At 35.3% G+C, this 72,089-nt stretch overlaps 1 non-coding gene across 1 annotated transcript; it reads left to right on the top strand.

The window, feature by feature from the left end:
• Window positions 1-36,862: 36,862 nt before the first annotated feature.
• LOC145276366 (U2 spliceosomal RNA) lies at window positions 36,863-37,049 on the top strand. The gene has a single exon (XR_013867951.1). It is a non-coding gene; the product is annotated as a U2 spliceosomal RNA (small nuclear RNA).
• Window positions 37,050-72,089: the final 35,040 nt, after the last annotated feature.

Below are 72,089 nucleotides of genomic sequence, written 5' to 3'. Positions count from 1 at the left end.
ATTAAAATTCTATCGGGGCTCTGTGGAAAGGCCACATGGCTTTCTGCATCAATCAATAAGATGTACTGTAAATAGTAATAATCCTTTTGAAGATAGAAATTTCTGTAAGTTCAATAATATTAAGAAAATACAAAATCTCCTTTCTTATGTAGATACAATTGCTTTTGTTTGCTAAATATTCTTCAAATCAATAAAAACATGTACACACACACATATATTTATATATATGTGTGTGTTTATGGGAAAACATTTATGCAATCATATTTCACCTTTTATTTATACCAATCCTTTCATTTACGAAACTCGATGTAACTACAGAGCATATACAAATAAATGACAGCAGTCTATATTCAAAATTTCGAGATCTTCACCATCTTACTGTTTATTCCGTTAAGTATGTTTAAAAGAATTCTGCATTTTAATATACTTAGAGAAATAAACGTTAAGATGTTCAGCATCTGTAAATTGGTTGGTTGGTTGTTTTTGTTTTACGGCATATCAACCCTTTTCGGGTTATTTAATGCCGAATCCAAAGATTTTGAAGAAAAAATTTTTCATAGAATATATTTGTTGTTTTCAAGTCGGTTTCTATACAACCCATAGTTGGAACCCTAACAGGTACTACCACTCCGGGTCAGTGTGGACCTGGGAGAAATGGTAATTAAAGGGTTGCTCCACACTCCCCAAAGCCCGCAAGCTGGGGCTCACCACTTGATATAGTTTAAGGTCATATCCAGAATCCCAATTGAGGGACTTTTACCCTCTGCAGGGGGGGGGCAGTCGGTGTATTCTAATGCCCCACTGACAGGGCCCTGTAAATTGGAATATAGACTTCAGTCATTTATATATATATATATATATATGGCGTTTAAGCTACACTGAATATTCCGCATTTGTCCTGTAAGTGCCTGCTCATCGGCTGATTAGGAATGGCATGGTGGATACTAGAAAGCTGATTGGCTAACAAAAAAAAAACAATAGAAGGTGCGTATATAAAAACAGATAATCACAAAAATCTCGCATAAGCCTAAAGAATCCTAGAGTGGATGAAACGCGGAATATTCAGTGTAACTTAAACGCCATATATATTTATAACTCACTAACTAGCTCTACCTACGTATTGAACACGGTTGAAGTAAATAAAAGTTTACGCATAAATTTATACTTTCGTATATTAATTTCATGTGAGTAAATGAAGTAGTTATATATATATATATATTAACTGAATAGTTGAACGATTTTCATTAAAGACTCAGCTTTTGTATAAGTTATATGGCTTGAAGAGATCTAGTAACTAGTTGACCGAAACATGCTCATTTATATGTAGTGACATATTAATGCTTATGTAAAAACAAACAAAAAGTATACACACACACATATATATATATATATATATATATATACATATATATATACTCTAATGATTATTAAATACCTACAGACACTAGTGTTTCATCCTTTCGGGAATCATCAGTGCAGAGTGTCATTATCAACACCGTTCGATAGATTCGAACTCGGCAACAGAAGCCATCTCTGACTCCATTAGCAAGGACTTAATCCATTTGCTCACCGTTAACCGCAAGAAATACTATTGAAATGTAAACATTTATTTAAAAATATTTTAACGTCAGTCAGAGTGATCTAATCATTATATATTTATCTGCGCATATGAGCTAAATTGACCGACTTTATTTCAACTGAAAGTGCTCAACGATAAGAAACGAGTTTCTTAAAGGGTCTAACATAATTATTTACTGTAATAATTATTAAATACCTACAGACACTAGTGTTTCATAGTTTCTGGAAGAATCAGTGCAGAATGTCACGATTAACACCAGCCTATAGATTCGAACCTGACAACAGAAGCCATCTTTGACTCCATTAGCTTAGATGAAAGCAGGAACAAGCGATTTTGACACAAGTTAACACCTAATACAGCCTGACGTTAAAAGTGTATTCGAACAGTTCTATTACCACACAGGCAGGAAGGCCTGACATATAAAATCAACAGTAGGTTCTTTAGTATGACCTGAGCAAGTTCGAAATAAATGTTTCTGTTTAAAACGCAAGTGAACCATAATACTTGACTTTCTATTTAAAACTTAAATTTAAGCCATTATTACCGCACAAGCAGAAAGGCAAGGCATATGACCTAAACCGTAGGTCCTTTAATATGACAGGGGTGCTTGCGAAATTAATGTTTCTGTTTAGAGTATAATTGAACCATAATACTTGACTTTTGCATTTTAAAAAATAATTCACACCATGATATATGAAAGTAATTTTATAAACTAAACAGTAGTTTCTCTACAGTGCAATATGGACTATAATGTATTATAGATTACGTCATTGCGAGAAGGCATATCTTCCTGTGCACAGCGACGGACTCCAAACAATCGATTTGATTGAAAAGAAAATGGGCGATTTCGCCGATTTGGATAATAATAAAAATAAAGGAAGGTGAAACATTCATTGATCATCATTCAATTCCAGGCAACGTCGGGTCTCCCTGCCAGTTGGTGAATAAAAGGCAATATAATCATTGAATAAGGCTTTATATACTCACCAGTAATTGAAAATATAAGAATTTCGCAAATCTGCAATCTTTCCCTTTTCTGTAAGAAATTAAAAATGTTTAATTTCACATTTACAAATACTATTTTGGGAGCCAAGTATTCCAGACGTTTAAAAATCCTCAGCTTCATGTCTCTCACACTGAGTACATCTCATACCGAGCACTTTCTCCTCGTTCGTCACTAAATACCCAATCATTCAAACTGCTATTTCCATTCATACACCACCGGCATTTTAATTGGTTCTCTCGCTTTCGCGCTATAAAAGATCGCATTTCTCTGTCAGATTCCAGATGTCATCTCGTCATTAATCTCTCTTCGCACAGCAATTTTACCATCGCGAAAATATCCAGAGATTAAATCGTCCATGAAAATGAAAAATAGTGAAATACACAAACGACAGTGATGTTCGATAAACTGAAAGCTTATCTACTCATCATGTAGATATGGCTGGCTGCCTTGTAGTTCATACAAAGCTGCTGCATTAATCATGTATTTGATACGCAACGACGTAAAAGTTCAAGGCGAAAATGTTACTGAATAATGTCAGAAGAGTGTGTTTGACAAAAGTTATCTCCCTTGGAATTATATTTCGATATTAGCACGAGGAGGCGTGGGATCTCGTTCTACACTCACCGTAACAAATACTCTGGTGCCCGCCTATCAAGTTTTCGTCAGTCAGAAAAACTTGTAACGCAAACTTGCATGTGTTTATATAAATATTTTCTCTTTTTTATAGCCTCGTGTGCGTGCGTCAGGCTAGATTTGGAGAGCGTGGACAGAAGAGTAGGTTGATTCTTAACAGCAAGCTCGTCTAATGTTGATTTACCTACTGGCTGTTTGCTTTTCCTCTCTTTTGCCTTTCCTTTGGGCTATATATGTGACCTGCTCTCTACGGGTGCTCTAATATCAGCAGCTGTGAGCGTCAAATACTTGAACTTTTGCCGCCGACGACATCAGTTTTGACAGCCTGTCCCTAATCGATCAGTGCGTTTTGGCTACCAGCTGTAATGCGTGCGTGTGTGCACAGCTTCACCACGCGCCAATTCAAGACAAAACTTTTTCATTGGTATTGTAAACTATATTCAAGTAGTACTTTACTAGGCGTTGAAACATTACTCTCATTTCCTACCTCTGTCGCATCTGCGTGTTCGTATTGTTTCGTACAGTTGTGCATTTTACTATTTTTTACTTACTCCTTACTATATTTTTATGTATTTCCTATTTTCCTTAACTCTTTATCATATTCTTTTACGACAAGGTGTTATCAAATTTAATGTATATATTAACAAAATGTTTCTTTTCCATCGTTCTCTTTCAAAATATGGGCTTGTAACCGATGATAACCTCCAAGTAAGTGATTGGATACACAAACTGATAATTTGAATGTTCCAAGTTGAATTAAAAACAAGCCTCTCCTTTATCTTGTGACCGTAAACTGTCTTCGGGAGATATATCACTGGGCGCTTGAAAATTGCTGTAATTGTAACAGAGCAATGTGGCGCCTAGATGCTAATACCAAGTCGTGTGCGAAATACCGTCATGCAAAAAGAGAAATACTATAAAATTAGAGAGAGAGAGCACATTAGAGAAAACCAGCACGTTAGAGACGTGGGTAACGCCATTTCCATAACGAGAAGTCACGAGTGGCAGGAAAATGAGAAAATAATTATCGTTGTTACAAAAAAAAATAATTGGAGTTATTAATTGTCCTATGCCCATTGCGACGTACTCTACTACAACGTGTTTGTCTTCCTGTGTAAACGTTTTCACTACATTACGTAATTTCATAAGATTTTGACTAATGGCAGGACTTCTATATTTTGCAATTGTTCAGTTACTTTATCTTGACAGCAGTGTGTCGTATTAAGTTAGACCCATGACTAAGGAACCTATATCTAAGATTTCAAGTGTTTAGACACAAAATTGTCGGAGGAGTTTGGTAGAATTCTCAAAGGTCAAATCGTTGAATTTTGCACAACTTTATTAATTGTGCTTACTGGTAAGTTTTGCTAGTATTGCTTTATAAAATCACATTGCGATTGTGAGTTCTCTTTTATACATAACTAGCAGGTCACCCGGCATTGCTCGGTCGTAAAATACGCTTAAATATGATGTTTTGCTTAATACGTCTTTCATTACTATTATTATATACAACCCAATATATGGTAATGATCTAAAAAGTAAAAAAAAAAATCTTGTGCCACCATCGAAAATCGAAACCAAAAAGTTTAGCTTGCGATTGACTTTTTTCTTTGGAGTTAATGACTGTACTATAAAGGACATGTTTACTGCAAAACAGAAAATTAAAAAAAAACAGGAACAAATAGCTATTACGTTATGCGTGCATATTCCTAGTGCCGTCGTTCGACCTTCACTTGCAAACTTCATTTGTTTTTTTTTTTATTTTCACACTTTTGTACCGATTCTCCCCGGCTAACATCGAAATATAAAGTTTCGCATTGGTTCAATACCCTATATATTAAGTCCAATCAATGTAATGAAAAGAACCGACAGAGGAGTTTTGTAGACAATTTTTTAAGTAAAAATACATACGCATTCATGAATATATATAGAAAGATTTTTGTGTTTACTATAAGCTTTTTACGTAAATATTAAGCAAGTATAAATCATGTAGAATATCTTCATGAATATAATTACACGTAATAGTTAACAACATGATCCGGCCATGAGAAAACCCTAAAAACTAATGGGTAATTAATTAAAATGAATGTTTAAAAGAATATGCAAATTAGCTAGATCTTTTTCAGGTGAATGCGGTTCAACGACCTATATATATAACAAACTTGTTTTTTTTAATAACTAGATAAAAGCAGTTTTAATAAATTTGTAGGAGTGTAAATTATTCTACCCTTTTATTTTATGTAAATTCCGGGCCGTTTTCTTTGTCGTTAGGTCGAAATTTACCCATTTGGGAAAATGTTTGCTTTTCCTCGAGAATGTCTCACCTGGACAGCTATTTAATTTCAAAACAATGGAATCTACCAAGGATGCGTGGATATGATTATCACATGCTGACGACTAGTGCTATCAATATCATAAGACTATATAGAAACAGAGAGAACATATAAAAAGCCATGAAATATTTAGAAGGCAATCAATTTCGTTTGTCGGGAAACAAATTATGACAGATGATGAAATGAAAACAGCTCAGTAACAAGCGCTTATCAATTTTATTCGAATATGTGAATTGATTCGAAAAAGAAATTGATGATCATCACATTGTATTAATCTTGTTTAAATTATATTCACACTTTTCACCACATTTTTTCTCATTAATTATCTCCAAAGTTTTCGTTTTAAAAGTTTTCGATTAATCATATTTTCACTAATTATATCTAAAACTTTTCGTTATCACGATTGATATTTTCATGTGGAAATCGCTCCAGACATGACATGAAACCATCTCATATAAGAATCGAAAACTTATGTTGAGATAAAAAAAAAGATATAGCAATTAGATAAGTGTTTAATCATTGAAAATAATAGTACTTTTGCTTAAGTTAGATACATTACTCAGAAAAACAAAACAAAAGATGCTATAAAATATATATCAAGCAATATAGCAAATATGGACAGGAGCTGCTAGAAAAGACTTGTCCTGCCTTGATAGGGTTCAAAATAGACTTTGTGGCCTGGTGGAAGATGTCCTTTTCTCTTCCCTGCAACCTCTGTCTCACAGAAGAGCTGTTGCGAGCTTTTCTCTGCTTTATCGTTATTTTCATGGAAAGTGTTCGACTGAGCTTCAATCTATGGTCCCCCCCTCGCCAAACTTTCACAAGAAACACTAGACTAGCTGAAAACATTATCAATAATTTTCCCCACTCTTTATCTGTACCAAAACCTAAACATAGATTCCATGATCAAAGCTTCTTTCTTAGAACTGCACGCCTGCGGAATTGTCTTCCGTTTTCCTGCTTTCCAGCTGTTTATAATATGGTTGTCTTTAAGTCCAACGTGAACAAGTTTCTGATGAGCCGTTCCACTTAAGTTAACAAATTTACCGAACTTCCATTACTATCGATTACTATATTGTCCTTTTGACTACTCTACACTCTTTAACCCTTATCCTTGAGTGGCCTATCGGTCTTGATAAGAGGTGACGCCTATGTAAAAAAAATCAATTTACTTTTTTCTGGCAACAAAATCTGCATTATCGATGGATTCTGAATTGAAAAACGGTAATACAGAGCTATAATCATTTTCTCGAATATGTGATGCTAATCCAAAAGATATTGGTAGTTATTATGTTTTATTCTGTTTCGTAAACATTTCCTAAGTGTTTTTTTTTATTGCTTCTTGTTTGTCAACATTTTAACAATTCTGTTATATAGCCGGTCTTTTTTTAAATTTCTTATTACATCTTCACCCCAAACAAGGCATAGTGCCACTTTGGTGTAGGGGTCTAAAATTAGGGACATAAGTTGCAGGCATACTATGTACGAAGATGAGCAACAAGATGTCTGTTCACATTACACTTTAATTCTGCATGCCAGTACAGTTGGGAAAGCAGGAACCCGGAAGGGAGTTCCAACGTCTCGCAGTTCTGGGAAAGAAGCTATTAGAGTAGAAGTCCTTCTTACATCTAGGGATCTCTACTGTGTAGGGGTGGAATTTTGCTGCTTGTCGGGTTTGTCAGGTGTATTTACGTCGAGGTGGTACAAAGGTTTCTAGTTCGTCAACGCAACCACCATTAAAATGCTTATAGAACAGGCATAGAGATTCAATATTACGTCGATGAGACAGAGGTTGTAGTCTAGATGATAGTTCAGAACTTATCAGGTTGGCGACTCTCTTTTGAACCCTGTCCAGGAGCAAGAGACTAGCAGCACATGTACCATGCCAAATGTGACAACACTACTCCATACATGGGCGAATGGTGGTACTTGTAGAGGTATATGATACTTTCAGGCTCTTAGTTTATCTGTTCCAACTCGGGTTCCCTGCGAACGTTATGACGAAGTGTTTAAAGAAGTATTTTCAATAATGTATCTTCAGCAATTGCTATTGGTAGTGTAGAATGTTTCTTGTAAGGAAACAAGCTTAGTCTCGGCAGCTTTGAATGTGATTATCCATTCTTCCTGTTCGTACATCTCATCTACGTTCATGTGTGTTGTCTATGGGGTGTTGAGTGCATGAACGTGTCCATACGTGCGAGCGTCTATATAATGTACAGGATGAACAAAAAAAGACACGACATATAAACGTTTTTATTAATTCTAAAAAATTGTGCAAACCAATTCTAATTTTGTACACTCGAACGTTTTTCTGTATAATTATCTCCAAAAGTTTTAGTAATCTATGATATTTGCACAAAGATTATGGAGACAAACTAGTAACCACTGGGTAAAATTGTCAACTACTCGCATGCACTCCCCTCTGTGGGGAGTTCAAGTGAAGGAGTTGCAGACAAGATGTCACACTTTTTTGCTGATCAGCCTTTCATGAAATCGCTCTCTCAGCAAATCAATACTGTGATTTGATGTATAGGTGGTTGCCAAATTTTGCTGAAACCATTGGTCATCTTATTCAATCCCTCTTGACGTCCGAGTGATTCGCAGAACTTCCTCATTACAGCCACATAACGTTTCTTTATCCCTTGTTTGAAGCTTCCTCATTTTCGTTTTCAAACTAATACGGACCGATTATGTCATGTTTGGAAATGGCTACTCATGCTGTGCACTTTAGTGAATGTAAGTGTCTCTGTAATCCTTCCTCAGGAGGTGCCGTAGCTCTGTAAGCATTATTTTTGCTAGTAACATATCCTGACAGCAGAAAGTGATCTTCGTCAAAGAACCAAACTTGCTCCTATAAGTCTTGATTGTCTTCGATTGTGTCACAAAAACATTCACATATCGGAACACGTTTTGTCAGCCTTATTGAGCTTTTGCTTTATTTGGATCGGGTAAAGATAAAAATGAAGATCTGATATGAAAACACGCGTCAAAGTCTATCCAGAGATGGCCAATTCTTGACTATGTCGTCGATGCGATTTCTCTGGATTCCGTCCGACTGAGTTCCGTACTTTATTGATGTTTCTCTCTGCCCAAGAACTCGCCCCCCCCCCCGACCGAACTGAATGTCCACGATGCTTTAGGATTAGAGTTTTTCACAGCACCATTTTCTCTAAACCCAGTAAAAAATCATCCCTTTTTATGAGGCATTTCGACATCGAAACTTTCCCATAAAAATTGCTTGCACGGCCGTGTTTGATTTGTTGGCAAAATAGGCTTCTACACAAAGTGTTTTTCTTTGTTAAACCAGAACTTGTTGCACAGAATCTTCATATCCTGAAAAAAATTGGAATTAAATTCATGAATTTCAGTCAAAAATACATGGGTTCTGTATGTGCATGTTATATACATTTATATGTGATAGTGTAGTGTGTATACTGTCTCAGTTTGCCTGGTGTTCATCTGGTGAATGTTGAGTGTGCGGGCAGGTGTATATACATTCAATAAACAGGTCATTATATGGTGACAATAATGCACAAGGACAGTTCTTTACTGAGACGGTTAACATCTTTTCTGGGGGTACATACATTGTTTCACTGGATCTCTTTTTGGGTTCTGTGAAGCTGCAGAAAGATTTTCTACGAAGCACAACAAACGCCGAAATATATTTTATATAAAATTTATTCCTTGAAAGTTCCTCGACTTGGAGTTGCACGCTTCCGTGGTCTCTACATGATACGGAATTACATTACGACTCCGGCTAATCGTTTTTTTAACATTCATTTTTTTTTTTTTTTTGTCGAAACATTTCTCTGAATGTTTCCTATATTCTGAGTCCTGTAACTGTATTCCAAGGAAGTACTGCCTTTGTTAGTTATTCTTGTCTCGCCACGTTTTGACCAACTAATCTTTTAGCCTGCTTTGGGTACGATTGAACCCGCTATTTTCAGACAATGCTCATCTTGGACAGTCGAGACCAATATTCACGCCAATATTCACTGCGCCACGAGCCTCGAAGGAGTTGGATTTTAGGGGTTTATAAATCCAAGTTTTCATTCTTATCTGGCCTTCCATTGTCGGTTATGTACCGAGTGGTAGTTTATATTATTTTTATTGGGATGGTATTATATATTATTTTAAATGGAATGGTATAATATATTATTTTTATTGGATTGGTATTATATATTGTTTAAATTGGAATGGTATTATATATTATTTTTATTGGAATGGTATTATATATTATTTTTAATGGAATGGTATAATATATTATTTTTATTGGAATTGTATTATATAATATTGTTATTAGCAATGTATTATATATTATTTTTATTGGAATGGTATTATATATTATTTTTAATGGAATGGTATAATATATTTTTTAAATTGGAATGGTATTATATATTATTTTTATTGGAATGGTATTATATATTATTTTTAATGGAATGGTATAACATATTATTTTTATTGGATTGGTATTATATATTGTTTAAATTGGAATGGTATCATTATTTTTAATGGAATGGTATAATATATTATTTTTATTGGAATTGTATTATATAATATTGTTATTAGCAATGTATTATATATTATTTTTATTGGAATGGTATTATATATTATTTTTATTGGAATGGTATAATATATTATTTTTATTGGAATGGTATTATATATTATTTTTATTGGAATGGTATTATATATATTTTTTTATTGGAATGGTATTATATATTATTTTAAATGGAATGGTATTATATATTATTTGTAATGGAATTGTATTATATATTATTTTTATTGGAATGGTATTATATATTATTTTTATTGGGATGGTATTATATATTATTTTTATTGGAATAGTATTATATATTATTTTTATTGGAATGGTATTATATATTATTTTAAATGGAATGGTATTATATATTATTTTTATTGGAATGGTACCATATATTATTTTTATTGGAATGGTATTATATATTATTTTAAATGGAATGGTATATATATTATATATTATTTTTATTGGAATTGTATTATATATTATTTTTATTAGAATGGTATTATATATTATTTTTATTTGAATTGTATTATATAATATTTTTATTAGAATGGTATTATATATTATTTTAAATGGAATGGTATTATATATTATTTTTATTGGAATGATGTACATTATTTTAACATTGTCCGAGCATTTTGCCGAAACGTGGTGAAACAACATGAAGATGAGAATAACAGTCCGCAAATAAATAAATAAATAAATAAATAAATACACAAATTACTCATCTCAGAGGATTTCAATAAAAAAAATGAGTTATGCCCCTTAGATAATAAGCACAGAAAAGTAAGTATAGATTTGGAACCTATCTCGATAGTTAATATATTCTCCCCTTTCAGTCTACACTAAATATCGATATCTATGTCAGCAAAATCTGCGGATTGTTATTTGTGTTAAGAAACTGTGGCGTGGGTTTAGTAAAGACTACTTTAGGCGATGATAGTGTCTTCTTTCTCAAGAATTACGTTGACATTTAAGATACTTTGGATATAAAAGTTATGTCATAGCGCATGAAGAAAATGAATGATATATATATAAAGAAACTTTACAAAAGCAAATATGGCGGCATATGCCGGCTTCTCCACATCTGATTTAAATTCAATTATTTTTTTTTAAAGAGGAACTATAACTTACAATAAGTCAGTTTATTGATTCTTATGTTTTTGCGAACTTGAAATATGTCCATTCTTTTTAATAACCATTTTTCATTCACGAATCCCTTTTTCTCTTCCAATGAAAAATGTTGTCTTAATTCTTTTAGAAACATATATTTGTCTCTGATGAGTTTTTGGTAGATGTTCTGCTATTCAATGGAACGTTTTGCACGTTCTTCATGAAGAATATGAATAAACTATGTGTGTATATTAAATAGACCCTTTGACTTAGGAATAACTAATTGTGTGTGTGTGTGTGTGTGTGTGTGTGTAATGGAACATTTATTAGTTCTTAATTCTCTCATACTGGCAATTGCTTGGTGGCTCGGGCGTAGAGGCTTAACAAATCAAATCAAAAGTGGCTTCGTGGATGTGTTCGGAACATTTACTATTAGTTGTTACCTTTGCGAGCACGCAGGAAAATAAAGGTAAAAACTTTACAACCCCCTATGTAAGATGCAAATAGCATTTAGTACCCTGTCGAGCTTAATGAAAACGAAAAACAAAGTTACCAGCAGTGGCAAAGCCCGAACGCGGAACGCTAAGTAGAAAAAGGGGACGAAGAAAAAGTAAACACTTTCGTCACCTTGGCCACGGTGGAGGTGTCACTTTACCGGGCTTCGAAATAACGCGCATAAAACGCATCGGTAAGCGTGAATGAATTAGTGACACAGATAAAATGAGTACAAAATTGTTAGTGTAACGCGCTGATATCCCTATCTCTTCCACTCTCTCTATCTCTGCCACTATCTGTCCCTCTTTCCCATTATCATCCTCTCTTTGTCTCTTCCTCTCTATGTACATAAATATGTATATATCTCCGCATATATTTGCTTCCTGGTTATCTTGGTCGGTGGTTGGTGCATGTCTGTGCTAACAGGCCTGTTTGTTTACTCTGTTTGTCGACACGGAATGTTTTTGTGTAGGGAAACGTGCGACTTTCCTAATTAGCACGTGTGCATAATTCAACGGGTCGGTCGTGGAATGAAATGAATGAAGAAAGAAACAAAAATGGCTGCCTTATATATGTATATGCCTGCAATGTGACCACCCCATATACACATGAGATGCTCCTGGTTGGAGATAAAAGAGGGTTGATTTTTTAGAGGGGCGTTCATTTTGAAGTGTGATTTCGAAGAAATAAGTTGAATTTGCAGAAGTTCGTTGGGAGTTGAGAGAAGGTGCGTTACGTATACAGAAGTTTGGAAGTTGGAAGTTTGGACAACAGCGTTAACCTTACCCAGGAAATTATTGGTGTGACGGGCGGAAGAAATAACACTCATGTTATTGAATTATATTTTTTAATTAAATTATACATCAAAACACACGTAATCATTATATCAGCTTCATACTGCATTAGCTCTGTTCAAGAATACTAACGTTTAAAACCCCTCATAGACAGTGTATAGACTGCAGAGTATACAAAAATCAGTTCTCGACTGCATTAATGCAGTAAGCGGATTTTTTTTTATCTAGCGTAGAAAGAAATAATTTTAGTCAATTGTACTTTAACCAAAACATGAATGGTTTATATAGTTTTTTTTTATTAATGGCTACGAAAATAAACGTTAGACACAGTTTAAAGGCTTTCAAATCACACGATAGCTGGGTTTCGAATGCAGTAATAGTGTAATCAGTTGGTTTTGAATTTGAATTAGGTTAATTATATTGAAGGAATCTTAGTCAAGCATAATATAAAAATAAAGGAAAGTTTATGTAGCTAGTAGGAAAGGAAGAAGAAGAAATAATGGCTATCAGCGTGTGGCGATGAATAGTAATCGATGTGTTTATGTGTTTGCAATCGGGTTATTTATTTACAATGATCGCTTCTAATGGGGAAGAAAGCCATGTATTTTATCCTTGGAGCGTTCTTTTTTTAATTCGGATTTACAATTCGGAATGGATAAATAGCTTGTTCGCAGTCAATGAGATTAGGTTGAATTTGAGGAGGGAGAGATCATTAATTTTAAAATCGGGAGAAGGACATGTTATGCTATGTGTGTAAGGGTATGAGCAAGAAAGTACGGTGCAATTCCACATATGACCAAAATGCAGAATATGTACTGGTGTCAGGTGGAAGCGGCAGGAGTACTTCTAGTTTAGATGTGAAAGTAGCAGCTGCTTCTACTCTAGATGTTTGCGATATTGGCGATGCTTCCCCTAGGATGTAATCTAGGATCTTAATATAGCGAATAAATGAGAGTAAGGTGCCGTTCAAAAGTTACATAATAGTGTGGCTGTAGACATAATACATTTATATGTAGACTTTGTTGGAGCAAACCTAGTGTACTTTTGTCCAGAGGGGAATTTCTGTAATCCAATTAGTATATATAGGATTAATTAAGTAAGGTTAACTATGTTCAGTAATCTAGCGTCATGGTCTGTGCACTTTTTCTCTCATCTGTTTTGATAGATGATGTTTTCATGTTATAAATTCAACAAACGCTTACCGTGATTGAATGAGCATCGACGAATGTTCCACACATCAATATATTTATACATTAAAATCGGTTGCTCATTTTTCTATTAAATCGATTAATTACATGCCCTAATCAGAGACCCACCGCTGAAGGAAGCCTCCCATGATTACCTGCAATAACTTAGTTCAAAATATAGTGTAGTCTACATTGTACTTTAGACAGTTTAATATTGATTTTATAAAATGACTTTTATGCATAACAGCTTGAATTAAAGTTTAAAATGCGAAAGTCAAGTATCATGCTTCAATTATGCCATAAACAGAAACATTTATTTCGATCGCGTGCCTGTCTTATCAAAGAAACTTCTGTTGATTTTATACGCCAGACCCTTCTGCTTGCGCGGTGAGCACACCTAAAAAATGCACTTGCAATATCAAAGTGTATAATCGTATCAACAAAATCGGACTGTTCTTTCTTTAATCAGATTTTTGGATTATCGATTTTCGATGCTTATCGGAAGCATTCCGATGTAAAACCATTCTAAAAACTCTGTCAGACGTTTGTGTGATTTTTTAAAACCGGCTAAGCTGTTTCGGTGTTCATAGCGAACGAACTCACAAACACAGACACACGTACAGCCTTTTCTCGTATATATTCGTAGAGACACTGAATGGAATTTCATAGCAAGTTTGTGAAGCAACCTTTTTTACAAAACCTCTTAAAGATCTTGATATATTTGAGGACGATTGCCTTAGAAACAAAGCTTCTAGTGAAACCTTTTTCATGCGAGATTAGGTTAGCACGTCAGCAGCTGATTTTGCACCAACTATCTCTGAATTTTACTTAGACTTTCTTTACTGACTAGCGGGATCTGTAAAAAATCCACACGTTTTTTCGTTATGTATTTGCATAATTAATTATTTTCGTGCGAAACGATGTAACATAGCGCAAATACCGAGGTGTGTAAATACGAAGGTGTGCAAATACGAAGGTGTGTAAATACCAAGGTGTGTGAATACGAAGGTGTGCAAATACGAAGGTGTGTAAATACCAAGGTGTGCAAATACCGAGGTGTGTAAATACCAAGGTGTGTAAATACCAAGGTATGTAAATACCGAGGTGTGTAAATACCAAGGTGTGTAAATACCGAGGTGTGTAAATACCAAGGTGTGTAAATACCAAGGTGTGTAAATACCGAGGTGTGTAAATACCGAGGTGTGTAAATACCAAGGTGTGTGAATACGAAGGTGTGCAAATACGAAGGTGTGTAAATACCAAGGTGTGCAAATACCGAGGTGTGTAAATACCAAGGTGTGTAAATACCAAGGTATGTAAATACCGAGGTGTGTAAATACCGAGGTGTGTAAATACCAAGGTGTGTAAATACCAAGGTGTGTAAATACCAAGGTGTGTAAATACCGAGGTGTGTAAATACCAAGGTGTGTAAATACCGAGGTGTGTAAATACCAAGGTGTGTAAATACCGAGGTGTGTAAATACCGAGGTGTGTAAATACCGAGGTGTGTAAATACCGAGGTGTGTAAATACCGAGGTGTAAGCGAAATGACGTCACGGTAAAGGAAAAAATGACTTTGAAAAGTAGAGTACGTTCGAGAAGACAATCACGTTAGAGGTGTGGAGGACCTTTGAGAGCACGTTCCTGAGGGCGATCACGTGAGAGATATCACAGCCGTAAGAAGCGAGAAGTCATGAGTGGCGAGAAAGGCATAAATAATGTCGTTTTCCAATTAAAAAAAAGGGTTGAAGTTTCCTCCCCCTTCATTGTTTACTTTGCAACTGAGGCTATAACGTGTTGGATTACTTTACAGTGAGTCATTAATATAAGTTTAATCATATTAAATAATTATCGTCTCTTCTTCCGTATGAACAATTGTTATCGTTGATTAAGTATTTCTTTAATAAATAATGCAAATATATATCTATTTTATTGATTGAAAATTCTGATAATTTACATTTTATATATATATATATATATATATATATATATATATATATATATATATATCGTGAGTCACAAAAAAGTTGTCAGCACCAAAGTTTTGTGGATCTTTTAAACACAACGATTGGCAAAACAACTTCTAAACGGTTGTTCTTAAAACATCCATTTCCCGTGACTCATCCCGTGTATTAAAACTATACATATTCTCTTCCTTGTTTTCGTTAATCATGATTTTCAACTCGATATTTCCTTTAAAATGATTCAAAAGTTATAACCGTTTTATTGAATTTATCGTTAGAAATAAAATCGTTTCAAAATAAATATTCTCTTTTTTCCGACAATAATTATAGTTGTAAACTGAATAGTTTTTTTTTTTTAAATAGTGTTCTGGTGATTCACTCTTACAAAGAAGGGTACTTCTATATATACTGGCCCGAATTTCCGTAAAGCTTGGCTCGAGCAGCATCTGACGTCGATCAGCCAATGAAAAGACGATTTTTAATAAATTGAAAAAAGAAAATATTTTATTTTATTTTCGCAGAAATTGCAGACTCTAAGATGAATATATTTACGATCCATTTTTAATAAAAGTGATGAAGACTAATGAAGTACGTACGAAAATGAAATTAGCATATTAGTAAAGAGATTAACACTTAAACCTGATATAGTTATATGGAATAAGTCAGAGAGAGCGGCAACCTGGGTTGAAGTGAGTGTCCCTAATGATGGAGGTATGTCTGAACAGAGCTGAAAGGGAGAAACAAACCAAACATCAGGGTCTCATATATGATATGAAAAGAAACTGGAATCTTAGGGAGATATCAATCATACCAGTTATTATATTTGTCACAGGGCTTATGAGGAAGATGTTGTTGCAAAACAAAAGAGTATACAAAACCTCAACTCACTGCAGCAGCGTAGTCTGCCGGTACTTTCCATAGACTCGTTTTCACGTCTGACCCATCTGCTCCGGTAGTCTGTTTTTATAAAAGACAGAGTCCTCCAAATTTGCATATGTGTGCGAGAACACACGGGATTCTGCGAGACTGCATTGTTATATAAGGCCACAGGCGCCATCTTGAACCCTTTTCAACATCATGATGGGCACACGTTTAAGAGGTATGTCTGCGTTCCCACAAAAGAACCTATAGTCCTACCTAACTAATATTCCTGGTGAACCAAGTGCAAAAGAGATCCAGACAATTGCACTTAAGGGAACAGCGAGGATACTAAAAAGAGCTCACGGTTGGTGTCAGTATAAAACAGGGCGATGTTGGCAGCTGTTTTGGCTGCTCCATGCCCAACATTACAATTTTCAAAGAAAAAAAATTAAAAAGAAAAATTAACAGGTATCAGAAGTGGTGCTTGCAATAACTGTAAACAATATTTATTTTTGCAGGCTGCCCGGCGTTGCTTGATCGCAAAATACGCCTCAGTATTATATTTTAATTTATGCAGATTGGAAAGTCAACACCAAAGTGTATCCGGATGTGCTGAAGAGTGTGGCGATCCCCTGGTGCAATCAGTTGGTCGCTGGCAGACTCTGGATGTGGCAGCACGACTTGGTACCGACCCACAAGTCAAAAGAGATCCAGGTTTGGCTTCAGATGGAGTGTTACGACATTGTGCCATCTCTCAGTGGACCTCTTCCTCTTGGACATACGTTGAGAGCATCACCAACATGACCTCAAACAACACCAAAGGTAGCCTGATCGCCGCCATTCGCAGTGCTCCCACCGGCGTTTGTGGAAAAAAGCATGCTCTTACTTCCGGACCCTTATCGAGGCGGTTATTGAGGCTGAAGGCCGCTACATTAAATAGATGGAAGCTCTACTACATAATTGTTGTGGGGTAAAAATCACCCCTATTTGAGAACTAAGTGGAATCAACCAGTCCTATGAATATCACTGGTTTCAGAGACTAGATACGAGACATCCATACCATGTTTAAGCGCATGCTACGAACACGTTCCTCTCATACCACTTTAGTGGCGCCTATATTCTTTATGATAAATGCGTATTATATTTATACACTTTACACTACTTGTGGTTTCTTTCATTTCTGACCCCTAGCACGGGTCTACAACAATAATGAAGTTACTTGAATTGATTTTTTCAATACAAGTTTTAAAATAAAGCCGTAGTGTTGTTTTCTTTAGGGCGACAAATTTATTGTTGCGCCCTGTAGAGGATTTTAACAACATTGACTAAGGATACAGTAAACTAAGTGTAGCATCAAAATATATACTACTATTTGTTACTAGGAAAAGAATATTCCTGATGTATATCACATGTTTAGGGGTGCAATATCCTTCACGGATAACAAAACTACATGTATTTCAACATTATCCAATTTTGCTTTGTAAACATTTCATATTCCCAATTCATGTGTGGGTTATAGGATTCAGAAAATTATTTTTGTACTAGATCTCCTCTACTCGGATTTCATTTAATAAAATCTGAACAAAATATCTGACACGTTGTTTGAATTCTAACATTGTCTATGCCGAAGTAATATTTATTTTATCCGTTATTAAACAATGTCTATGAACAGCTTAATAAAATACGCACAAGATAATGACGTCATCGATTCTATGGGAAGCATTGGAAATCTTTATTGATCACTTGATACGAAAGAATACAGTTTTATTCATTTACGAGGTTCAAAAAAAATTGCACGCAGTTAAGGCTTATGAATTATGTTTTTGTGTGTTTACATGTACATATAAACACAAATAAAATAATTTAAGCATATATTTATTAAAAAAGAATACTAAATAATTTTAGTCACCGTTTTTTTTTAATTCCCCGGGAGAATGCTGGAACCTGCTACCTGTTCTCTCTCTCTCTCTCTCTCTCTATATATATATATATATATATATATATCCCAAAATTATCTGACACATTTATTAGTAAAAATAATTGGTATTTAATCTTTTTAACCGTATAAATGTGTTAAACCATTTTGGGGCACCCTGTATATATATATATATATATATATATATATATATATATATATATATATATATATATATATATATTATTTTCTAGGAAATAGTCATACTTCTAATCACTGCCGGAAATGTAATTACAATTTAAAATATATGAAAACCAAAATAATTTTTTCTCTTTAAAATAAAATATTTAATTACCTGAAAGACATGCGTGCTTCGAAATATAATTTTGAGGTGTTGACAATTTTAATAATCTTTTCATTCAGATATGAAAACATTTTCCATATTCACCGATAATGTTTCTTACTGTGACTCTTTGGTTTTTTCCCCCCAGGGAACACGAAGGTACGTGTGAACATATACCGATGTTCTGAATCAATCGTTATATATTAATACATCCCAACACACAACTATCCAGGAAAGATGAATAGCAAAATAAAAATGTCCATTTGTGACAAAGATATTATGTGTTGACAGCTTTTTAGCCCTCATTTAGTCATCAGGTATACCTTTCACGTGAATGAGACCGCAATTGTTATTTTGTATTATTAACTGTAATTCGCACGGAAGATCGAGAAAATTACATTTGTGATGGAGCAGTTATATTTATCATAAAAGAATGGAATTTTGTAACCAATATTACATAGACAAGAATTATCAGTACCAAAGAGAGAACATATTACAATCTAATTAAACAAAATACATCTGTTTCTGGATCTCAAATACAGAGAAATACATGAAAAACATAGAAATACAACTTTAATTTACGTTGGTTGTAGAAGCGTTTTACGAACTAAGCGTCACATGTGAAAAACATACAGAGACGTTCTGCAAGTTTCATTACGTCCTATGACATTGAAAGACCAGCCAGAAAAACGTAAGTCGTGTTCTTTATTTTATACATGCATGTTACAAGTGTAGAAAATATTCGAATGGTGAAGCGCAGTTTCATAACATTGGCCAGAATAATTCCAGCTGATTTACTCAAATATCAGTCGAAAGGGGATAACTCCACAATTCTAAGCAAAGACTAAATTCGCGCAGATGAATGCTTATATCGTCAATAGTAATAAAATAAATATTTTAGTTTGTGTTGTTGCTAGTTGCTCTTTTGTTCATCTAAGATCTAGATACCAACTAAGTTCCTTTATTTATCCACTCGATGTGTGCTTATCGCATCATTTATGTAATTTGCGTGTTACATTTTTAACATTTAAGCCTCAAAGTTTCAAAGTTTTTTTTTATTTCGAAGTTCCTAATGGCCGCATCTGTCGCTCCTTATCTATCGAGTGTATCACGTCCTTAACATGAAGGGGATTGTATGCGTGCACCTGATAACAGTGTTTGTGTCAGACACATCTGAGCATTTCTACACCCGTTATTCGAATTATACGTTGCTATCTTTTTTTTCTATCCTTCATCGTTCTTATCTTAAATTGGTTATCGGTTTTCTCTTCACTCCAAAGATTTTCATTTATTCACCTAAAGGTTGCCTATTACTGAATTTAATTACGTTGAGACTTTTATCTCATCAGTTGATATATATATATATATATATATGCGCTAGAAGATGTATAAGGCGAGTCGAAATAGAACGCCACACGTGACCTCTTTAATTAAATTCACTAGCTTTTTCGCCATCAACCGTCTTTAGTACAAAGTAAGTTTAGTCTATGATTTACTTGTTTGCTAAGTCTTAACCAACAAGCCGATTTTTATTACTATTCAAGCATATGCTGGGACACTTTTCTGATCGTCTCCTCAGTAAGATGTAGGATTCCTATTAGGCACAACATTAACGCGAAATTTGCACACTATACCGCACTTTGGGGTAATTGCGCCAATTCCTGGGCAATTGCGCCAACTAGCTAAAAGTGTTCTTTTGGCAACCACACATAAAAAGTACTTTTTTTAATTGTCGCAATTACCCTAAAGTACGCTATTTTGATATTGACAGCCCTGACGAAGCATCAAGTATTTGGCTATCGATAAGGTTTGAATTACACTACAAACTCTGGATGGATGGATGCATCGGACGGATATTATTATACGTTGTTTTCTGCAACTGATCATAGCGAAAGTCCATGCCAAATTTCAGTCTAATGGACCAAGTAGTTTCTGAGAAAAAGGTGGAACTTGAATATTAATCTATTAACCCCTTACTTTGCATCAAACGGGTACCATAATACTTAATTCATTTCATCTTATCTTAACAAAGATTCATACAAAATACTCGCTAGATCGGTTAATTGCTTTCATCGAAGTTAAGCAACATTGAGCCTGGCCAGTACCAGATGGGTTATCATTTTGGAAGGCGAGGCGCTGTACGTATCGCGAGGTAAAATACCAGGTTGAGAAACTGGCGCAGTTTATCCTTTTCTAGAGAGTAGATGTGACTCTCTTAAGCCGTGGTACGCACCTCATCTAATGATGCTGTCACGATAAAAAAATACCCTTGATAGCCCTGACGAAGCATCAAGTATTTAGCTATGGACAGAATTTGAATTACACTACAAACTTGTGTAGTGAGTTTAATCTCGGCTACGGCCGCGCTGGATGGAGAGTATTTTTATCTGTCATGCAATCTCTAATATAAATATGTTTTTCTTATTCACGTCAAACATATTGTTACTTAAACGTAAGAGGCCATGTCACCGGGGAACTTTGTAGAGAGTTGAAAAGGGAGATATCTGTTTGCCTTACGTTTACCTTTCAACATGTTATTGCAGTATAGATTTAAAAACTTTCCAGCATCAAAGAACCTCTACACTAAATAGTTGGGATTTTGCTATTTGCCGATCCATTCGAGTCTATTTACGTCGAGGGGGACAAAACTGCTTCCAGTTCGTCAGAGCACATTACATTAAAGTACTTGTAAAAAAGACAGAGGAATCCAACATTGAATGATGAGACAAGGGTTAGAGCTTGGATGATAGAAAAATTACTTAGATTTTTTAACATATCTAAGAGAGAGAGGGGGAGAACATCTAAGGATCTCTGTGTAGAGGTGGGATTTTGCTGCTTGTCGGGTTTGTCGGGTATATTTACGTCGAGGGGGTACAAGGTATTGTAGTTCGTCGTACACACCCCCATTAAAATACTTGTAGAACAAGCAGAGGGATGCAACATTTCGTCGATGGGACAGAGGTTGAAGCTTTGATGACAGTTTAGGAACTATTAGGTTGGCGACTCTCTTTTGAACCCTGTCCAGAAGCGAGAGGCTAGTAGCAGATGCACCAGCCCTAATGTGACAACAATACTCGGCACATGGGCAAATGGTGGTCTTGCAGAGGTACAGGATATTTTCAGGTAACTTTTTAGTACGGTAGAGAGAGCCCATCTTCCTCGCAGCGGTCCTGGCAATGCTCACAATGTGCGTCCCAAATCATGTTTCCTGTGAACGTTAAGTTTGAAAGAAGTACTTTTAGGTATCTGTACCCATAGCTATGGGTGGTTGAGACGATTTCTTGTAATTGTTGTAGGAAACAAGATTAGTCTTGGCAGCATTGAATGTGACCATTTGTATCAATCCAATATGGCAACAATACTCAATCTATGAATGAATGGTAACTTTGTAGAGATACAGGATATTGTCACATGTGAGTAGTTTTCTAACAGGGTAGAGGGTAACCACAATTTATGGCAGCACCTTTGGTCACTTATACAATGTATTTATTCCAATACATGTGGACTGTGAATACCAAGTCAATGAAGTAAATAATAAGCTCTCAGTGTTATTAATCATATCACGCGTTGTTTAAATTATCCTTTATATACTTGCAGCTTTGACCGTTTCTATCTAAAATTGGTTATCGATTTTTTCGAATCTTGACTTCAATAAACATTTCATTTATTCACCTAAAGGTTGTCTATAACTGAATGTAATTACGCTGGGGCTTTTATCTTATCAGTTGGAAAAATATATATTTCAGTTCATGTTGTCAGTGAATGCTAAGTCGTGAAGTTCTCAGTCAGAATGTTACTAGTAATGACAATCGACAGCTTAAAAGGTTTCTTGTGATTCTTCAAAGAAATAAAAGCTTATTCTCATTAGTATTAACAAGCGCGACCTGTGGAAATTCCACAGAGGACTCATTTATATGTGATATATTGATGTTGACATTCTCTCAATGTTCAGTGCAAATGAAAACGCGCTGATATTATTGTAGCTATTTTGTTGAAACTGCAAAAGTATTTATCGAATATAGCACGGACGCCCAGCAAAACCCGGTCGTAAAGTACGCTTAATTATGATATTTTAATTCTTGCAGATTTTGTATATATTATTATAGAGTTAATGTTCTATCGATTTTATATATTATAAAGTTGCGATTTCAAAAATAAAAATATATGTCCATATGACTTTGGTGTATCAGCTTTAATCGAAACCGAAATAAAAAATTATGAAAGATTCTTGGTAAAATTATATATTTAAAGAAATGGAAGTCCATAACAATTGAATGACAGTCGTTCGAACATAAGCGTGACACACAAAATTAATAGCACACACGATATCCTATTGATATATAGATAATACCATCCGTTTTCGTCCCTATTCGATTACGGACTGGAATTTCTCTTCTAATATTTTTTCTATTGAATTAAACATCTGTACATTCGTTGGTTCTTCGTTTCTGGTATAATGTGGTGTCATCAATAAATATACTTATTTTGGACACAATTTATCAGGGAGGTCGTTTATGAATATCATAAATAATAAACGTCCTAGTATCGACCGTGAGATGCATATGTGTATCAGTCCAATTCCCAATGAATTGAAGAGTAGAAGAGGGCCATCACAGCTAAAACGAATTATATCCACGTATGATTCGAATGCAAAGGTTCACATATCATTGAACAACGACGAACATGTGTTTTGTTGCGTTGTGAGAAGAATTATCAATTTTATTTTGAAATATCTGAAATAGAATATTCTTAAGCATTCATATACTAAGTGGCTTTATTTGAATTTCCATGTCTGGAGAGTGTTTTATTCTTCAGAAATGGAATCAGTATAGAGACGAATTCACATATGGACAAGATCAAATTACAGTAGAACACCAAAAAAAATTAGTAACAAAATACGTTTCAATGTATAACACACACACACATATATATATATATATATATATATATATATATATATATAATCAAATAACATTATAAATAACACCGTAAGGCGGGATAACTACCGTAACCAGGGTTCGGAAAAAAAAACATCGTATTCAACATCGTAACCTGAAAAAAACGTATCTTAGGTCCACTGTATCCCGAGGTTCTACTATATATCAACTTTTTACCTGCTAAATGTCATTTGAATTAGAATTTCACATCGAAAAGAACAATTGTTTCCATTTCAGAATAGAAACTTTAAAGACGTTATCGTTATACTGTAAAAATAAATTGGTTCTTTGCTGTATAAGAAGTCCAAGTATTTGATGGCGAATTTTAGCTTTAATGAAAGATTATTTATGGAATTTATTATCCACATTGACTTGCTAAGATTAAGGACCCAAAGAATTAGCTTAACATTCTCAGCATAGTGATGGGTTCATAAGAGTAGTAGTTGATGGGCAGAAATCAGAAGCTCACAGTAAGTATGCTGGAGTCCCTCAGGGGTCCACCCTGAGCCCAACTCTCTTCGTAATCTACATCAGTGATCTTCCAAATCATATCCTTAGATCATTCGTAGACATGTATGCTGACGACACTACCATCTATGGCAGTACATCAAAAACTGTAAACGACCAAGTTCTCTGTGATTCTCTCTCCTCCGATCTTAAGCGTGTGGTACAATGGGGAAAGAGGTGGTTAGTTACTTTTAATGCATCTAAAACCAAGCTTCTGTTTTAGCATCATCAACGCTCTGATCCCCATCTGGCATCAATTGAAATGAATGGCCTTCATCTTGGGGAGGCTCCATGTTTTGACAAACTTCTGAACTCGACTGATATGAAATGGAACACGTACATCAAATCCGTTGCCAAGGTCGCTGGGAAAGTGGTAGGATCCTTATATCGTGATATCTTACTGCTGATGCAATTCTCTATCTATGTAAGAGCCAGGTACGTCGAAGGATGGAGTACTGTTGCCACATCTGGACAGAAGCTGCTGAAAGCAGCTTATCCTGCCTTCGTAGCCTCGTAGAGAATGTACTTTTCTCTTCCCCGCTACCTCTTTATTATAGAAGAGACGTTGCGAGCCTGTCTATACTTTATCGTTATTTTCATGGCAAGTGCTCGACTGAGCTTCAATCTATGGTCTCCCCTTGCACGAAAACACTCGTCTAGGTGAAAACACTGTCAATAATTTCATCCACTCTTTATCTGTGCCTAGACCTAAACGTAGATTCCATGAACAAAGCTTCTTTCTTAGAACTGCATACCTGTGGAACTCTCTTCCGTTTGTAGTGTTGCCTTTTTTCTGTTGTTCTTGGCCTTCTGGCCGTGATCAAAGTGTAGTATCTGTTCTGCAGATGCTGCTCATAATTTAATTTGTCCTTGGTCAATTTAGGGGAAACCCTTCATACTGAGACACTTACTATTTTTTTGGATACTGCCAGAGTCACATCTTTTTACCCTTGTTTTAGGGGAGCTGGTTTAACCCCACATTAAAAACAACCTTGTGTCTAATTTGCTTTCATGGTTAAGCAAATAAATACAATAATATGGTCGTCTTCAAGTACAACGTAAAGTTCTTGATGAGCCGTTCCCCTTAAGTAATGCAATTTACCAAATTTTCACTACTAACGATTACTACGTCATTGTCCCATTGACCATTGTACACATATTAAGACTTATCTTCAAGTGGCCTCTGGGCCTTGATAAGTGGTGACTTTGTAAAATAAAACCAAAAAGAAACATCATTATCTTCTTATGAACCTCTCTACTCTTCCATCTCATTTTATTTGGTTTGTAATCAACTGGTGTAGCAGTTGTGTACAGACTCATAAATTCAATATAGCGCTGCAAATAGGGTGGATGAATTACAAAAATTGGGAACATTACCTTGTCAAATCAGCGATTTCTGACAACTCAGTCCGAACCCCATACGTTGTCACATTTGCAAATGGTTGGTTGTTTGTTTTGCGGCATATCAACCCTTTTCAGGTTATTTAATACCAAATCCAGTGATTTTGAAGAACAACTTTATAATAGAGTATTTTTGTTTTTTGTTTTCAAGTCGGTTTCTATTTAAGCTATAGTTGGAGCCCTAACAGGTACTACCACTCACAGTCATAGTGTCACTGGGAGCAATGGCAATTAAGGGGTGCCTCCACACTCCCCGAAGCCCACAAGCTGGGGCCTCGCCATCGGATATAGTTTAAGGTCATATTTAGGACTACATTTGCAAGTGAGAAACAGACGCGAGAGAAACTATAGAAATAAAGCCAACTATAGTAAAATCCTTTCCATTCTTAAGCAAACTAAGCTGACGCGTATACAGCCACACCGCCCGTCTCTATTTTTAAAATAATTATCAATTTAGAAAATTCAAAATTTATTTCAAAGTTTTTTTTTAAATTATTCCAACTATTGTTCTCCTCTTGCGTGTTTTTTTTTTTTTTTCACAATGTTTCGACATTCTAAAGTGCATCTTTACGAACTCAAAAATGATTTTATGAATTCGACTGGAACTTTTTATTAACTCAGTGGGTGTAGCATGCTCTTGTTACGTCAGCCATTGTAGGATACAAGTTTTAGTAGTTTGCAATTGTATTTTGGGTATCACTCCTACTGAGGATTGAATTTTCCACTTCCAGATCACTTACAACTGAATTTTACAAAGTAATTTATCCGCTATGCCACGGCTTCTTGCGGGTTCGACAGAATGATTCTCGAGTTCGACACGATACACATGAAGAAGGTCAGAGGTTATGTCAACCAAAAATTTGTCGTAATTCAAATAATGTTAATCATCAATCTTCATTTCGAAATATTATTGGAAAGTGTTGACCAAAATGACACGTAGTCATCCGCTGACAAGTCCATTACGAAGATGTCCAAATATTATTTGCTGCAATTTGGAATATACTAGCAGGGAGACCCGATGTTGTCTGGGATTGAATGATGATTAACGAATATTTTACACTCCTATATTTTTATTGTCATAGAAATCCGTGAAATCGCTCGAGGGTCCATGCAGTAACGGAGTCCAAAATATGTTATTCTACATTGCACTCTAGAGAACCTATCGAGTCTTTTTATAAAAGTGTTTTATATAAACTTCTTTCCAATTAACGAAACAAAAAAGCATTAAGAAATTTACGTGCGGGGTTTGAACTTACAGAGCACGTCATGCAAAAAAAAAAAAAAAAAAAAACGTAAATTTTTAAGCCTTATACAATTCGTTGCAGTTAATGAAAAAAATGAAGAAATTTGCGTGCAGAGTTTGGATTACACAGACCACGATATGCAGAAACAAAAGAAAAAAAAACACGCTATCAACTTAACTAAAGTAAAATTTTCGCGTCCCGTCCTTCTATCATTCTTGCTAACTGACGACATGAAAAAATACCTTTACAGATGATAGATAAATGAAAATAACGGTTTCGATTATCGGTAATCATCGGGGGTATTCTGAGACAAAACTTAACTAAGATCACTCCCAGACTTATACATTAAAATTCCGTAAATTTTAAAGAAAACTTGTTCATCCGTGTCGGAGTCTATAAGGAACGAACACACACACAGAAAGTTGCATTTATATAATGGTAGAGAAGGGATTCGTTTGTGTCTATGTACTACCATCTCAAAGACTTAGCTTGGGATTGTAATTATTTATCATTTTTTCGAATGTACAACACAAATACAGACAACACAGTATGGTACCATATTTATTAATATACATAATAGACTCTTCCAATAAGTACGTAATACATTGACTGCAATCCTCTCATGGAGTCAAGCAGGAACTATACTAACGATATTGTATTTCTGTAATACTAGCGGGACCTGTTAAAAGTCGACAGGGGACTCATTCATATGTAATATATTGATGTTAGCATTCTGTAGACGGAGACGCTCTGGTCATATTGTAGCTATTTTGTAAAAACTGCAAAAGTATTCATTTAAGCAAACAGTGACGTCCGGCGCAAAGTACGCTTAAATATGATATTGTAATTATTGCAGATTGTGTATATATTATTAATAGTTAATGTTTTATCGATGTTTAACTATATAATTCTAAAACATAAATGACCTTATAACGAGTGTGATAACTCAACATCCAGTTTCCGACTCCCGCATGCGTACATGAACAAATAATTAACGCGACAATAATACCTATTGTTTTACTGTGTACTTTTTCAGCGTCCCAATTGTTTTTTTTTTTTTCGCGTTTAAATTATCCAAATAAACAATTGTTAATATTTCTTGTATTTTTTACGCCGTTCTTTTCCGTATTACGTTTAAGTTATTTTAACGCAATTTTCTAACAAATAAATCTACTTTAACCTGTTGACAACCATAAGAGCATTTTACAACAGCGATTTACCCACCACCTTCCTATATTTTAAAAATTTATTCTCAATTTTTAATACCTTTCTTAAAAACATTCATACATTTTCTTATACATTACGAGTACCAATATAAAAAATAACCCCGAAAATGATTTTTTTAAATTGCGTTACAAATAAATAATCAACGCGACAATAAACCGTATTGCTTTACTGTGTACGTTTTCAGCGTCCCAATTGTTTTTTGTTTCGCATTTAAATTTAAAAAATATATCAAAATTTGAATTTAACTTTAAATATTATGGTATCTGTTCAGTGCATATTTACCTATAAGTATGGCAAACCACTTATAATTCAATGGCTGTAAGTTTTTTTTTTTCAAAAATAAACAATTATAAACAGAACGACTAATAGAAATCTATCTATATTCTTTTTTCATTTCAATATACTTTCATAGAAATGTTACTGTTATGTCACAAAACTATTTTCTTTACGTAACAAGTGTCACGCTCATATATTGATTCCATAGTTAATATAACATACTGACCCAACGGGTCACGGTTAGTCTAGTACATTATAAAGTTGCGATTTCAAAAAAATATTCATATTATTTTGGTACATCAGCTTGAATCGAAACCGAAACCAAACTTACAAAATATATAATATATGTGTGTGTGTGTATGTGTGTGTATGTGTGTGTGTATGTGTGTGTGTGTGTGTGTGTGTGTGTGTGTGTGTGTGTAACTTGAGTTACCAAAACTTATGAAAAATTCTTGATAAAATTATTTATAAAAAAAAACTAGCCCGGGTACCCGGCATTGCTCGGGTGTTTAGAGGTGTGTGTTGAGCAAAAAAATAAAAAAGTGGTAGTAGGCAGGCAGCCTCGAACCCGTACCGCGAAGGAGGAAAGGATCGTGAAAAAAAGTGACGTCTTTGCCGTTGCGTCTATCGCCAAATCAGAAGTGGCGAAAGTTTAAATTAAGGCTAGTCAATCGGAAAAGGGGGATGACTTTCGAAAATATCGACGAAAAAAGCGACAACTCCTTGTAGAAAAATGCCCAGAAGAGGGTGAAGAAATTAATGTTCTTAGCCAATTTATCGGTATTTGTCATCCGAAAAGTCGCGCTTTCTAAACGATACCGATCTTGTAAAAATCTGTCGCCTCTGTCGAAAGTTTTAGGCATACAGACATACATACATACATTTAAACAGACAGGTGTGATTTATATATAAAAAAAAACATAAATTACTGAAGTGCCATCAGTTATAATTGAAACTAAAACTTGTTAAGTATTCCCAGAAAAATTATTTTTTACAAGAAAAAGTCCATAAATATTAAACGACAGTCTCTCGGATCTAAGCCTGGCACACAAAATAAATAGCACGCACGCTATTATATTAATATATAAATAATCTTATACTTCGTTTCAACATACGTGTTTGTCGTATACATTTACTAGCAGAGTCCGGGATTGAATGAGGAACAACAAAATTTCACCCCCCCCCCCCGATTCTTATATTTTTATCGAAATCGGTGAAATCGCTCAGTTTTTATTCGAATTGAGTTCTTTCTTGTTCTTGTTAGAAACCCATCCCGGCAGTGTTCCGTGAGGAAGTTCACATGTCTTCCCGCAGTGATTTTATCCACAATACATTGTAGTCTACATTGCACTGTAGAGAATCTACTGTATTTTTTTAACGATCATGGCTTCACTTAAAGTTTAAAACGCAAAAGTCAAGTATCATGGTTTAATTGGGATCTAAGCAGAAAAAATTCATTTCGAACACGCCCCTGTCTTATTAAAGAACCAACTGGTGATTTCAAGATTTTTTTTTACATAATCGCTTAGATTAAAGTTAAACATACAAAAGCCAGGTATCATGCTTGAATAGTGCTCTAATAAGAGACATTCATTTCGAATGCACCCCTGTCTTATAAAAGTATCTACAACTTATTTTATAGGTTGAACTTTTCTGCTTGTGCGGTGATAAATCATCTCAAATGTACTTGTCCTCTTCGGGTGTATAAAACTGTTAACTTTGGTCAAAATTGAACTTTTTTCTTTAATCGAATTTTTTCGATTATCGATTTTTTTTATGCTTATCAGACGCAAACACTCCAAGATACACCAAGTACCTTCGTGTGAAATTAAAAAAAAAAAAAATCAACCAGCCGTTTCTGAGTCCATAAGGAACGAACCCAAACACAACGTCTCTTTTGTATAGATTACGCCTCATCGGGGATATAACAGTTACTTTTAGTGCTAAAATTTGAACTTGCTGAAATATTTAACCGACTAAATACCTGTAATCACCATTTATAAAACTTGATATCCCTATACCCCTTTTTTCCATCTCCTCCTTATCTTTCTTGTCCCGACTCTCATGCTCTTTGCATGTATTATTAAAATTCTATAATCATATCCCATATATTATGTTTGCTTTTGCATCGTAATTCGTTCTGTTTTTTAAATGGCTTCACAATAATTAACAAAGTGGGTACAAGACGGCTTGGAATCTATAATCATTTCATAAAAATCTAGAAAACAAACCTCTTCTACGAAAGGGTAAAACAGTTTTGCACCATTTTATCTATCCTTACGAAGATTAAAATTATAACAGAGCGCTCACGCGCGTATGGCGGCTACATGCAAATGACAAGCCATGTGCGAGGTGGCGTCACGGTAAGGAACAAGTAAAAAAAAACTATAAAAAGAACTATGCACATACCGACGTTCACGTTAGAGTTAGGGTTAGAATGAGGATCACGTTAAAGGCGTGGCTAAAGTCAGGTGTGGCCGGAGAATGAGGAATAAAGATATTTTATTAAAACCTGAAAGAGCGAGTTGAAGTTCTTTCCTATTCCTTGTCTTTGTCTCGTTTTCGACGTGTTACATGATAAGGGGTGTCCCCTTTTCATGTAAGTATAAAAATAGATTACTTAAAATGAAAATAAAATGAGAGAAAGCAGAAATCGGACCTTGGATATAAGTTTTAAAGAACAATAGGTTTAAATGGAATGTCCAGTAAATTGTTAATTCTGATGAAATAAATAATAAATAAACTATTCAATTGTTAGAAAAAATGTGGATAATAAAATATGGGTTAAATAAATTAGATATGTAGGTTGAATTCCTTTGTAAAAACATCAAAGAAAAAATAGGTTATTGGGAAATCATAATGTCGGAAACGTGCAAAGTCGCGCATGTTGAAACGCGTGAATTTTTCTCACGTGGCCAGACATGCATGGATTCATCAATATAGGAAGTGAGAGTTAGTTAGTTAGTTAGTTAGAGAGTTAGCGGAGAAACTCAGAGATAGTCTGGAGTTTGAAATTCGAACGTCTAGAGACGATCACTTTTAAACTTAATATGTGAAGCTTTGAATTCTTGATGAGAAAACCACGGCCGGTCGTGAAAAAATAAACCCATCATGTGTTTTGATAAAGCTCGTCTTTGTGTTTGTGATTCTTACAAAAAGGTAAAGTGAATTGTTATTATATGTTTGTGTTATAAAATGTCGTGACATACACATCTCATATCCACAATGTGAATCTACATCTCATATCTACACTAAGACTGCCTGAACACTATCTCATCATTCTAAGAGGTTCACATAGCAACACATCTATTAACCTAAGAATTAACATATTTTTAATATATATGAATCGTCATAATACGAACACGGAACGAACAATATCTCTCACAACATCCCTCTCTAGAACTCTCTCAACAGCATCACTTGTAATAAGAATCTCGGTCTCTTCATCCCACCTAAGACTCTTACACTTCTTAACATGTAAACAAAAGAACATTCATCATCATAAGTATAATTAGCGACGCATTAATATATAACAGACGTACTCTGCATACACCGTGTGGTTCCTGGGTATCTACATGTTTACGCGTGTGTAAATGTGTGTAACGTTACAAAATAAAGATACTAAAGTTTATCTCTAAAATCGTTCTTTTAATTAAGGGTTTATGACTCAATGAGAATCCACCCCCGGACTTTAGCGATCTCTGTCCCGAGATATCTGCGACCATGTGGGACCCATGTGTTGTATCAGGTCGTCCCTCCATCTCGTGCTTAGTCTTCCCTTTGGCTTCTTATGTTCACGAAGTGTCCATTTCGTTGTCCTGATGGATCATCTGTTGGTCATGTTGTCTGGCTACGTGCCCTGCCCATCTGTGTTTCGATATTTTGATGTCAATAACCTTTGTTTGTTGGCGGATTCAGATGTTTGTCTTTCCGTCTTGTAAAGTGATGTCTAATATCATCCACTCCATTACTTGGTCTTTATTCTAGAAAATACAACAAATTTAAGCTTCAGCTTAAGAAATTTAAATTGACGGAATCTTGCTCCATTATTATCTAATCGATATGAATTAAAGTTAACCTGTAATAATGGACTATTAAAATTGCTGTAAAGCCCGTATTACACGCATAAAACTTTAAAAAAATATTTATTAAAAAAACATAATCTCAGTGGATATTCATTTAGTAATCAGTAGAGCTGTGACAACAGCATATTCTTTTCCTTATTTTGATTGTCAGGTATATATCCATTGATATCTTGTGTTTTTATGTAGAGTGATGTGCTTCTCGATTGATTAATTGTGTATGATTTTGAAACACCTCAATGCGATTGGTTATTTTTTAGTCCATGTGATACAATCAAGGTCATATAAAACTACTGGGATGACATAAATGTAATAAACTTTATTTCAACCGTTATCAGCACTCTTCGTGATTTTAGAATAGTGCTGTGCTTTTGAAAAGCCGCTTTAGCCAGCTTGCTTCTGCGTTTCAATGTCGTCTCGTGATCACTAGAGCTATGACAACAGCATATTAGTTTCCTTGTTTTAGTTCTCAGGTATATATCCATTGGTATCTTATATGCTTTTATGTAGAGTGATGTGCTTTTCGATTGATGAATTGTGTCTAACTGTGTAAGATATATACTCGAGAGTCAAAACAACGAAAAGAATATTCTGTTGTCATCGCCTTATTAATCACTAATATCTATTGTGAGAATTCCACAAAAGTTTGAGGTAGCTATCGACGTATGAGCAACTGTCACTTATATTTCTCCGTTTCAATAAACATAACTAAAAAGCACGAAAAGTAGTTTGATATCGGTTTATTCTATTGGATTAAATAAGTTCAGTTTCAATGTGTTTGTGTCCTTATTGAATACTTAAGCTTAAATATGTATTGAATATGAATATTACTTAAGCTTAAATATGTTTGTGTTCTACTTTTTGTACAAAGGAGTCACCACTTATCAAAGTCTGGGAGGGGGCGTTCGATAATAAGTGTACGGTAGCCAATGGGACAATATCGTAGTCATCGTTAGTAATGGAAATTTGGTAAATTGGATTACTTAAGGGACGGCTTACCAAGAACTTGCTTACGTTGGACTTGAAGACGGTCATATTGTTATTAGTTGGAAAGCAAGGGAAACGGAAGAGAGTTCCACAGGCGTGCAGTTCTTAGAAAGTTTTTTTTTTTCATGGAATCTACGTTTAGGTTTAGACACAGATAAAGAGTCGAGGAAATTATTGATAGTGGTTTAAGCTGTGCGAATGTTTCTCGTGAATGTTTGGCAAGGGGGACTATAGATTGAAGCTCAGACGAGCACTTGCCATGAAAATAACGATAAAGCAGAGACAAGTTCGATCCACTATTCCACCAACTTGTTTCCATATGTATATTTATTTCTCTAAATCCCTATTTATAATCACCTTGGCACATCGGCTACTTTAGATAATCAAAGTTACCCGACATCTACTCGGCTTGTTATTAAAAGTATGTGACCATTTATGAATACCAGGTGCTGTATGTGCTCTGTTTCCAGTTGTTCTGAACTTAACTATTCAATTGGAATTGGTCCTGGATATGAGCTTACCTTATATCCAATCGTGAGGCCCCAGCTTGCGGACTTTGGGAGTGTGGAGCCACCCTTTATTTGCCATTGCTCACAGGTCCACTCTGACCTGGATTAGTAGTACCTGTTAGGGTCCCAACTATGGGTTAAATAGAAACCGACTTGGAAAGAAAACAAATATATTCTAATAAAAAATTGTTCTTCAAAATCACTGGATTCGGCATTAAATAACCTAAAAAAGAGTTGATATGCCGTAAAACAAAAAAAAACAATCAATTAGAATTAGTGCCCACTAACAGGCTCCCTTACATATTGTCATTGTAAACTGAACGGACACCATTCTCCCTATTTGTATACCGGGCTCTCTGATAAAGGAAATAAACATTTTCCACTTGACGCGATCGAATATCTACATACTGTATAAAAGAATCGATTTTTAAAATAACTGATGACGTGATAAAAATATATATAAAATAATAAAGTGCATAGAGCGATAGACTTTCTCCTACTGTCAGTCGTGAAGTTTTTAGTCGTGTGCAAGCGACTCTATCAGTCACTCCGTCGGTCGGTCGGTCTGTCGGCCCGTCTGTCCGTAACACTTTTGTGCTTGGCCTTTTTGGTTAAGATCACAGGTCTGTTGTTAATAGATGCTGTTCTTAGCTTTTTAAGCTTTTCTCAGCCTTCGGGTCGGATCAAAGTGTAGTATCTGTTCCGGCAGATGCTGCAAGCTATGACTAGCAAAGACCAGATGTGGGGGCAACCCCACATGCCTGACCTTTAACCAGCTCCCATTTCCCACCTCTCGGGAGCTGGTCCCCTTTTTTCCCTTCCCCCTCCCTTCACTCCTCACATTAAAAATCGGCCTTGTGCCTAATTTGCTCGGTGGGGGAGCAAATAAATACCATCTGTTCCGGCAGATGCTGCAAGCTATGACTAGCTATGGCTAGTAAAGACCAGATGTGGGGGCAACTCCACATGCCTGACCTTTAACCAGCTCCCATTTCCCACCTCTCGGGAGCTGGTCCCCTTTTTCCCTTCCCCCTCCCTTCACTCCTCACATTAAAAATCGGCCTTGTGCCTAATTTGCTCGGTGGGGGAGCAAATAAATACCATCTGTTCCGGCAGATACTGCAAGCTATGACTGGCTATGACTAGCTATGACTAGCAAAGACCAGATGTGGGGGCAACCCCACATGCCTGACCATTAACCAGCTCCCATTTCCCACCTCTCGGGAGCTGGTCCCCTTTTTTCCATTCCCCTCCCTTCACTCCTCACATTAAAAATCGGCCTTGTGCCTAATTTGCTCGGTGGGGGAGCAAATAAATACCATCTGTTCCGGCAGATGCTGCAAGCTATGACTAGCTATGACTAGCAAAGACCAGATGTGGGGGCAACCCCACATGCTTGACATTTAACCAGCTCCCATTTCCCTCCTCTCGGGAGTTGGTCCCCTTTTTCCCTTCCCCCTCCCTTGACTCATCACAATAAAAATCGGCGTGCCTAATTTGCTCGGTGGGGGAGCAAATAAATACCGACTAGTTATGACTAGCAAAGACCAGATGTGGGGGCAACCCCACATGCCTGACCTTTAACCAGCTCCCATTTCCCACCTCTCGGGAGCTGGTCCCCCTTTCCCTTCCCCCTCCCTTCACTCCTCACATTAAAAATTGGCCTTGTGCCTAATTTGCTCGGTGGGGGAGCAAATAAATACCATCTGTTCCGGCAGATGCTGCAAGCTATGACTAGCTATGGCTAGTAAAGACCAGATGTGGGGGCAACTCCACATGCCTGACCTTTAACCAGCTCCCATTTCCCACCTCTCGGGAGCTGGTCCCCTTTTTCCCTTCCCCCTCCCTTCACTCCTCACATTAAAAATCGGCCTTGTGCCTAATTTGCTCGGTGGGGGAGCAAATAAATACCATCTGTTCCGGCAGATACTGCAAGCTATGACTGGCTATGACTAGCTATGACTAGCAAAGACCAGATGTGGGGGCAACCCCACATGCCTGACCATTAACCAGCTCCCATTTCCCACCTCTCGGGAGCTGGTCCCCTTTTTTCCATTCCCCTCCCTTCACTCCTCACATTAAAAATCGGCCTTGTGCCTAATTTGCTCGGTGGGGGAGCAAATAAATACCATCTGTTCCGGCAGATGCTGCAAGCTATGACTAGCTATGACTAGCAAAGACCAGATGTGGGGGCAACCCCACATGCTTGACATTTAACCAGCTCCCATTTCCCTCCTCTCGGGAGTTGGTCCCCTTTTTCCCTTCCCCCTCCCTTGACTCATCACAATAAAAATCGGCGTGCCTAATTTGCTCGGTGGGGGAGCAAATAAATACCGACTAGTTATGACTAGCAAAGACCAGATGTGGGGGCAACCCCACATGCCTGACCTTTAACCAGCTCCCATTTCCCACCTCTCGGGAGCTGGTCCCCCTTTCCCTTCCCCCTCCCTTCACTCCTCACATTAAAAATTGGCCTTGTGCCTAATTTGCTCGGTGGGGGAGCAAATAAATACCATCTGTTCCGGCAGATACTGCAAGCTATGACTAGCTATGACTAGCAAAGACCAGATGTGGGGGCAACCCCACATGCCTGACCTTTAACCAGCTCCCATTTCCCACCTCTCGGGAGCTGGTCCCCTTTTTCCCTTCCCCCTCCCTTCACTCCTCACATTAAAAATTGGCCTTGTGCCTAATTTGCTCGGTGGGGGAGAAAATAAATACCATCTATTCCGGCAGATACTGCAAGCAAAGACCAAATGTGGGGGCAGCCCCACATATAAGATCTTGGTCAATGTAGGGGCAACCCGCCATACCAATTATCACTATCCAGCTCCCCTACTCCCCGGCGAATTTGTCCCCATTTCCCCTTCACTCCTCACATTAAAAATCGGCCTCGTGCCTAATTTGCTCGGTGGGAGAGCAAATCAATACCCTTTTCTTGGCCTTTTGGCCAAGATCAAAGTGTAGTATCTATTCTTACTACATGGTGTACTTATGTTTGTAACTTTGTGATATAAAGTTGGTGATCACTTTTCTGTATTAATTTAATGTAAAATGATCAGTCACTTTACAACCAGTCAGTCTCAAAGCAATTCAAGTCATTCTCCAGATCATTCAAGTTGTTTTTGAAGGATTCCAATTAGTTTTAAGCATTCAAGATATTCTAAAAGGCCATTCAATTCATTCTTAAGTTCATTAAAGTCATTTTGAGTCATTTACTTTTTATTTATTTAAGTCATTTTAGCCCATTTTTCGGTCATTTTAGTTTATCTTTAAGAATGTCATGTAAACCCTACATTCACGCATTCTTTAATTACACGAGAGCACGCGACTAATGGCTATCGGTCTTGTTTTTTATGCAATCGATTAGTGAGGTAGCGCTGTTACAAACTACCTCTTCCGAAAGACGTAAACGATATGCTTTCTCAGCTGCTAGCGCTAGAAAACCAAAGAAAAAAGCGCAAAAGTTTTGCCGTCTTTTCTTGAGAAGGACAAGATAATCCACATGAAGTGGCGAGATTTGCTGAATATAAATGGCCAAACACTAAGGGAAAGGAGTCGGTATTTTGCTTACACTCGATGATTAAATTTCCATCAGCAAAAGGCGCGCATGAGTACGGCACAAAACGGTGAGCAAATAAAAAAAAATCCTCGTGCAAAACTTCTAGTATTTGGAGTTGTGAGCCATCATTCTCTAAACTCTACAGAACAATTAGGCACTTGGCTACGTAAATTTGACGTATAGAGACGAACCATGAGTTGCTTTTATCAACAAGAATAATACGAAAAAGTGATTATACGCACGAATGTACCTAACACTCCCATTAATCAAATCAGGTAAAATATAAAACAGACTTTATGCGAGAAAACCGAATCGGTTTTACGGCGGAGCGTTATCTTCAAAACAATCAGTTTTTCGTTTCGGATGATGCATTTTACACGATTTTTGCTTCAGCGTCAATTGTGAGCTTTGTTAATCTCTACCTATATATAAGGTATTAACTTGGTGTGTGTGTGTGTGTCTGTGTGTACAAATCTCTAACAACCTACACTACTGAACAGATCATGACCAAACCTTGCAGGATGATATTCCATACCTAGATATAATGCACAGCCTTTTTTAAGGTTAAGGCCAAAGGTCAGCGTTTTGGAACCTTATAGTTTTTGCATTAAAGACTCTTTTAGCTTTGCTAACTTGATGCAAAATTATACTCATTCAGACAAATGTATGTGTTCTTTTGATATTTCTAGTCTTTTTACTTGTATCCCATTGTAAGCGACTATTAATATTTGAGCTGACGCCTTATATCGGAGTCAACTTCCAACTCTCTCAATTCATGAAAATATTTTTGTAGAATTGATGAAATTCGCCACTATGTCGGTTGAATTCAGTTTTAATTATATTATGGTTAAACAGACAGATAGTGTGGCCATGGGTTCCTTATTGGGACCAGCGTTGCCTAATATCTTTGTAGGTTTTCATGAACATGGTCTATTTATGTATAAACCAGACCTTTACTTTCGTTACGTTGATAACATCTTTTGCTTATTTGGTAACGAGACGAAAACAAATTCTTTTTTGTGCCCCTCAATGACGTTCATCTAACCCTTAAGTTTACGGTAGACAACGAAACAAATTCTACTCTTTCGTTTTTAGATGTTCTTGTTTCTAAGTCATCTTCATGTTTTCTTACTTCTATTTATCGTAAACCGACATAACCGGCCTCAATATGCTTTGGGACTCATTTTGTTCTGCAAACCAAAAATTTAATCAACGAACACTTTTACAGATAGGGCCTTGATGATCTGTTCCGTGGTGTAGGCTGTTCTGAACCTAATCTGGATGATGAGCTAAAATCCATTACTAAGACCATTCGTAACAATGGCTACTCCTTAGACATTGATGGGACGATTAATAAGAAAGTTTCCAATTTTTACAAATCTAAAAAAATTGTAATAAATAGATGTCCTGTTTACCTTCGTCTGCCTTGGCTAAGTAATGTCAGCGACCGATTTGCTAAGCAAATTCCCTTGTCTGTACAACAGTATTGTTTTGCATCGAACCTACGCGTTGTTTTTCAACCAGATCTATGTTGTCCTCCAATTGTAAAGATGTTCCCCACCATAATAATTCTATTATTTATTTATTCAAATGTAGTTGAAGCGCGCACTATCTTGGGCGAACATCGCAAAGGTTGGATTTTCGTTTGAAACAAGACGTACCATCAAAGATTCGTTATGCACAATTTTCACCTTCGAATGTTTTGGGTAATACGTATGGCTCTTTGGTTTGCGATCCTCTCATAAAGAACCATGCGTGTGCCACGAATTTCAGTGTTGATATGTTTACTATCTTGAGTTCTTCGCACTCGCGCTTCCATTTAAAAATTCTAGAAACTAATTTTATTAAGTCCCTGAGATCTTCTCTTTCAAAGCAAAAAAAAAAATCTTTTGAGATTTAATTTAATTTCTATGTAATTTTTTCCCTGCTAATTTTTCGTTTTTATTTTCTCCCCCGCCATATTCATAACTATTTTTTATCGTATTTTCATTGATTTAGCTCTGTTGAGCGAGGTACAAAACTTGGTTAGCTAACCTTTATTTTCTTTATTTTTTAATCATCATATTAATTGGTCTGTATTTAACCAAAATTAAATTGTGTAACTCCAAACAAAATTTCAAATGTATGTATGTATGTATATATATATATATATATATATATATATATATATATATATATGTGTGTGTGTGTGCGTGTATGCATATACAGTCCTGGTCAAAATCATATGACCACTTATGATGGAAAAAAATGAAATCTGCTTCATTCGAAACCTTAACCCTGATCTAATAATTATTTTCTAAAAAACAAACATTTTCACCTGGTCAAAATGATAAGACCACTTTAATAAAATCGGCTAGTTTGGAAAAAATGAATTCGAAAAGCTTTCTATGTTACTAAAAGCAACTTGTTAGTGGATAAAAACATCTTACTAAAGTATAAATTACTAAAGGCAAACCATTATAAGAGTTTGAGAGAGGAAGGATATTTGAGCTTAATAGGGTGGACTCTTTCATAGATCCATTGCGAATGAAGTGAATCTTAGTAAAACGGTCATCACAATTTTTTTAAGAAATCCAGATCAATATGGACACAAAAAGAGTCCAGATCGACCAAAACAAATAGCCCCATCACTGGATCGCCGTATCAGAAGTTAAAAAAAAAAACTCCAGTATAAGCTCAAGTATATTGAAAAGCCAAACAGCAGCAGAATGTAGTCCTAAAACCATAAGACGGCATCTGAAAATGAAGAGTTTCAATCATTTAAAGCGACTGCAGAAACCACGTTTTCTTGACCAGCCTAAAACTAATTGACTTAAATATGCCGCCAAATACCAGACTTGGGATAAAGAGAAGTGGGAAAATGTCATTTTCTCCGATGAGAAAAAGTTTAATCTAAATGGTCTAGATGGATTTCAACACTATTGGCATGATAAAAATTTGCCCAAAGAGACTTTTTCAACTCGGCATAGTGGAGGAGGGTCTTTAATGATCAGGGGTGCTTTCTCGTCAGCTGGGACCCTAAAATTGCAAGTAGTGAAAGGCCGGCAAACATCATTGAAGTACATTTCAATGCTTGAAAATGCTTCTATCAGGACTGAAGGTCCACGTCTGTGTGGAAGAAATTGGATTTTCCAGCAAGACACCGCTGAGATACACACTTTTCGACAAGCACGGGAATACTTTTCTTCAAATAATATAGAATTGTTAGATCATCCAGCATGTTCTCCGGACCTCAATCACATTGAAAATCTTTGGGGATGGATGGCAAAAGAAGTGTTCAAGGATGGAACCCAGTATGATTCGATAAAGAAACTTTCTGATTCAGTTTTCAGTACATGGGATAAAATTCCTTCGCAACTGATCAAAAAAAAAAACAGTCGCAAGCATGCCGAAGAGAATTTTTGAAGTGATTCGTAATAATGGAGTCTATACTAAATACTGAGACCCTTTTTAGTAATTTATAATTTCCTTTTGTTAGATAAATTATCAGTGGTCTTATCATTTTGACCAGGTGAAAATGTTCGTTTTTTAAAAAATAATTATTAGATCAGGGTTAAGGTTTCGAATGAAGCAGTTTTCATTTTTTTCCATCATATTTTCTCCTTTTGACAATGGTTTCAACCATTTGTTTGATTAAAAATTCGATAATATGCGTAAACCCTTACTTTCTTAAGGGGTCTTATGATTTTGACCAGGACTGTATAAAAATGTATGAATACCTATATATATATATATATATATATATATATATATATATATATATATATAATATGTATCTATATATTATTTGTGTATATACTGTATATATAAATGTGCGTATATATATTTATATATATATATATAAATGTGCGTATATATATATAAATGTGTGTATATATATATATATATATATATATGTGTGTGTGTATTTATATAAATGTATGCGTACTTATAGATATGTACATATACTGTTGCTACTGGAAATGGAAGTAAGTATTGAACTATTATAAAAAAAACTAAATGTGAATTTTAACTTAGAAACTGAGATAACTACAAATAAACAGAAATAAATAAAAAGTAGAAAAAAGACTAAGAAACGACACAATTGATCTTAGTAAATGCGCTTATATCATGCTCGTTTGTGAATGATACTAGAATTGTATCAGTGGCAGACGATAAAAGAACTTATGAGTCATACGTGGTACAAAGGCGTTGCGATGTGTATGAAGGTAAATAACTGTATTATGACGAAATGGATAAAACTTGTAAAATAATAGAACTATAACATTTGACTGTGCAATTTAACGCAGTTTACCTGCAGAGATTGATTTTATTCATTTGCTATGCATATGAATACGGATGATGTTCTAACGAAAAAATAAATATATGCATTGTGAACATTAAAAACGTGTTATTTGTAAACCAAAACGATTGTATGATCTAGATGATGAATTAAAGGTGATTATTTGGTGAATTTTGTTCTCTAAATTCTAAGACGATTTCTATAATATATTTAGCACATAGGGCCTTGATAATTTGTTCCGAAGTTAATCTGGATGATGAGCTTAAATTCATTACTAAGACCCTTTGTAACAATGCTTATCCCTTAGACATTGATGAATCTACTATTAATAAGAAAGTTTCCAATTTTTACAAATCTAAAGAAATTGCAATTAATAGATGTCCTGTTTACCTTCGACTACGCTGGCTAGGTAATATCAGTGACCGATTAGCTAAGCAAATCTCTTTGGCTGTACAACGGTGTTATTTTGCATCGAACCTACGCGTTGTTTTTTCAACCAGACCTATGTTGCCGTCCATTTGCAAAGATGTTTGTGGGAGTTGAAAACTCCCAGCCTAACTCGATTGTCGCCCTTTAACTCAGAAGAGCGACCTAGCTACGTCACTTCCTGTTCCCCATATTTCTTCCTCTTTCGTGCTGGACCTTCAAGCAGTCAAGATGTAACAAACACCGCTCCGGTGGGGCCATGAGCCACCACCGCGTTCCTGACTAGCCAGTCAACCGCAAGTAACGTTACTCATCTCTCAATGAAGTCTTATTCTTTCTATCGCTTCTTCATGTATATTTATGTAAATAAATTGCCTTCTTTTCGCTGATATATAACAGTATGTTTTCGTTCTCATTATGCGACCTTTTGTCTTTTCAATTCCTCTACCATTAAATACATCCACCATTACACACATGCGGACTGAGTCGTCTATCATCACAGCAGACCACCCTGTCCCCAACATGTTCTCCTCGCACAATATTTAGTCTATTATTTGTTCATTCAAATGTAGTTGAAGCGCGCACTATGTTGAGCTGACATTTCAAGGATTGGATTTGCCTACCTAAGAATCGAAACTAGAAAAAGGAACATTGTTCATGTTGTCTTTTCTATGGCTTTCTGAAAAAAAATTATTTTCTGACTACGAGATTTACTTGGAGTTCTGACAAGACCCAACGATGTTGAAACGTTTATCGATCCGCATCCATCGTTATTTGCATTTTTGTTTTTGTATCATAAACTTTTTTAGTTGTTCATACATAACGAATAAAGAAGAAAATTTCATTTTTGGTAAGGAGTGATTTAGATTTGGAGGATGTCAATCTATCTTAATAACTTTTGCTACGTTTGTTTTCATTTAAAGTTGTGACGTTTATAGAATTTCCAATTCCTAAAGTATAATTCTTAAAAAGTGCTGTTTACACCGTGGCGATGTTCTGTTTTATGTATTTCTTTTAAATCCATAAGACTATATCAGTTTCTTTGTCTCGAGAAACGTCATTACCTTGTTTTTATTTAAAAAAAAAAACAAAGGAAACTTTTTGTTCTCGTGTTTAATTAATTATTAACAAAAAAGTGATTCTCGTTTGTCAAATGAGTTCAACGTTTAATTCTAGAATTCCCATGCGACTAAACGAACAAGTGCATAATTTAATTCCAGATATTTACATCAATCTTTTGTTGTCAGCAATGGTAATATACTATTAACAAAGTGAAATTAAATTGACGTTGAAAAGTATTGCAATCAACTGTCCACCGCCATTCCCATTTACAGCAATGTTGTAGTATTTCTCTTGTTGTTTTCTAAGTCGTTATATGTTTCTATATAACGTTAAAGTTATTGCAATAGTGTGCAACCAAGCACTCCTCAGCTCAACTACGGTTGCCAACCCCAACGCTATTTCCCTGCTTTTATTCTATTTCATATTTTTCTGGCCGTGTCATCGTCTCTCACACCGATTTTACCAGATCGGGCTATCTAAAGATATTGTGTTCCTGAAATAAAATGCACCTAATATTGATGTTTTTTTCTATTCCCTTTTGCAAAATTTAATCATGTTCTGCAAAACCAAACGCAAAACCAACAGCTTACCTTCCCATCTTTTTCTTTTTCCCTTTTCTTTTTACAAAACAATCAAACCAAACACAATGAATAAATGTTTGAAGATATAAACTTGTTTTCCAAAATTACTGGATCCAGCACTAAATAACTCGAAAAGGGTTGATATGCCGTAAGACAAAACAACCAAACCAAACCAAACCAAACCAAACCAAACACTATGAATAAATATTTAAAGATTTAAGCAACTTGAAACATAGGATTTTTTTCCAAAATTATTGAAAAGGGGTGGGTTGATATGCCGTAAAACAACAAAAAAAAAACAACCAAAGCGTATCTCACACCGGCGAATGGCTAGAAGGGGGATGCACGAATACACACGTATAAAAAGCAATACATCAAAACTGCAGAGGAACAAAAGACTCTAACACCTTCCATAAATACCAGTTATGCTCTGGATGTTTGTGTGACACTATTGGAGAAAACAATCGACTAATTGGTAAGGTCCACATCTACCTCTTTTGTCGAAGCTGTGTTCGTCAGTTTACATCAATTCACTGCGATCTGTTCCGAGCCACAACCTACGTTCTACTGACCCAATCTGTGAAACTGTGCTTAACTATCACAAACTCAAGACTAAATTAGCTTTCACTGCCACAAAATTCATTACCGCTACTAAAATTACCCGTAAACTAACTCTAAATATATCGCCCTATATGCTCGATCAGTTATCCTAGTCAGCTGCCACATCTTGATTGACAATCCTATTGCATTTGTGTTACCTTTGTTAACAGCTTCATCTCTGTTGTCTTTCTACTAGGCTCACTTCCTATAATATTTGTTCTGTTGCTCAACTTATTTCTCTGATTTCTTTTTTTTTATTTCCTAACACATTCCTAGACATTAATGATCGAACACTTTCACTTTCGTAGTTCGCTTCCTCTCATCGGTCAGGTTTCATAGCCAGGTGAATGTAAACCGTTACTAGCTTGTATAAGCTTTGTTTGCCTTGAGAGTCACCACTTATCAAAGCCCGAAGGCTACTCGAGGACATAGCTTAATGAATGAAAGGTGGTAGTGTAGTAATCGCTAATTATTTAAATTAGGTATAATGTGATTATTTATGGGGACGGTCCAACAAGAACTTGTTTACATTTGACTTGAAGGCTACTATGTTGTATTCAACCGGGGAGCAGGACAGCAGAATCGTGTTCCAGAGCCGGGTAGTTCTGGGAAAAAAGCTTTATTCATGGAATCTGCATTTACATTTAGGCACAAATAGAGAGTAATGGGAAATCCTTTATAGTGGTTGTAGATAGTCTAGTTTTCTTGTGAAAGTTTGGCAAGGGGCAACTGGAGGTAAGTTGGGCAATTGCCATGAAAATATCGATACAGAAAAGGAAGAAAAGCGCATCATCTATTAGGTTTCGAGGCCGGTCTTGAACTCTATCAAGGCTGAATAGGCTTTGCCGAGCGGTTCCTGCTCAGATGTGGCGATAGTACTCGATTTTAAGGCGTACCTAGCTCTTATACAGATAGAGGATTATATCGGCAGTGAGATACCTGCTGGAGCCGTAGAGTGATCCAACCATTTTTCCAGCGACCTTGACGACATATTTGAATTCAAAGTTTCATATCAGGTCAGGAGTAAAGTTTCCCAAAGACAAGAACCATTCATTTCAGTTGGAGTGTGAGGGAGGGTCGGAGCGATTATGAGGAATATAGAGAAGCTTGGTTTCCGATTCTTTAAAATTAACCGGTCACCTTTTTCCCCACTGCATTACTTTCTCAAGATCAAAAGAGAAAGAATTACAAAGATCATGGTCATTGGTGTTCTTGGAAGTGTCGCCATAGATTATCGTGTCGTCTGCATAAACGTCTACGAATGATCAAAGAATGTGATTTGGGATATCATTGATGAAGATTAGAAAGAGAGTTGGGCCCAGGATGAAACTTTGAGGAACGCCTGCATTAATACTATGAGTTTCTGATTTCTGTCCATCAATTCCTCTAATCAGCCTTTCAGAGAGAAAGGATTTAGTAATTGAGAAGACATTTGCAGCTATTCCATAGCTGGCGATTTTGTGAAGTAGACGTTTATGCCATAGTCTATCACAAGTCTTTGATATCTGAAGAGCTATTGCTCTAGAAACGAAGGCCCTATAAAGGGATTTTCACGTTTCTTCTCTTCTCGTTATATATCCTTATTTTTTTTGTTCCTTTTCCAAGTATTATTTTACTTACGTGTACTAAACCTAACATTGTCAACTGATGAAAAAACATTTCTGCTTGGTTAAAATGACTCTTTTAGCGAGACAGTGTAAAAACGTCTAATCAATATATATATATATATATATATATATATATATATATATATATATATTTACTCTGATTCACACCAAACAAATCATATTCCCCTTGGACATAAGAGGCGACTATGTGAGATTAAGCTTACAAAGGAACTCTGTAGGGGGTTGAGCAGCGAGATGTCTGTTCGCATTAAATATATAAATTTCTACACATTAGTACAGTTAACAAAATAGGAAAGATTTAAGGAATTCTAAAGTTCCAGTGAAAGGAATTATAAAAATAGAAGACTTTCTGGAATTTAGTGACGTCTAGAGTGAAGGGATTTGAATTTGCTGCTTGTTGGATTAATGAAAGGTATTTACGTAGTGAATGCACAAGTGTTACAAGTTCGTCAGAGCACATTCTATTAAAGTACATGTGAAACGGCCAGAAAGGTACAAAATTGCGTCGATGAGCCAGTGGTTAAAGCTCGGTTGATAGTGCGGGATCTATTTGATTGGAGACTCCGTTTTTGGGTCATGTATGTTTTTGACAAACCAAACTTTTGTCCGATATCCTACAAAACCGACATAGAAGAACAGAACACGGAACACTCTACGCCAATCCTTACTGGTCTTCAAATAGGAGAAACAAAATGAATACACAAGTCTCACACAAAGTTAACTGAACTCGCACATACACACACACACTCTCTCTCACTCTCTCTCTCTCTCTCTCTCTCTCTCTCTGTCACACACACAATTACAACTGGCAAACATTTTATTTATACACTAATAACAGCTGTATAACCGATTGACTACTCCTTCCTTTACTAGCACAAGTCCTCACATATACACAAACTGGCAAAACAAATGAAAAAACAAAAAACACACACACAGACCCCTACACTACTTATTACTTACACACACATAACTGCGCTGACAAACATGTAGACACATTACTCCTCTTTTTCACATTATGTTCAATAAAAAGAGATTAGTGGTCGATGCAGTAGTCCATATGTGGCAACAACATTCCATGTATGGACAAATGGTAGCTTTCTAAAGATACACAATACAGCCAGGTGTATTTTTCTTGCGTAGTAGAGGTAGCTAACTTCCTTTACAGCAGTCTTAGCAATGTAATCTGCCTATTTGTTCCAATCAATGTTAGGTTGGAGATTGTGAATGATGAACTCTATGGTATATTTTATTAATTCATTTGCGGACTATTGACCTCATCTTTTATGCAACGACATTAAAAGCTGAGGATAATAGTCCGAAAATAATCAAATAAAATATACAGATTACTCATCTCAAAAGAATGCCAATAATTAAATAGTATGAACTCTATGCTAGTTTGTTATTACTATGGCAATTGATGGCTGCATTCTTTGTAATTGCTGAAGGAAAATAATTTTTGTCTTACTAGCATTAAATGTTACCCTCGATTTACATCTTCATTACCATACAAACTGGAAGTCATCTAATGAGTTTCATATATCATTATATCGGTACACATTCATTTTTTTCTTCTGATAGGCCTGGTATAGAGCGTAGTTCTATCAGTAAAAAACATGCCCATCTTGAACATAGTTTCATTAGGGAGCTGTTTAGGAATATTAGAAACAATAATGGTCAAATAATCGAATGATTCAAATAATAAAAGTGCTCCGAAACATCATATTGTTTTATTTCTCGTGTTGCATCTGCTCCACTTTAGCATAAGCTTCCAATCTCCAGCCTCTCTTCAGTTCATCCAATTTATAAAATTTGGTCGGAATTAAAACTAAGATAATCTGAAATAAACGTTTTGTATATTTTTACTGCGTTTTCACCCCAAACAAGGCACATTGCAACTTTGATGTAGGGAGCTACTATCGGGAACATAAATTGCAGGGGTACTATGTAGGGAGTTGAGCAGCAAGATGTCTGTTCACATTACACTTGAACTTCTGCATGTCAGTACAGTTGGGAAGCATGAACCAGGAAGGGAGTTCCAAAGTCTAGCATTGTGGAAGAAACTATTAGAGCAGAAGGTTTTCTTACATCTATGGATCTGTATTGTGTATGGGTGGGATTTTGCTGCTGGTCGAGTTTGTCGGGAGTATTTAGGTCGAGGGGTACAAGGGTTTGTAGTTCATCGGAGCTTCCACCATTAAAATACTTCTTGAACAGGCAAAGGGATGCAACATTTCGTCGATGGGGCAGAGGTTGAAGCTTTGATGACAATTTAGGGCCTATCATATTGGCGAATCTCTTTTGAACCCTGTCCAAGAGCAAGATGCTAGTAGCAGATGCACCAGCCCAAATGTGACTACAATACTCCATACATGGGCAAATTGTGATGCAGGATACTTTCGGCCGTAAGTAGCTTCTTGAGAACTAGTGGGCTCTCTCTAGTAGTAACTAGAGAGAGTCCATATTCTTCGCAGCAACCGTCGCAATGCTTTCAATGTATCTGTTCCAACTCATGTTCCCTGTGACGTTAAGCTAAGGAGTTTGAAAGAAGTACGTTCAGGTAATTTACAAAAATATATTTTAGGAGGTACAAAATATGAAATGTATAGTCGGCTATGCTTTTATGGAAATTACTCTTAGCAAGGCATGAAGCCACTTGATGAGTTTTACAAGAATATTACCAAAAAATCAAAAACTAGCCAGAGAAATGTGTGAGATGGATGGATTCTGACAAAAAATCATTAATTCTTCCCCTTTTATGAAGCTGCTTATGGAATATAAGGACTAAAGAACAAAATATAAGGATGACAAAAGTAAACTTAACGCTCAATTTCTACTCTTCTATACTTTCTATATGATAGACTAACAAAGATGCGATGATTTGCTTATTTTCTATTGCCAATGTTACTTTATATGTGTGTAACTTCTTTTCTTTTTTCTTTTTGTACAATTTGGCAAATCCCTCAACAGAATTCAAGTCTTACAGAATATTGAATAATTAAGCTTTGTTCCTGTTTTGTTTTCTTCTGACGAATTTTTCCCTGTTCTTTTCTGCATAATCGGATATATATATATATATATATATATATATATATATATATATATATATATATATATATATATGTTAATGGGACGATTGCAATATATTTACCGATTCCGATTGCAATTTTTATAAAAATCTCTAAATATTTACATATAAAGGTGCTGTTTGGTCTCGATTACTGTAAAAATACATCTTAAATGTGCTTATATTATCTCCAACGTAAAAACACATTTGTGAGGTGGGTGATTTAGAGATTTTAGTCTTACTGAAAGTTTAAAATCAATATTTATTATTTTATCATTACTACAAGCAGTAGTCGATGTTTCTTAAACAAAAATCAAATTAAAAAAATAGATAATTTAAAGAATCGGTTTTGGCATCGGGAAATAGGCTCAAATGTTTCCGATATCGATTCCAATGCCCTAAAAAGTCCCGATTCCGATTAATCGTCCTAACTCTAATATATATATATATATATATATATATATATATATATATATATATATTGGAGAGAAAGGCAACTCCTAATGAACATATAACTCCATACGTATTTGCTAATTTGATTAAAGAAAACAACTCATCAACGCTGACGAAAACAATTGCAACACAAGTGAGAAATTAGTCTAGCAATCATGATTTATGCATGCAAAAATTAGTTGGAAGACATATACGTGTTTTTGTTTGTTTGTTTGTTTGTTTTCTTTTTCTTAATCAGCATTGCGTTCAGATTTTTTTCCCTTATCGAATGTCGAACTGAATTATTGTTTTCTATCTGAAACCAATACTTTTTGGGGGACATTTATAAAAATGAAAGCAGTTTTTCACTTGTTTAAGAGACGGAAAAATAGCAACCACCGAACTTTTTGATGTTTTACTATTATGTTGTTGCAAAAATAATGTTTTCTGACATTCAACTATATATAACAAAACGACATTTTTTTTTAACAAAACGATATTTTTGCACCAACTTATATTATCGAAACATTTTCAAAATTAAAACAAAATTTTGCTAATTTAAGACACTAAAATTGGATTTACATTTTAAGCCATCATATGAAAATAAGGCTCAGAAATTGTATTAAATGGTTTCCATTCACATGTATAGTAAAGACAAAAGATTTCTGGGTTTATATACTATTGTTTATTCATTTCGATCGATCTATGCCTCCGTTTAGTCTTGAAAGACAAAGGATACCCAGTAGGGGCAGTTGCGCGTGTAATTGTGAGGCAAGAGTTGCGCAATCTCTAACCACACTTCTCCTGAATCGACACTGTTTGGGTCCAGTGGCAAGGATAAGACCAGGACGACTGGAAACAATGCCGAGATAAGCGGAGAGCACATAGTATCTGGGAGTCCCAAATGGTCACCCATTTAATACTGACAAGATTCAACGTTGCTTAACTTCGGTGATCAAGCGGGAACCGGCGTGTCAACGTGATTATGCCGTATTATTCATTTAAAACATCTTTTATCGCTAATTCTTTTTGCCTATTATTGTCTTTGATAAAAAGCAATGGTTTCAATAAGAAAAAACTCATGGAGACTCACTTCACATATACGGCAACTAATTCTGAAACTTTGTGCTGCTATTTAATAGAATACAATTAAATGCCTTTCTCTTCTACATACTTTAGTTTATGGGCAATGCTAAAATAATAAGGTATTATAAACACATGCTTCTTTTTATTTATTTTACTTCAGTAAATTTTAAGAGATCAAGGGGCTCCCTCCTGGAGCTAACACTTGATTCTGTTATGATTTAAATTTATATCTGAGGGCTCTTTTAAGAATAGATGCTGTTCCCTTTATAGCTGCTATCTGTATTTCGTTACAGCTTGGTCTTCCAGGAATTACTTTTAAGTATTTCTGAAGATTCTTTTTTATTAGGCCAGTTGCTCCTATCACAACCGGTATTATGTTTATTTCTTTCAGAGACCATGTCGTTTTTACATCATTGCTCAGTATGGTAACTATCATGTACATTCACCCAAAGATTGTATGAATAAATCATACTGTAAAAATGTACTTAACTTTAAAATACGTTGCTTTTCTTGATATATCTCTGGGGGTTTGCATGAGTAACGTACGTACTTATTGTTATTCTCGCCACGGGTGAATTAGAAGACGGTAAGGCTTCTCGTGTGGACAAGAATAACACGGAATTTCTGTGATTATTCAATCGAAACATCACATGTATTGTTCAAAAACTAGTAGTATGAATTCTTTGCGTTTTTACCGGACGAATCCTTGAATTGAAGGTGATTTTAATAGCAGAAAACGCACAATAAAAAAGTACTAGCGTGCCATTACTCTTACGTTATCGGGCGTTGTTTATATATATAAAGATGAATGTGTGTGTATGTGTCTGGTCACGAATAGGCTCTTTTATGGTTGACTATTTTAAAAACTGACCACCTATAATGATAGAAGATGTATCGAGACACAGGAATGAGTGTGTTTTATCTGGCAGAACGGTGGTTCATTAAAACTGTGGGGTCTGCGTTCGCGCCTGGTTCACAAAGTATGGCAATAAAAAATTTAAAAATTAAAAAAAAACGTTTACAAGTGTTTCTGATATAGATGTACATAATAATACTTTGATCAGTATGTTTTAACTTAAATAGAAATGGTATAATAAAATTGTGGGGTCTGCGTTCGCGCCTCGTCTCCATAGAATCGAAATAGGCACAAACTTTAATAAAGACTTTTCATATCTATCTGCGTAAGTATACTTTGATAATTATGTTTCAGCTTGAAGAGATATGACATAATAAAATCAATAGGTGTTCGTTCGAACCTGACCTCCATAGAATGGAAATATGTCGCAAAGTTTAACAAGGTTTTTTAATATAGATCCACATAATATTGTGATAAATGTTTCAGTGTGAGCAGGTATGGCATAATAAATTATGGGGGTTATCTATTTTATTTTTACTTTCATCATATTTTGCTTTGGTTTTGATACCCCCAAATTCGAAGCTATCTCTTTACAAGCCTTCCTTTTCATAACCTATCATACTCTAATAAATCAGAGTCTATTTTCTGTAGGCTGCTTTTGAACCCAGTCAACGACGGGTACTTTTGCTAGTATATATATATATATATATATATATATATATATATATATATATATATATATCCGTGGTGTTATTCTGTGTTGTGTTACTAAATGTCTATAGTGCTTCTTCACTATCTGAACCCTAAGTTATCGCAGTCTAAGTGTGTGTCAAAGATAACATAAACACATACATAATTTCGACATACCCTATCAACTTTTTGACTGCGTCGTTAGTCTTTTGGTCCACCTGGAATTCATCTGTTCTTGGATGGAAGCTGGAACCTGTGGACGAATGTATTTTAACTCCAAGAGGGTGGTTGGTTTATATAGTTTTTATTCACTTTCCAGGTGTTTATCGCAGAAGAATGGTAAGTGTTTATATTTGCGTAGGGGGTTAATTGTGTTACCATTTTAAGAAGGTGTATTTCTTATTACGTTTACTGTTACGGGTCTGTGTGCTCTTACATATACGCGTGTTTGTGTTCTTTCGTATAAACGTGTGTCCTTACATGCAGTTCACTGTTATATGTGTGCGAGGGTGTTTGTTAGCTATTCTTCTAATGTCTTACAAGTTCTTCTTGCCTTGGGGTATTTCTGAGTCTTGTACGTGCAAACAATATAATACGAATGTACTTGGTTTGCCTTAGCCACGGCATGACATCTTCTTGGTCGCTGGTCTTCCATCTTGCTGGCGAGTGGTGCTGCAGACAGATTCATGAATGGACAATAAGATGGAATTGAAGCTTCAATCATTTTTATTCAAGGCAAGCCTAACATCTTGGACCCTGGTCGTCGGGAGAGGCCCAAATCTCCCGTCTGCTTACTCTGCTGAATAGACCAAACTTTCCCTCGTTTCCATGTAGTCGTCAACCGGAAGGGCCTACGACCTCAATTCCGTGTCAGCCCCATAATTTCCGGTACATTCTAATCTAGGTCGTTCAAGGTGATGGAACCCAAAATATATGTTTATATCACTTTCTTTTTCTAAGACTACCTATATAGCAATTAAACTGGGATTCCCAATACTACAATTGTAGTCTTCAATTTTGAGACACGTCAGCTGCCTTTAGAGAGTGGGGAACAACTGTTAACCCACCTGTGCTTCTCAACGTCCATATTCCAACCGCACTCTATGTCCAGCCAAACTAAGCATTTGACAACAAACACGTCCATCCGGTCAGCTATTTTTAGAACTTCCGGTGCAACCTGTCCATTTTACACCTCAATATGTTTTGGCAACTTTTATCAAAACATATCTTCACATCTCATCTCTTGTTTACCTCGCCAGTTAGATAGCTAGATTAACATAGATAGATTGATACACATAGATATATACATAGATCGACAAACAGATAAATAAGAGATGGTTTCTCGTGTTCTATTACTAGGAGCTCAAATAAAGTGGACGCTGGCCAATAGTCGAGTAGAATATGACAACATGCTAGAAAATGTCGAAATTTAGCCGATGACGTAAGTACTAAACTTTCTCGGCTATCTAATCTTAAAGTTTTTCCGGCTAATTTCATAGAGATTGCAAGGGATTAACCAACTCCATGTCAGGAGCTAAAAAATACTACTTTAAGTTAAAAAAAAGCCCAGAAAACAGTAAGTGCGAAATGGATTGATCCTAAGGAAAAAAAATAACCATTTTTCCTACTTATGGCAGAAATCTCGCTCATGGAATATGACGAATAATGGAGAAATTAAGGAGAGCTGTAGTTTTGTTAATATAAAAACAATGTTGACTAAGAGTATAAATTATTTGATTTTTATAGATGGCCCCAAAAAGCTATTTTTATAGATGCCCCAAAAAGCTATTTTTTATAGATGCCCCAAAAAGCTATTTTTTATAGATACCTCCAAAAAGCTATTTTTTATAGATGCCCCCAAAAAGCTATTTTTTATAGATGCCCCCAAAAAGCTATTTTTTTATAGATGCCCCAAAAAGCTATTTTTTATAGATGCCCCAAAAAGCTATTTTTTTATAAATGCCCCAAAAAGCTATTTTTTATAGATGCCCCCAAAAAGCTATTTTTTTATAGAAGCCCCAAAAAGCTATTTTTTATAGATGCCCCAAAAAGCTATTTTTTATAGATGCCCCAAAAAGCTATTTTTTACAGATGCCCCAAAAAGCTATTTTTTATAGATGCCCCAAAAAGCTATTTTTTATAGATGCCCCAAAAAGCTATTTTTTATAGATGCCCCCAAAAGCTATTTTTTATAGATGCCCAAAAAAGCTATTTTTTATAGATGCCCCAAAAAGCTATTTTTTATAGATGCCCCAAAAAGCTATTTTTATAGATGCCCCAAAAAGCTATTTTTTATAGATGCCCAAAAAAGCTATTTTTTATAGATGCCCCAAAAAGCTATTTTTTATAGATGCCCCAAAAAGCTATTTTTATAGATGCCCCAAAAAGCTATTTTTTATAGATGCCCCAAAAAGCTATTTTTTATAGATGCCCCAAAAAGCTATTTTTATAGATGCCCCAAAAAGCTATTTTTTATAGATGCCCCAAAAAGCTATTTTTTATAGATGCCCCAAAAAGCTATTTTTTATAGATGCCCCAAAAAGCTATTTTTATAGATGCCCCAAAAAGCTATTTTTTATAGATGCCCCAAAAAGCTATTTTTTATAGATGCCCAAAAAAGCTATTTTTTATAGATGCCCCAAAAAGCTATTTTTTATAGATGCCCCAAAAAGCTATTTTTATAGATGCCCCAAAAAGCTATTTTTTTATAGATGCCCCAAAAAGCTATTTTTTATAGATGCTCCAAAAAGCTATTTTTTATAGATGCCCCCAAAAAGCTATTTTTTATAGATGCCCCCAAAAAGCTATTTTTTATAGATGCCCCAAAAAGCTATTTTTTATAGATGCCCCAAAAAGCTATTTTTTATAGATGCCCCAAAAAGCTATTTTTTTATAAATGCCCCAAAAAGCTATTTTTTATAGATGCCCCCAAAAAGCTATTTTTTTATAGATGCCCCAAAAAGCTGTTTTTTAAAAACCCCAAAAAGCTATTTTTTATAGATGCCCCAAAAAGCTATTTTTTATAGATGCCCCAAAAAGCTATTTTTTATAGATGCCCCAAAAAGCTATTTTTTATAGATGCCCCAAAAAGCTATTTTTATAGATGCCCCAAAAAGCTATTTTTTATAGATGCCCCAAAAAGCTATTTTTTATAGATGCCCCAAAAAGCTATTTTTATAGATGCCCCAAAAAGCTATTTTTATAGATGCCCCAAAAAGCTATTTTTTATAGATGCCCCCAAAAAGCTATTTTTATAGATGCCCCAAAAAGCTATTTTTTATAGATGCCCCAAAAAGCTATTTTTTTATAGATGCCCCAAAAAGCTATTTTTTATAGATGCCCCCAAAAAGCTATTTTTTATAGATGCCCCAAAAAGCTATTTTTAATAGATGCCCCAAAAAGCTATTTTTTATAGATGCCCCCAAAAAGCTATTTTTTATAGATGTCCCCAAAAAGCTATTTTTTATAGATGCGCCAAAAAGCTATTTTTTATAGATGCCCCAAAAAGCTATTTTTATAGATGCCCCAAAAAGCTATTTTTTATAGATACCCCAAAAAGCTATTTTTTATAGATGCCCCAAAAAGCTATTTTTTATAGATGCCCCCAAAAAGCTATTTTTTATAGATGCCCCAAAAAGCTATTTTTAATAGATGCCCCAAAAAGCTATTTTTTATAGATGCCCCCAAAAAGCTATTTTTTATAGATGCCCCCAAAAAGCTATTTTTTATAGATGCCCCAAAAAGCTATTTTTTATAGATGCGCCAAAAAGCTATTTTTTTCTGATAAAAAAACAATAGTTTTTTTAGAACATTTATAAAACTGAAAGCAGCTTTTGTCCATGTGTTTGCAGATTTGGGACGACATAGATGACTTTAACGGCGGTGAATGTGGTATTAGTTTGGATTATACTTTGAACTATAATATATGAGATTATTTCAATTTTGCTAACATCTACATCATTCGTGTTGATAGTTGTTGCTGAACATCAGTTATGCATTTCGCAGATTATTATTATTGCTGGCATTCGTTTCTCTGGTATCTTTCTAATTAAAATTCTTATCTAAAAGGTATCGGGTTGTTTTGGGAGGGACCACATGGGGTTTACAAACATTCCTAAGCGAAAGTGTTTTTATGTAACAAACTGGATTCGAACTTGGCACGCCTAAGTTGTCAGTCTGTATAGTTTACCATTTAGCCACAATCACTCTACCATTGGTATTATACTTAACTCGGTAGGATTTATAAGTTCCATGCACGACCTTTAACATAACATACTGTTATTGTTAGTTTTGTTATTGACGTCCAACATATTATTATTGTTATTTTGAATTCAAAGTGTTTTAATATCCGGATATTTTTCTCGAAGATTGCGGATGAATGTTATATGGGGACTAACAGAATACCTGTCAGTATTTTGTTTAAAATGTTTCTTTTTAATCTTTGGGAATATGGTACAATTTCAGCGGCACTGTTATACTGGCAATGTTTATACATAAAATAATATATAAAATATATGGCATACACACCTTATCCACCTTCATGCTTAGAATACATATTCCATACTAATAATTATAATGAAAACTTTGATAGAAAATGCACCGATCCTTTTAAAAATGAATAATGAATTTACTTGAAATAAATAGAATTTACTCATCTTATTGTAATGTATGTACGCTTTCGCAGGTGTAAGTCCTAATTGAGGTATGATTTATTGAACTATGCAATCTTTATGTCAAACTCGGGAATCTGTACAAGATTTCATATAGAACTTTTTTAATTATTTAATTCACGAAAGTGAGTTGTTCTCGATCCGTCAGCCATGGTGTGGGCAGGTTATCTCAATATTACATAATAATCTTTGACTTAGTGATACAAGCACCAAGAGAAAGACTGTTTCAGCAATCTGCCGCAATATCACGAGCAAGCAGAATCTTGAGTGATTCTTTTTTTTATTATTACTATTGGAAAACACTGGAGGTTTCATTTAACGGAGTCTTGTGAGCACCACATCCGAGATGAGAGCAGTAGTCCAATTATATTTAATAATAGAAAGTATCACTCCTTCTCTCAAATATCCCAAATGATGGGAAGTTTATTTTATTTTCTTTGTTGTCTCGAACTTTCTTATAGAGAAAAAAATCCAATAAATGGCAATTCTATTTACTAGAATATAAGTTATAAAATAAATGGGCTTCACCATAAAATGTTTCTATGAAAGTCATTCCATTCCATGTGGTTGATCTAAAATACAATAAAACCCGGGGATACGGTGCCCCGGGATACAGTTTTGTTTTTCAGGTTACGCTGTAGAATACGATATTTTTTCGGTCCCTGGTTACGGTATTTGCCCCGCCTTACCGTGTTATAATGTTATTTTATTATATACATGTGCATTATATACTGTACTGTATTTTGTTACTAGTTTTTAATATGTAATGCACAAAATTTTGCTTAGGCCCCGCTATACGGCGATTCCAGCTTACGATCCCAACCTCGGAACGGATTAATGCTGTATCCTGAGGTTCTATTGTATTTTTTTTTCGTTTTCTGTATTCCTTCTGTGAATGAGAAACCCTCATGTATGAAAGCGATTCTATTATTGTTACAAACATAATCACGTTGACACACCGATCGCCGAACTTAAGCAACGTTGAACCTGGTAAGTACCAGATGGGTTACGAGTTTGGATACCAGGCACTGTATGTAGGAGGACGTCGACATCTCTCTGCAAAATTTATCAAACCATAACGTCCTCATCTCCCCTACCAGGGATATACATGCGACTGGGGACAACTTATGAATTTCTTATTACCATGGAATTTCAGACTTCGGAGAAAGTCGGGTTAACCTACCTATGGTTAATGCCCCAGTTCCCAGTTTTTTCCATTCCAATACATTAGTTGTGTGGGTATGTAAATAAAACGTACGATTATTATCGTTAGAGAAATGGTAATGCGAATACTCTTGGGAGGTTCCATTTCTTGACAAGCTTCTTGGTCTGACCTTTACTCCTCATCTGAAATGGAACATGTACATTGAATCCATTGCCAAGGTCGTGGGAAAAATTGTGGGATTATTCTACCGCTCCAGTAGATATCTCACTGCTCATGTAATTCTCTACTGGTATAAGAGCAAAGTGCGTCCAAGGGTAGAGTAGTTTTGCCACGTATGGACAAGAGCTGCTAAAAAGAATTTAACTTGCCTTGACAGAGTTCAAAATAGATTTCTTAGCCTAGTGGGGAATGTCCCTTTCTCTTCCCTGCAACCTCTTTCCCACAGAAGAGATGCTTCGAGCCTGTCTCTACGTTATCGTTATTTTCATGGCAAGTGATCGTCTCACCAAACTTTCACGAAAAATACATGTCTAGCTGAAACCGCTATCAATAATTTCCCCACTATTTAGCTTTGCCTAACTCTAAACGTAGATTTCATGAGCAAAGCTTCTTTCTTAGAACATCACGCCTGTGGAACACTCTTCTGTTTACCTGCTTTCCAGTTTACTACAATATGGTTGTTTTCAAGTCTAGCGTAAACAAATTCTTGATCGGCTGTTCTTCTTAAGTAATCCAATTTACCAAATTTCCACTACGAACGAGTACTACGATATTGTTTCATTGGCTTCTGTACACTCATTGACTCTTATCCTCGAGTGACCGCCAGGCCGTGATAAGTGGTCACTCCTTTCTAAAATAAAAATCCAGATGATACGTGGTATTATGTCTCGTACAAATAAATCCTGGTAGACTGAGAAAATTACGATAATCAATATACCAAGTTCTTGAAAATAACACATCCAGAAACTGAAGTTGTGCTGAATTAGTTGTAGTTTTAAGGTTAGAAAATACGTTTATCGTTTGTTTTTCGTAAAAGAAAAAGCAAATAAGAAAGTAATAGACGCTTTTCTGTTTGTTTTATTTTAATAATAAAAGTTTAAACGTCATGAACAAATTAATCTTGTTAGGCCTTTTCTATTTCGTGTAATTAAAAACGAAATATTTGATTTTTTTTCTTACTAGTTAAGAAAGATATAATTTACAGTAAAGAATCTAAGTACGTTTATATTATTAAAATAAACGTTTTCCCGATGGTTTATTCGCCGAAAACGTTGCTGAATTTTATACATAAGATTAGTTATTCGTATTATTTGGATTCTTCAGACTACTGTTTTCATCTGAAGTGTTATTTTTACGACATTTCGGTCGATATAACCTCCGACCTTCTACAGGTGTGTCTTGTAGAACTCAAGGATTTGGATGGAATTTACAACAGAACTCTTTATTTACTTATTTCTCATTCCGTCAGCCATGACTGGATAGAGGTCCTTAGTAATTCGCAATTGTATTTTTAGGTCACCTATACTGGGAATTGAACCGCCAACCTTCAGGAGAGTATCAACTTTACAATTGATTTTTCCAAGGACTTTAATCACTGCGCCACAGGTCCTTGCGGACGACTTCGACAAGATACAACTGAAGAAGGTTAGAGGTTACATCGATCGATACATTGTAAAATTGATACTCAAGATGAGAACAGTAGTCCGAAGAATCCAAATATGAAAGTTAAAGTTTGTTTGTAGGATATTCACAAGTCTTTGAAATTGGAATAAGGATAGTAATTAAGCGAAATACGCTGTAAAGTCCTCGGCTAAACCACAAGCTATAATTTCCCTTTGTCAAACTTCCACCAAAAACACTCAACTAGCTACAATCACTATATACGATTTCTCCCACTTTCTGACTGTGCCTAAATCTAAACGCAGATTCCTTGAACACGGTTTATTTCTCAGAACTGCCCGTCTGTGTTTCGCTGGTTTGCTTTCTGGTTGATCGTAGCCTTTAAATCTTTTTTTTTTTACAAAAGAGTCACCACTTATCAAGGCCCGAGGGCCACTCGAGGATAAAGACTAATTAGTGTATAGTCGTCAAGGAGAACATGCCAGTCATCGATAATAGTGGAAATTTGATAAATTGAATTACTTATGAGGATTGCTCATCTCGAATTCAAATCCAATGTAAACAATTTTTTTGTTGAACCGTCGCCATAAATAATCAAATTCTACCCAATTTGCACCATTAGCGATTACTAGACTACCAGCTTACATTTATTAATCTTTATCCTCGAGTAGCCTTCGGGCCTTAATAAGTTGTAACTCGCAAGTAAAAAAGAATATAAATGAATATCTGCTATACTAAATAACATACATGAAATCGTTCTAGACGGAGACAGTTTTTTTTACCGATAAAATAGATATTAAAAATCAGAAAATTACGATATAATAAATTATTTACATTGTTGTGATGGTTTCTTGTCTGCGGTTGAGTTTTTGGTTCAGATTTTGAATCTATGTTGTTGTTTTTTTTTCATTTAACGTATCTCAAATTCTATAGAAAACTCTAGGTGTGATAGGTGTGATCACGTGTCTTTCGTGAGAGTACGAAGTACAGATAAGCTTTTCTAGGGTTTTTGGTAATATTGCAAACATACTTAGCGCTTCTTTCTCATTCATTCGTCGATCTGAACGGTTAAGAGGCATTACATTGCCCCATTCAGTCTTGAAAGTCAACGGATACCTGTGTAGAGGCAGTTACGCGGGTAATTGTGGGACAAGGGTTGCGCAATGTCAACCACACCTCTCTTGAATCGGAACTGTTTGAGTCCAGCGACAAGGAGAAGCCCGGGACGACTGGAAAAAATGCAGCGATAAGCTGAGAGCACGTACAACACCTGAAAATCCCAAATGATAACCCATCTGGTACTGGCCAGACTCATCGTCCCTTAACTTCGGTGATCTGATGGGAAACGGTGTGTCAAACGTGACATAAGAAGTATTACATTGTGCTTAATGGTTTACAGAGATTTTGTACACATTTCATCCAGTAGAATAATCGAAGAAAAATTAAAAAAAAACACGTATACAAATTTTAATAAAAACATTTAGAAGTACGCAAGATTCGACCTTGTAAAAACTACTTCCTTCGTAAAAATTACTCTGCCTATTCCTTTTTGCAACTACGTGTTTTTATTTGCATACGAAGGGACAAACTCTAAAAACATCAAAATCTTTTTTAATACTATATAGACAGCTAGAGAAAATTAAGTCGATTTTACAAAAACTATGTTCGAGTAGTTTTATCAATAAACATGTTTTTGACTATTCTATAAGTGTTTTGGAGTTCGATATATTAGCTCTTATTTGTTTGATTGACCTGGTGTTACGACTCGCTTCTCCAACCAAGAACAAATGCAATGGCGATTTAATGAAAACTACTCGTGCAAATTTATCATCCGGATTTTTTTAAAAGCAAAACAAATCAAACTAAACGGTATCGTAAGCAGGTTCAAAGACTACCTTCTTCACTTCCATTCCTTGTTCAAGGAGAGAAAGGAGCTTTCTAAAAACATCCGTTTTCTGTGATTCACGTTGTACACTGAAGCTCAAACAATCGATACGTCTGGGTAAATCTAAACGGGAAGGCTGGTTGAATTACATCCGATAGACAACTATCAACACAAAAAAATAGCAACAGCGTTATACAAGTAATCAGTGTCGCTGTAACTACAGCAAAATGCTTGATTGGCTTTATTCATTGTATCTGACAATAATATCCGTCGTACTATTCCTTTATATTATTTCATATCAACTCGTCCAAGTTTTGAAAAACAAATAAGGAAACGTATTCAAATGAAGATCGCCACAGGCAAGGCGTGAAGTCATTTGGTGTAAGAAGCTAAAATCGATATAATTATAAAACTCAAATGACCTTCTAACGTGTGTTGTAATCCAACATTCGGTTTACGACTTCCCGTTGCGCATGCGCAGATAACCAAATAATCAACGCGACAATAAAACGTATTGTTTTACTGCGTACGTTTTCAGCGCTCCAATTTTGTTTTCGCGTTTAAATTATCCAAATAAATAATTGTTTTCAGTTTCTGCATTCTTTTACATCTTTCATTTCCGTATTACGTTTACGTTATTTTAACGCAATTTTCTTACAAATAAATCTACTTTAATCCATTAACAACTACAAGAGCATTTTACAATGGCGATTTACCAAGCACCTTCCTTTTTTTAATTTATTCTTCATTTTTTAATACATTTCTTTAAAGACATTCATACATTTTCTTCTACACTACCAACATTATTTATAACCCCGAAAATATTTTTTAATGGCGTTATAAATAAATAAAACTGTACTGTACTGTACTGTAAATAAATAAAACTGTGTACGTTTTCAGCGTCCCAAATGTTTTTTTTTCGCGTTTAAATTAAAAGATATATCAAAATCTGAATTTAACTATAATAAGTATTATGGTATCTTTTCAGTGCACATTTACCTATAAGTATGGCAAACCACTTATAATTCAATGGCTGTAAGTTTTTTTTTTTAAATAAACAATTATAAACTGAACGACTCATAGAAATCTATCTATATTCTTTTTTTCATTTTAATATACTCCCATAGAAATGTTTCTGCTATGTCACAAAATACTATTTTCTTTACGTCACAAATGCCACGCTTATACATTAATTCCAAAGCTAATATAACATACTGACCAACGGGTCACGGGTAGTCTAGTATTACTTTAAAGTCAACCCCCAAGTAATGGTAAATACAGTATAACCTAGATATAAGATAACCCGAATAAAAGAAAAACGGATATAAGAGAGCTGTTCTCAAGTTCCAAATTAGAGCCTGCGCTGATATACAGTGTAACCCGGATATAAGAACCTCGGGTATAAGTGTAACCCGGATATGAGACCTACGTGGCCCGGTGAACAACTTACTTATATCCGGGCTACACTGTATTATATGGATACATTCTTACCTAGAGAAATAGCAATTATTTCCCCTTTGTCATAAACATCGCTAAGGACTGAAAATTAGAGAACCGAGGAGACTTAAGAGGCTTACCTAAAGTAACCTAGATCAACTTTTTATTTTCTCTAATTGTACAATAAACTAAGTAGTTTAGAATGAAAAGACACAAATAAATTAATGATTTTATTTCATATAGTAAAATAAAAAGATAATAAAAGATCAGTCGCATTCTAGAAGTTGCACCTAAACAACATTGCATCTGATCGATGAATATTTAATTCTTTCTCCTCGCGGAATTACGGAAAATTTTCCGTTTTCGTTATTTACTTAAAATAGAAATCCATTTCATCGATTAAATATTAATATGCGATACGATAATATTTTTTCGACAATAGAAACAGAAATTCTACGTTATTCTTCACTGGAAAATTGACAGATGATTCATTGGATATGAAAAGGTGGCGTTTATCACAAATGAAAATTCAAAAGGCGTCGAGAAAGACATATTTTACTTTATTATTTTTATTTGCATTAAAACACGTTTGCAGGATCAAATTCAAAGACGTTTTTCTATATTCATGAAGTTAGATACGTCTATATGGAGATAGACGGAACAAAGTATTATTCTAATGTATTAAACAACTTTATTAAATCGTTTTCGTTAATCTATAGAATTGTAATGTAGCCTTCTTAATCATAACCAATACTCGTATTGGTGTTTTTAATCTATAAATATAAAAGCGAAAATGTATTATGTATGTATATATGTGTGTTCACTTTTTCTCTATGTCTACAATAGGTTTTTTTTCAGAGAAGCGGTTGATTGGTTCAAAACTTTTTAAAACTTTTTATATCACATATAAATCGTAATATCTCACAGTTAACAACGAAGCTCGCCTGTCTATTTAATTTGCTCGATTTCGGGAAGATAAATATTCAACATTTGTCGCTCGCCGCATGTGGGTTAGTCTTTTTCCTATAACATCTTGGGAAAAAAAGCGTTCAGCAGTAAATGAAATACTATCCCGCCGTCAAACTTGACATCATTAACTCATTAACACGGGCACCTGCCAAATCCAAGTAATTAAATAAATTCAAACGTGTTTCCGTTAGCATATCGCGGTGGGGCAATCGCACTTTTTTCTAACTTTAATTTACGACTTTGCTTACACGGTTCAGGTTCGATCCTCATACTTACTTTATTTAACCCCCTCACCCACGGAGTTTCCACACACACCTCCAAACACCCGAGCAACGCCGGATACCCCTCGCTAGTCTTATTTAAATGACAGAGATGCAATGATAGAGAAGTATCATTCAATTATGAAAATTATGTCCGTAAAGTATTTCCGTAAGTCATTGATGTGTTAGAACTTTTTAATTTCTTGTACTTTAGATAATATATATATATATATGTAGTAGAGATTTAGAAGGCTATTACAATGCGAGGAATGAGATATGGTCGGTGTTGTTGGAAAAAAACGAAAGCAAGTGGTGATCTACAAATCAATAAGTACATACGTATATGTCTATACATACATATATTTATTCAGTTGTATTAAATACAAATGTCTTACTTGTTATGCCTGCGACAATATCTATAATAATTTCGGAAAAAAATTCCCTTTTCAAATGGTAGACGTGACCATCCGGAATCCCACTCTACGTCAATCCCCTGGGCTAACCCCAAAACCGTTACAATAGTAATCCACACACAGTACTGTTTCGCTGCATCACAGGATTAAAACTCGACCGAACTTCTCATTGTTACGCTGTTTTGCTGCGGCTGTGATGGGTATGTAAATATATGTGTGTGTGTATGTGTGTGTGTATTTGAGCGGTGTATAATTCAGGAAGTAGGCATTTGTTTATCAGGAGACATTCATCTGTTTTTTATAATTACAGGCATTTGTTGCTCTATCATTATTAATGTATAAACCTACGCTATTGCTATTCCGTATGTTATTGTTGTGCTTATTTATGATTCTTCCTAGCTTGTCAATAAAGCGATGACTTAATTGCAAAGAATTCTTATTAAATATTTTATGGAACACATGTGTTTATTAAGAAGGTATAAAAAAATCTATTGCCTATCTTAGCTTGAACATTAATTTGAAAGGGTGTGTAAACCAAATAGTTTACCTACCTTCATTCTGCAACCCAATTAAATTCTATATTTTATACTCTTTATAAACATATGTTACCACAAGTCTTAAGTGCTGTGGTCATTGAAACGTGCTCTGTCCGAGTAGTTGTTGCTACTTCTGTCCTTTTAGATTTAGCTATTTGCTTAATTATGACATGCGTGATTTGATTGCTGGTATATATATATATATATATATATATATATATATATATATATATATATATATATATATATATATATATATATATATATATGCTCTCTATCTTGGATTGAGAATATTGAGAAGTGATATACAAACTGCAATTAGCGTATTGTGTATTTGTGTAAACAAATTAACCTTCTAAAAGCTTAGACAGCTAAGAATGTCGTTTGGGCGGTCGGGTTTCGATCCTAGCTTGAGGTAGTTGCCTGTCTAGCAGGCACTGATGAGCTGTGATACAGCGAAACAGTACTGTATATGGACGACTCTCTCTCTCTCTTTCTCCCCATCTCTCTCTTTCTCTCTCTCTCTCTCTCTCTCATATATATATATATATATATATATATATATATATATATATATATATAATTACTAGCAAAGATACTCGACGTTGCTCGGGATCGAAGTTTCAGACTCCCACATTTTAAATTGGTGAAATCACCCGTTGTTAAATCAAATCGATTGATTGCCTACTCTAGTTGCCGCATAGAAAGAAAGCTTCATATACCTCCCGGCAGTAAGTTAGTCTACAATACGTCGTAGTCTATATTGCACTGTTGATTTTATAAAATTATTTTCTATATATAATGTATTGAATTAAAGTTTAAATGTAAATTTCAAGCATCATAGTTCAAGTGTCCCCGTAACAGTAACATCTATTTTGTACGCACCCTGGTCACATAAAACACCTACTGTTGATTTTATATTCCTGACTTTACTTCTAGTGCTGTGATAATGGCGTGAATTTAAGTTCAAGATAAAAACGTCAAATATTATAATATAATTGTGCTAAAAACAGAAAATTTCATTTCGAACGGGCCTCTGCTGTATTTAAGAACCTACTGTTGATTTGATATGTTGAGCATTTCGGCTTGTGTGGTAATAAAAATTCTTAAATACATTTTTGATGTCAGGCTGTGTAAGGTGTGAAGTTCGATTAAAATAGGATATTTCTTCTTTCATCGGATTATTTCGATTCTAGATTATCGATACTTGTTGAAGATATTCTGATGCAAAGCATATCTAAGAACATTGTCAGGCACATAATGTACCTTCGTGTGAAATTTGATAAAAATCGGTCCAGTCGTTTCCGAGTCCATAGAGAACGAAACTGCTCACAAACACACATAAACACACATACACATACACATTTCCTTTTATATAATATCATGTAGATAGATATCTAATTCTAGCTCAATAGATATATAGATACGTTTTACACGAAAATGTACAAAAAAAAAACAAGTACATTTTATTTCTTGTCTGCCCGTAACCTCATCGTGATTTCAATAGGAGTGGATCAGATGAGTTCTAACATTCATGCAAATGACTTCTGATCATGCAGTCCGATTGGCGACATCTTAATCGATTTTTACATCGTATTTCGAAACGATGTCCTTTCGTAGGTCACCAGCAACCGTGCCAATTCGTTAGTTGTCCAATATGATATCTTGGCATTGCAACAAGTTGCATCCGGGTGAAATGAATTCCTCAGAGATCGAACACATTTGAAACCAATGTTCTTGATCGTTATGTAGTTTTAATAATCACTAGGCAATTCGCGCGCTGTTGGGTCGCTATTTGTCATGCATATTGTTAAGTAGTTTTCAAATTCGTATATAATTTCAAAATAATGATAACAATCCATCGTGATATTATAATGAACACTTTCTTTCGTTCTTTCCCTTCTCTTTGTGTTCCTATCTCATCATGATTTCAGTTTATTATTCTGTCTGTCTGTCTGTCTGTCTGTCTCTCTCTCTCTCTCTCCAATCTATTTGGAAATTCCAAAAGGATTTCATATTTCAAAATACGAAATATCTATAAAATCATTTCGAAATATTCAAATAATTACGAAAATTTCTTGTGATCTTATAGACATTCTCTTCCTTCATTTCTCGTCTCGCTTTCTTCATACAGGGTGACCCCCCCCAAAAAAAAAAAACTAAAGCTAAATGGAGGCCATCTAGAACATATGCTGTGGAACGGAGAAAAAAGGCCAAAGACCCTAGTGTTTTGATGTGATGTTTGGAATATAATAAACTAGTTGTGACCAAAGTTTCATTTCATTCGGACAAAACACTAAGAAAGTCTTATTAGAGTCGGGGCCCGTTTTTTGTGGGGTAACCCTGTACTACCTCGTTTTTTATTACAAGAGATTCGGCTATTTTCCTTGTCTCTGTCTTATCGGTTTTGAAATGCTGAAATATTTTGCTAAATATTTGGTAATTTCACATTTTGACAAAATAATTTTTAAATGTCTAAATATTTATGAAAATCTCTTGTGATGCTATCATAATTTCGTTTTCTGTCATCATTTTCTTTCTATTCTTTCCCTCTCTGGATCCTCCCTCTCTCTCTCTCTCTCTCTCTCTCTCTCATACTGTTTCTTATTTCCCTTTTATTCACTTCCTTCTTTTCTTTTATTTCTTTTAGAAATTCCAAAATGCTTTCCCAAATATTCGAAAATTACAAATATTAAAAAAAAAAAAAAAAACATTTTGGAATTTCAATATATTTGGAATGTGTCGGATAAGTACAACTCGGTTCGATATCGGTTAATCTTAACCCCAGAAGCAAATAATTGCACCATTTCTTCTTCTTTTCATTCGCCTCAATAATCACAGCAAAATACGAAGCTGGTTTATACATTCATTTCGTGTGTATTGGATGATTCTATTATTGGTATCGGCTTCCCGATATCTTTCTAGTTAGAAGTCTTTCTATAAAAAAAAATCAGGTACTTACAGGAGGGATTACGCAAGAGTATTCTGTTGTGGAAGGGCGAAGACGTATCTAGTTATTTCGAGTCAATGTTCAAATTTACAGCACATCACCCCTTTGCGGGAGTTATAAAATAAAAGATTAACGTAGCTTTTATATCTTCTTCACATATTTTGCCGTGCCCTCGGGTGGTTTATGTCCCGACGTCAGCTCCTGGAATATCTTATGCATAACAACAAACAAAAGTCTTACTTCTCTGGACAATTGGAACTTTACTCGTTTCACGGTCGAATTCGTACCTCTTGTTCTCTGCTCATCCTTAGATGAAGAGTGCGAAGTTTTCTATTGATTCATTTGTCATACATCGCTACTTCTCGCCGCTTCCACGATAAGTTGTTCAAAATAACTGACGACTGTATCTGTACAACTCGGACTGTCGACTCTAGCTCGAACTGAACTTACTGACTAAAAAATGTATCCTGTGCGTTTCTATATATTTTAGGGTTAGAGGAGGGATATGGGTCCCTACATCTCTGACACGTCATTATGCACTGAACCCTCGTCCTTATCAAGGTTGTCTCAGTTTTAAGCCGAGTCAAACAGTTTAATTTGGTCTGACCCCTTGATCCTGTCTGCAATCAAAAGCCTGTTTAACCTCCGTCGGTTTGGTCTTCATTGCAAAAGTAGCCAGTATTAAACGTGAATTTGTTTCTATGGAACTGGTTGAATTCGAACTTGGTGCATCCCTGTTGCAATCCGTATCTTTAAGTATTTAATCATCTTCTACTCCCAACGAGTAGATGTATAAAGCCAGTTGCAATAGATTAGCGTAAGAAACATTACTTTAGAAGTAAAATAATTAGATTATTAAATGCGTTGCCGTATATAACGTCATAGATAAAAGTACGTGCTCGGGAAGCGAGATAGATTCTACTATATATTAGTGTAGAATCTCAATGTCATCTATTTTTAGATGTTCACCGCTCCAACAAATATTACGTGTTCACTCACGAGCGATCAAGAGTCAAATAGAATAAAAGGCGTTATATATATATATATATATGTGTGGGGGTATACGCGGGTGTTTATACTATATCGCTTTTTTATAGTTGCTTATTTTCGTCTTCATTACATAATCGCCATTTAATATGTGACTGTGTCGTCTAGTTGTTATCGTCTATTTAACCACCACGCATGAATGAAAAGCACAAGAAAACTTCACTGAGTTCTTCAAGGTTTTATTGGGGAGAATTTACATATGGAGAGAGAAGAAGAATTAAGGCCTTACTACTTAAACTTACTTTCTATCTAACGAAACTAATTTACGCGCAAACAGATAGACATGGTAACATTTAGCTCATATTATTGCTACATCGTTTGCGCGTACGTTCGTTTTGTTTTCTCAGAGAGACTGACAGCAAAATTACTTCTCTCGCTTCAAAACGACGAGCACTTGCCATGAAAATAACGGCACAGCAGAGACAGGCTCGCAACGTTTCTTCTGTGGGAAAGAGGTTACAGGGAAAAGTAAAAGGATATCCCCCCCACAAGGCTACGGAGTCTATTTTCAACTTTTTTCAATGCAGGATAAGTATTTTTTTCTTCACTGGACGCATAGAGGTTTGTGTGTGTCTTTAGTTGCATTTAGTTTATCGAAGAAAATTGACCAGCATCTCAGGATAACTTATGGATTCTCAGTAGAAAAAATAGACTGTAGAACAAAAAGCGTTCATTGCATGACTTAACATTTTTTTTTGTTCTGTGATTGGTTGGTTGTAAGAAACTGCTAAGCTTTTTTTCCAAAAGTTCCCTATTTAAATTTGAGTTCAGCACAATGCAAAACTGCTGAATAGACATGCACAGAACATTTTCGGCTAATATGGTAAAAGAGTCCTAAAAATTGAGTGGTTTTATTAGCCCTAAAAAAAGTACCTGGGGTAAACCCAAGAGTTATCGCGAAGTATTAGAAACAAAATTCTATAGAAACTAGTTAGTTAAAGTTTTATAAAATTCCAAGGAATCAATTTTTTTAATAAACACAAAAGTGTCAATTGTAGCCATTTTAACCCGAAAGGCACTCCCGGTGGGGGGGGGGCGGAAAATCCGTTCTGTTAATTGTTTTATGCCAATCATGTTTAATGATTGTGCAAAATTTCAAAAAAATTACAAGACGCAGTTATTGAGAAAAGTGCGGACAGACGAATAGACAAAGGATACCACCCTCTTTTTGTCTGGAGACCAAAAACGAGACAATTTTAGTGCATAAATGTAGCATTAATTTTGTAGTGTAACAAATTAACGTAACAGAATACAATATTAACAATAAAAGTAAAAATTAACGTATAAGAATAGAGTGAGATAATTACTAAAAAAAATATTTTTTGCTGTGGATGAATGATAACTAAAATTCAGAAAAAGTTCCATTGTTTTTCACCTAAACTTTCTTCAAAAGAATCTATTTTCCAGCAACTTTATGTACTAAAACTAGGTAAATCCTGCTTTGCTTATTTATGAGTTACTTACCTTATGCCTACCTATTCCTCTATAAATCGAGATAAAGGACAGTTGTCTATGCATACGCGTTTGTGTGTGTCCAGAGAGAGGAATGTAACAGGCAGAAGAGAAAGAGTGGTATTTTTTTCTCGCCATTGCAAGAAGTCTAACACCGGGGTCAGAAAGTGGGACTGAGACGTCAACACCCTCTATGAATGACACTCTAACCTGGAAAAAATGCCTAGGCAGCCCCGTCGGCATTCACCGGTAAGAACTACTCAGATGATTAGCGATAAACCAACCCCTTCTCAAAGAGAGACGGCAATGCCTGGAACGGTGGACCTCCTCGACCTGCACATAAACTGCACTAAACCGCAACCAGCAGGAAGCACGTCATAACAGGAATAATCTCTGTGACTGTTGGGGTCGACGATAAACATGAAAGAAGGGGATAAGAAGAGAGAGGTGAAAAACAAGAAAGATAAAGAGAGAAGGATAGAAGTTTTAGTAGAACTATGTTCTGCTTTGCCCTGGGCAACGCCGGATAGCCATGTTGGTATAACATAGTCATATATTTTAAATCATAAGAATGCCAATGCGTCTATTTATCTTGTGTTATTAACTTTTATTTAAATCTGTTTATTTATTTTTGCAAAATTGAATCATGTTCTGTAACACAAAAACATAAACAACAATAGTTGCCTGTCTGAATGTCTGGAAATACTAGCTTCCTGAATTGAAGAACTTACATAAACATTTTAATTTTGAAAACTAACTTTTCAAACATTGACAACAAAAAACAATTAAACTTTTTGGCATAACACAACCCCCGGAGATTGAAATGCAGTTTAACGAAAACACAAGTCTTCATTTAGGCATTAATTTGCTTCCCCGCGTGACACAACTTGGTTTTTAATGTGGAGAAAAACAAATCCCCCTAAAATTAGCGCAAAAAGGGGGCACTCTGGCAGCATCACAAAAATATTAATTGTCTCAGTATAGAGGGTTTCCCCTCCATTGACGAAGGACCAATTACCTTATGTGTAGCATCAGACCAGATACTACACGTTGATCTTGTCCCGAAGGCCAAGTCTTCATTTATATAGATTTATCGCATCATATAATAATCTTTTAAATATCGTTTTACTCTTTTTAACCCTAAAATAAGGCATTTTACCCCCTGGAACGTCAGCAGTGACTATTTGGGATCGTGACTAACAACAGTCTATTAGGAGTTGAGTAGCGAGATATCTGTGCACATGACATTTACATTTTGTGCAGCTTTTCACAATCACGAGATCAGAAAACAACGAATGGATTTCAAAGTCTAACTGTTGAAGGAAAGAAATTATTATAGTCGAAGGCTTTCTGGCATCTACGGACCTCAATTATGAAGGGGTAATATTTTGCTGCTTGTCGTATGTATGTCTGGAGAACACAAGTGTTTTGAGCTCATCAGAGCACATTCCGTTAAAGTATTTGTAAAGCAGGTACAGGGTTG

This window comes from Euprymna scolopes, unplaced genomic scaffold (assembly GCF_053919585.1).
Source record: "Euprymna scolopes isolate OS-2025 unplaced genomic scaffold, ASM5391958v1 sca87, whole genome shotgun sequence".
Lineage (NCBI taxonomy): Eukaryota > Metazoa > Mollusca > Cephalopoda > Sepiida > Sepiolidae > Euprymna > Euprymna scolopes.
This window is presented reverse-complemented; position numbering and strand designations above follow the sequence as displayed.